The sequence below is a fragment of the Brachycentrus maculatus genome, unplaced genomic scaffold, assembly GCF_059751285.1.
Source record: "Brachycentrus maculatus isolate JH-2025_06_01 unplaced genomic scaffold, ASM5975128v1 h1tg000562l, whole genome shotgun sequence".
In the NCBI taxonomy this organism is placed as follows: domain Eukaryota; kingdom Metazoa; phylum Arthropoda; class Insecta; order Trichoptera; family Brachycentridae; genus Brachycentrus; species Brachycentrus maculatus.
Window position 1 is genome coordinate 165,386 of NW_028281305.1, and position 72,089 is coordinate 237,474.

The 72,089-nt window shown below is 33.9% G+C and overlaps 5 protein-coding genes across 7 annotated transcripts in view; 3 read left to right on the forward strand and 2 right to left on the reverse strand.

Annotated features, from left to right (window-relative positions):
- Vha44 (V-type proton ATPase subunit Vha44) overlaps window positions 1-5,218 on the reverse strand; it is a 43,050-nt gene extending 37,832 nt beyond the window's left edge. For both annotated transcript variants that reach the window (XR_015838790.1, XM_088273227.1), the window contains exons 1-2: window positions 5,102-5,218; window positions 2,685-2,828 (exon numbers count right to left, since the gene is read on the reverse strand). Coding sequence is in view for 1 of the 2 variants with exons in the window: in XM_088273227.1 (XP_088129353.1) it covers window positions 2,685-2,816 (132 nt within the window). In the remaining variant the exon portion in view is untranslated. The remainder of the gene's footprint in view (window positions 1-2,684; window positions 2,829-5,101) is intronic.
- A 1,207-nt stretch (window positions 5,219-6,425) lies between these two features.
- On the forward strand, window positions 6,426-15,773 carry mRpL24 (mitochondrial ribosomal protein L24). The gene is made up of 6 exons (XM_088273232.1): window positions 6,426-6,606; window positions 9,218-9,393; window positions 10,064-10,181; window positions 11,109-11,249; window positions 14,237-14,368; window positions 15,617-15,773. The coding sequence occupies exons 1-6, from the start codon at window positions 6,511-6,513 to the stop codon at window positions 15,713-15,715; spliced, it is 762 nt and encodes a 253-aa protein (XP_088129358.1). The 5' UTR covers window positions 6,426-6,510; the 3' UTR covers window positions 15,716-15,773.
- Window positions 15,774-19,716: 3,943 nt separating this feature from the next.
- LOC148301442 (uncharacterized) lies at window positions 19,717-27,088 on the reverse strand. The gene is made up of 4 exons (XM_088273228.1): window positions 26,966-27,088; window positions 23,566-23,677; window positions 21,808-22,863; window positions 19,717-20,820 (listed from the first exon to the last, which is right to left on the reverse strand). The coding sequence occupies exons 2-4, from the start codon at window positions 23,665-23,667 to the stop codon at window positions 20,704-20,706; spliced, it is 1,275 nt and encodes a 424-aa protein (XP_088129354.1). The 5' UTR covers window positions 23,668-23,677; window positions 26,966-27,088; the 3' UTR covers window positions 19,717-20,703.
- A 5,144-nt stretch (window positions 27,089-32,232) lies between these two features.
- LOC148301443 (endoplasmic reticulum metallopeptidase 1-like) lies at window positions 32,233-56,905 on the forward strand. 2 transcript variants are annotated; one of them, XM_088273229.1, is made up of 19 exons: window positions 32,233-32,440; window positions 33,140-33,360; window positions 33,517-33,696; window positions 35,636-35,792; window positions 36,453-36,580; window positions 36,657-36,785; window positions 37,745-37,865; window positions 38,901-39,055; window positions 39,630-39,777; window positions 40,783-40,947; window positions 43,281-43,373; window positions 44,129-44,352; window positions 46,069-46,249; window positions 48,029-48,210; window positions 49,630-49,785; window positions 52,096-52,292; window positions 54,016-54,137; window positions 54,904-55,076; window positions 55,704-56,905. In XM_088273229.1, the coding sequence occupies exons 2-19, from the start codon at window positions 33,142-33,144 to the stop codon at window positions 55,866-55,868; spliced, it is 2,895 nt and encodes a 964-aa protein (XP_088129355.1). In that variant the 5' UTR covers window positions 32,233-32,440; window positions 33,140-33,141; the 3' UTR covers window positions 55,869-56,905. The 2 variants fall into 2 exon arrangements, with proteins under 2 accessions (XP_088129355.1, XP_088129357.1); XM_088273231.1 differs by lacking the exon at window positions 43,281-43,373 and having other exon boundaries at window positions 55,704-56,017.
- Window positions 56,906-62,055: 5,150 nt separating this feature from the next.
- The window catches only part of LOC148301444 (endoplasmic reticulum metallopeptidase 1-like), a 34,165-nt gene continuing 24,131 nt past the window's right edge, over window positions 62,056-72,089 (forward strand). Inside the window, exons 1-6 of the mRNA XM_088273237.1 lie at window positions 62,056-62,185; window positions 65,347-65,543; window positions 67,131-67,310; window positions 68,263-68,419; window positions 69,736-69,863; window positions 71,560-71,688. Of these exons, the coding sequence (XP_088129363.1) occupies window positions 65,349-65,543; window positions 67,131-67,310; window positions 68,263-68,419; window positions 69,736-69,863; window positions 71,560-71,688 (789 nt within the window). The 5' untranslated portion in view covers window positions 62,056-62,185; window positions 65,347-65,348. The remainder of the gene's footprint in view (window positions 62,186-65,346; window positions 65,544-67,130; window positions 67,311-68,262; window positions 68,420-69,735; window positions 69,864-71,559; window positions 71,689-72,089) is intronic.

Here is a 72,089-nt window from a genome sequence, read left to right on the forward strand (position 1 = left end):
GATGTTTTTCACGATTAGCGCAAAAATATATCGCTTTCTTAAAATTGATACAATTTCTAAACCAAATAATATTTTCGATTGAAATTTTCAAAGAAATCATATATGACATTTGATCATCAAAAAAAATTATAATTGCTTTGATTACATCACAATTTTTAATTAAGTATTCCGTATTTCACAATTTTACAAGCATTGTTAACTCTAAAGAATAGTCTTCCCCTCCGAGGTATCATTCCCTGTACAATGCTAATATATTTTAATAATAAAATACCAAACAGTAAACAAAACAGTGCGAGCGGTATGAAAAATAGTCCAATATGTGAAATGACTCAAACTAAACTGGAGATTGTGATCGCATAAAGACTCTAGATTTCTGGCGACGCCTTTACACGCGGCACACTAGCCAATCCAGACAAATAACTCAAACAAGACATCTCAAATAACGTCAACAGACTATCGCCTAGCACCCGGGTAGCAAATTACCCTTCGAGGCGTTTTATTTCACGCTGATAACAAACCCGTATATTGCCGTTTCCCGCCGAAAACCGACAGTCAATGTGTTAGTAATCACAGCACCCTAAGCAAAATTTAAAATTAAAATAATTTTAAACTAAATATACCTGTTGTTGAGTTACATTATAATTGCACAATGAAGCGGCTAAAATTAATAAATCTTAGTGATAGAAGGATAATTACTGATTTGGTCATGTTATAAATAATAAAAATTTTAACAATTTTTTGGACAGCCCTGATCTCCTAAATGAAATAAAGCTTAGCGTGCGTCCAAGAGGTACTAGGCAAAAATCTGTATTTGCAGTATTTGTATATAATGCAAACTATGCCATGTCTCTCCGATTCCGCATCTTCGCATGTTAGCCAATGCTTTTGAAAGTATAGATTTATTTAATATATTGTTATCCACCTTGAAATCTGTACTTTCTCAGCATTTCTTCTCCATGTTATAATGGATAAATTTAAACATTGTGTTTCACTCTCTGTTGCTGTTCGCTGATAGTATGTGAAGGAGACGTGTATTTACCAGTGCTTACTATTTGTTATTTTATTATTTTTTTATGTTATAAGACTTTTTGTTTCTCTATTAGTGTATTCATTAGTGTATTTTCATATTAGATACTGTATATATGTATTATGTTAAAGGCTTTAGCCGTTCAATAAATAAATAAACACATTAAAACACACACAAATAAAATTAGTTATGTCTCAACAAAGATGTACAAGAATATAAGTGTCTGGAAATTTACAGGGCCTCCAATCTGTCATTAGCTAGTTTCAGTGATCGCTTTGTAACGTCCACCATTCTACTTGTGATTGACATGAAATGACTCAAATTTCATAAGCTGCATTGCACAGACGGCCGGCGGCCTAAGAAGAGCGGTCGTAGGGGGTTATCGTAATGATTACTAATCATGGCGTGTGTTACTGTACCTACAAATATTTTTTATGGATACTTAAATTTTTATGGATAAGTAAATTCACATTTGTGAGACGATCTTAGAAGGAATACGTAGGATTATGGGACCGATTATAGGAGATATTTTTCATATTATTATTTGACATCTCATCAAAGAAAAAGATTTAGCGACGGTCGATTTAGCAAATAAATAAAAAGATAAATACTTAATGGGGTAGGCAGAGAGAATCGAACGCCACACCACTCTGTCTTTGCAAACATTCTTTGCCTCTTCTACATTCATGCATCTCCTCATACATACCCGACGATTATTACGACTCCTGACCCGGCCGCTTTCAAGTATTTGACATACCTGATTGTGCCAAGTTTTCCTCGGTCGTCCTCTGCTTCTTTTTCCAACTACATTCGCTCCATAAATTTGTTTAACCGTTCTTTCTTCACTCATACGCTCCACACGTCCAAACCATCTCAACACACCTTTCTTAATTTTATCGATAATGCTTATCTCAGCCTTACATTCTTTCCTTATTTCATCATTCGAACATCTATCAAACATCGTTTTGCCACACATTCGTCTGAGGGATCGCATTTCGACTGCATTCAGTCTGCTTTCATCCTTCTTTTGCCAACTCCATGCTTCGCAATTATTTACAAAAATACTTCAAATTCATTCTATTTCTGTGAGCCTAAGCGTCTCATTATTACAAATAGGTATCAAATTGTGGTGGAGTGGGTTCGAACTGAGAAACTCTGACTCAAGAGTCAGCGACACTAACCATGGGACCACAACCCGACACATCTTCATTAATTGATTCGGCAGTCACTTTGAGGTATAATCTATCCATTTTTAATTTAAGTTATACTTAGTAAATACCACTATTTAATAAAATTTATTATGACACGTGATTCGATGCATTCCGCATCATTTTCAAACGGTGTTTAAAAACGCATCATTGCATACAGTGTTTGAAAATAATGCGGAATGCATCAAAACACATGTCACAATAGATTTTAAGAAATAGTGGTATTTACTAAGTAATACTTAAATTAAAAACAATGTTTTAGTTTCGTTTTATAAAATGTGCAACAAAGTATTTGCGAAAAACATTCAAGAAATTCTCTGTACGGCCAACCCCATGGTAGGCGACTTCCGGGTAGACCACCAAAGAGATACCCACCCAGATAGCTGGGAATCAACATCGCAGGAGGCTAAATCCCTCTTAAGAAGAAGAAGAAGATTCAAGAAATTCACCTTAAGGTCAGGAATCTGAAATTTGTAGTTGGAAGAGAGGTTGTTCTGTTTGCTGGTCACCGTATTGAGGTTCTCGAAGGTCTGCTGACACGTCTTGTCTCCCGGGGCGCTGATCAGCCAGTATTCCGTCATCTTGGCTTAAGGCTACATCAAAAAAACGAAAAAACAATCAGGTAAATAGGACAAAGATCTCATGTATTGAACACATCTCCTGTGAAGATAAAAATTTTGTAAAAATAATTTCAATAAAAAATAAAGCTCACCATCTCTAGGTTTTATTTTATGACAAAGTTAAATACAAATATCCACAGATGTCATTACTATACAAATTACATCGTACAAACTGACAGATAGACTTTGACGTTCATTAATGTCGATACTCCTTTGAGGAAAATTCGCACCGACGTTCATTTACGTCCATACTCCCAGAAAGGTTAACACGTAAAATAAATACGTTTGTCATTATCTCCAATTGTTTGAAGAGACTTAACCCTTACTGGTCCAATGTCGAATCTCATTCAACATCGATTTTTTGCTCTTAGGTCCCATGTCGGATGTTATTCGACATTTTTTCATCATTAGTATTATCTATTAAATTCCAAGCTTACATTTTTGTCACTCGTATCTATTACAACAGTATGTGGAGCAGAATATATTTTTTCCAATTGGAATGTAACTGTCTACCTAGATTATTTTTTTTGGGGGACCGGAAAGGGTTAAATAATTGAACACAAAGGAACTGATCACAGGGTACTTGCGGAAATTCACCACAGAAGCTCTAAAGCTTAGCAAAAAACAAATAAGGATCCTAACCAGGACCTTGACTGGACACTGCAGACTGAGGAAGCACATGACAAAAATCTCACTTCATGACACCCCAGTATGCAGATTTTGTATGGAGGATGACGAAACGCCAATCCACATCCTTAACAATTGTGATGCACTCGCTCAAAAACGAAGTCACATCCTTGGAGGACCTCTACTGGACTCCGAGAAGGTGAAGCTCCTACCACCAAGACAGGTCGTGAGTTACATGACTCATGTAGGTCTTGGCAGTGAGCTGTAATACAAAGGGCGGTCACAATAGACCTAATATGGTCGCAGTGACATTAGGGATACAAGATCCCTTGACCCCAAAACAAAAAGGGTTAAATAGATATCTGGCCCGACTACATCACTGTACCAGACCCTTTTGACTACCAAAATTCAATATAAAGACTTTTGGTACTCTAGCGAGAAATACCATTTATGTCCCGGAGTACCCACTATTAATTAGACATTTAGCATTAATGTCCTTCGCTCCGACCTTCAATTTCATTATCGGTGTCCTATCAAATGTATTCCACTCCTAAATCCAAAAATCTGGAGTATAGTGCTGATCACTTGGCCTTAAAGAAGAGAGAACCATCCACTGAGAACCATTTGCGTGAGGGGTCAAAGAAGCAAAATAAAACCTGTTCCCTCAAGCGAATAATAAAATATAATTAACAGTGCCTGAAAAGTATGGAGTCCACCTCCGTAGTGTAATGACCAGCATGCTCGGCTACCCTTCTGGAGGTCCCGGGTCCAATTCCCAGGGGGGGTTCAAATAAATATAAGTGATTTTTTCACGCTAATATTAATTCAATATTACTCTGAATTGGTACCTAAAGCGGAGGGCTGATCACCTTCCTTCATGTGTCAACGATTGAGATAACAATGCGTTTATATGATGCAGTGCCCTATGCACCTTTGGGGTGTGGAAAAGGGTTAGAAGAAGAAGAAAAGTTACGCATTTTAAATCATAAAAAATAGTACACTACGAAGCCATTTTTTCGTTTTTCTTGATCCCTTATATCAATTACCATGTCATAGGTAATGACAAAAAAAGGTAAAATCAATGTTTTTTTTTCTGGAAAGCGCACAAAACACATGGACTGGATGCACTTCCAGTTGAATAATGTAAACTAGAGATTTTGTTCAAATTTAATTAAGAAAAATCTCACCATCTATTAATTCTCGTTCTTGAATATTTATTATCTGACGCTGTTTGAACAACGCGTTTACGTATGACGCGTGACGACTGTTAACGTTGCCAAACTCTACAATAAGCTAAATGTTGCGACGGTCAACCCTTAGAAAAAATCGATCAGCAAAACAGAATCGCGCCCGTCAAATATTTATTCAAAGGTATTTACGTCGAAGGTTTCGTGACCGAACCGTATGTATCGATTTGAGCGTACATTCGGTAAGATAAATACACTGTCATGACACTAATTTAAGGCGTGAATTAACGTCATAACATTAATGACACAAGCAACCCCTAAGGTCTACAAAAAAGGGGTATATCGAAATTTGACAGAAATCAATCTAAAAACAAAGCAACAATATGACGAATGAGCAAGCATTGGGGAAAAGCAGTAATAGTTCAAACTTACATTTATATTTGAAATGACCCGAAGAGTAAATCGAATACTCAATAGAAGAGTATTTATGAAAAATCACAAGACAACACGGGATCACTCCCAATCCACCGCCATTAAAATTCACGTGACGCTGTGCTGCGCCCTACCGTCAGATTTTGTCACTATCAGCTGTTTTTATTGTCTATGACAGAAAGGTACATAACGCCGATACGCCGATTTTTGCTGGCACCGTACAAAAAATACATTGCTCAAGAATACTACTGAAACGTGGTACATATATCAATGTTATTTTCCTTTTAATGTACAGTTATTACAACGCTGATGTACCTGATTATGTTTGGTTTGAAACTTTTTAAAAAGTCAACTATTTTTTTTTTACTTTTTAGATGCAGTAAATAAAATATATATAAAATAAATCAAATAAAATATTTCAGTCATGAATACCCAGAGTGATTCGTTTTATCGGAAACAATTATGTGGTTTCTCACATAAGCCTCAGATTTAAAATATTGGTATAGTATTATCCAATTTTTTATGAAATATTTTATAGTTCAATATTTTTAGACAAATAAATTATTGTCATTTTTTTATTTCAAACGCCTAACCTAACCAATAAAAAGTGAAAGGAAAAATAAATGAAACTAGTACTTTAAGCTCATAACTATGTGTGGCCCAAAACTTTTGAAAGACATTTTTGCTGCACCTGCATTAATTACAGAGGCCTTGAATTGTGCGACATTCATTGAATTCTGACCATCAAATGACTGTTTGTTTAATAGCTTACCCTTTGAATATTTCCAAAATTGTCAGCAGTGCATCGTTACAGACAAATTGAATATGCGAAAAGTGTACGCAAAGCTGTTTTCAATTATGATAATGGCACGTCTCTTCGCGTCTATGAGTTCCTAGCGAAGCAAAACATAGTGCCTCTATCACAACCACCCTTCAGTTCTGACCTAGTCTCGGGCCAATTTTTTGCCCCCGAGGTTCAAAACTGCATTCAAAGGAGGCCGTTTTGATAGCATCGACTCTATCCAATTGGTCGTAATGATAACTCTGAAGGATGTTTCCGTCTAAATGCTAAAATTAGTAACAAGAAATATATATTTTTTGGTATAGAACAGTATCGACCAAATATTTACATTAGAGGCAAGAACTCACTATCATCCCTTAGTTTTCTTGACAAAAAACGGTTTAATGATAACAATTACTGTAATGTTACTAAACTCATATTAGGTACAGTTTATTGAGACATCATACTAATTTTACCATAAACAATGAATAAAAAAATATTATTACTGGCAACCATGACAAAATTTTACTACGCTGGCAACATAAAACTGACATTTGTTTTTGACTCTCCGTTGATTTTTTTAGGTTATATGAAGTTCGTCCAATAAATTACACATTATTACATCAAAATGAGGATATTAAATTACCTTAGCCAAAAAGTTGGAGAACTCACTATTAAATATTCAAATTTACCAGAGTCGTATATTAAACGGAGCTATGAGCAGGTATATAGAATTATAGCAACCTAAAAGATTTTTGGTTATGTTAGACGTCTCTTCTTCATTCTTTGAGTAATATATTCGTATAACTCCTGAAAGACTCGTTTGTGATTATGCCATACCTACACATTTTATTCTTTTGGCTTGGAAATTTTAATGTAGTTGTAATGTTTTTGTTCACAAATCTGGATTATCTTCACTAAGGAGTCCATATTCTTCTTCATCTCAACATAGATGAAGAAGAATATGGAAATCTGGGTATTTACAGGGCTTCCGACCTATCATAGGGTGGTTAAGTGATCACTATTATTAAACATTCACCAATTCTACCCATGATTGACAACCACACTACTCAAATTTTTGGAACTCCTAGATACATTAATTAATCTTGTTATACAGTACATATAAGTTGTGTCGGGTTGTGGTCCTTCTCGGTTCGAACCCACTCTACCACAATTTGATACCTATTTCTAATGAGCTTCTTAGGCTCACAGAAATAGTATGAAATTGAAATATTTGTGTAAATAATAAAAACACTTTTTTTTTTTTTTTTAAGTTCACTACAGCCATCTATGTTGGATCGAGGAAAGACTTGTAAATTCCCAGACTTTCATATTGTTCTCATGTTGAGATGTTAAAAATGTAGCAGAATGTAAATTTTCATGTCAATTCTGGTAAACGGGCAAATGAAAAACATTTATTCATAGATATTGTTGACGGGAATAGGGAAGGATGCAAAGAGAACAAAGATTAACTTTTAATTGAGTTTATTTAATAACAATATACGTGTTTTTCTAATCGACCGACCACTGTCGTAGATCCTCTTATTCGCTCTGCGCCGCTCTCTTGCGCACCTCTGCTTGCTTACATCCGACGCCCACAGATGGCGGTATACAATGTTTTCATTGCTTAAATCTAACACCCCCCCTCAATGAAAAATCCATAAAAAAAAAATAATAATAAACACCCGCATACTACATATTACAAATTTTCTTTAGCAAATACTGAGCCCTAACTTTGTTAACAATCTTTGTACAAATATCTGCTATTTGCTCGTTGGTTTTAATATAATTTAATACTATGTAGTATACAAAACTTAAATATATTTAAATGTATTGACGAGTTTTGATATCTGTTGACGCGAATAAGAGGATCTACGACAGTGGTCGGTCGATTAGAAAAACACGTATATTGTTATTAAATAAACTCAATTAAAAGTTAATCTTTGTTCTCTTTGCATCCTTCCCTATTCCCGTCAACAGATATCAAAACTCGTCAATACATTTAAATATATTTAAGTTTTGTACTGACATTTCTTAGTGGAACTGCATTTTATATAATAAAATGATAACTACAGTGGAACCTCTCGTAATGAGCACCGTTGATAACGAGCGACATTTCGCATAACGAATTGCAGAGAAAGAGCAAGTTCCTTTTTCACAACATTCACTTGTGATCCGGGACTTCCGCACCAGTCAAAAGATTTTTTTTTCACTTAACGAGTAAGATTCTGGAACAAAGTATACTCATTATGAGAGCTTCCACTCTATATAGTTTTTGCCACATAAATTTTATTTGACCAGCACCGGGTATCGCCAGTCTGATGATGTCGGTTACGACAAAATCCGGTCACTGGTTAAATAAAATTTTTCATTTTCATTCAAACCCTTATCCACACCCTATGGTGCATAGGGCACTGTATCATATAAACGCAGTGTTATCTTGATCATTAACATATGAAGGAAAGGTGATCAGCCCTCCGCTTCAGTCCAGGGTTATAAAAATTCTTGGAACTTCTATAAATATTAAAGTGAAAAAATCACTAATTTTTATTTGACCCCCCCTGGGAATCGAACCCGGGACCTCCAGAATGGTAGCCGAGCGTGCTGACCATTACACTACGGAGGTGGACAAATAAAATTTATATGGAGAAAACTATTTAGTGGTTATTTTATTCTACGTTTGTATTTGGTCGAAAAAGATTTGTATATTAAATAATTGAAAGCGATCAGGTAAGGAGTCGAAATAATCGGCGGGTATGTATGAGGACATGAATGTGGAAGAGGTGAAGAATGTTTGCAAAGACAGATTGGTGTGGCGTTCTATTCTCTCTCAATACTCCTGCGGGGAAGCAGCGTGATGGTTAGTTAGTTAGTTAGTTTAACAAAAAGATTTGATCAATAATATCTGATCTTAGTAATGTACCTTAACTAACTAAGTAACCATCACGCCGCAGGGGTAGGCAGAGAGAATAGAACGCCATACCACTCTGTCCTTGCAAACATTCTTCGCCTCTTCCACATTCATGCATCTCCTCATACATACCCGCCGATTGTTTCGACTCCTAACCTGACCACTTTCAAGTATTTGGCATACTTGATCGTGCCAAGTTTTTCTCTGTCTTCCTCTGCTCCTTTTTCCAATTACATTCGCCTCATAAATTTGTTTTACCGTTCTTTCCTCACTCACTCGTTCTACATGTCCAAACCATCTCAACACACCTTTCTTAATTTTATGGATAAAGCTTGTCTCAGCTTTGCATTCTTTCCTTATTTCACTATTCGAACATCTATCATACATTGTTTTGTCGCACATTCTTCTGACCTTTTCATCGTAGGTCTACTACAGAACACCTCGAGGCTGCCCAAATTACTTGCCGCGAACTGTGCAAAGGAAGAAATTCCGTTTCACTACCAACCGGCCATGGACGTATGGCTTCCGACAGCAGAACATGCCCAGCAAGTTGAACAAGAAGGTCTTTATAGAGCCAATTGGAGACTGGAGCATATTCAAGTGAGTAATATTTTATACATATTTGTCCGCCTCCGTAGTGTAATGGTCAGCACGCTCGGCTACCATTATGGAGGTTCCGGGTTCGATTCCCAGGGGGGTCAAATAAATATGAGTGATTTTTTCACTCTAATATTTATTCTATATTACCCTGGACTGGTATCTGAAGCGGAGGGCTGATCACCTTTCCTTCATGTGTAAACGATCAAGATAACACTGCGTTTATATGAAGCAATGCCCTATGCATCACTGGGGTGCGGATAAGGGTTTTATTATTGTTATTATTTAATATTTTATACTAGCTGTACCCGGCCACGCGTTGCTGTGGCTTAACTTGGTCAAAAGAAAAAAATATGAATGCACACAATTCAATTTGATTCATTTTACAATGCTTGTGAAGCAATGAAAATAGTAATAAGATAACCTATGAAACAATAATGCATTCCAAAATGCTGAGCGTCAATATCTGTCAAGAAGCACGCTGTCGGTCATGAGTAACATGTAGTATGAGTGTGTGGCTTTGCGATAGCGTATTTGCCAAAACTGAAATTAGTTGCGATGCCATAGAATCGGAGCGGTTGTTTACTTCGTTACTCAACATCTATGATACATCGTTTTGTTGCACATTCTTCTGATAATTCATTCATAATAATGAGTTTGTGAAATATTTCAGAGGTGACCGGGTGGAGGTATTGGTGGGGAAGGATAAGGGTAAACAAGGAATGGTGGTTCAAGTCATTCAGGAGAGAAATTGGGTGGTCGTTGAAGGACTCAACACTCATTTCCGGCGGGTAAAATTAATTTTACTATGTAATAATTGATATATCGTAGTCGTACAGGAGAAAGTGACCAACTGACAAAACGTAAAAAGTTCATGAGGACCATTCAAATCACTTTTGCTTGACAAGAAAATAAATCGTTGGGTAATATATCCAAAATAAAACAAGGTTAGTTGGATTGAATTCTACATTTATTTATGTATGTGTTAATATGCGTTTCGTCTTCTTCGGACATTATCAAACACTGACTAAAAATAAATAAATCGTAAATATTTTTAGTCAGTGCTTGATAATGACCTAAGAAGACAAAATGCGTCACGTATTAACATATACATAAATAAATATAGAATTTAATCCAGCAAACCTTGTTTTATTTTGGATATATTACCCGAAAATTCAATATGGAATTCTACCAACTGTCTACAGTTACAATAAATAAGAAAATAAATAGCAATGCAGTTAGTCATTTTTAACAAGTCAATATATTATACTTCCATGTTTAAAATCCCTTGGGATTTTTTCAGAGCAATATTAACCCTTACTGGTCCAATGTCGAATGAGATTCGACATCTATTTTTTCCTCTTAGGTCCCATGTCGGATGTTATTCGACATTTTTTCATCATTAGTATTATTTATTTAAATTCCAAACTTACATTTTTGTCACTCGTATCTATTACAACAGTAGGTGGAGCCGAGGACAAAAGATTTTTTCCAATTAGAATGTAACTGTCTACCTAGATTTTTTTTTTAATTTTAAGGGACCGAAAAGGGTTAAGCTAGTAAGATATCAAATAGTCAATGATCACGTTTTTGTAAAAAATGCACTTGGTCACTTTCTCCTGTGTGACTACGATATAGACACCATTGAGAAATGAAAGCTAGAGTACTTTGGCCATTTTATGAGGAGCGAAAAATAATCGATTGAAATTTGATTTTAGATGGGCAAAGAAAAGAATTTCCCTGGCGTGTTGGTGGGTAACGAGGCGCCATTGTTGGTCACAACGCAAGTGAAGCTGGTCGACCCAGAGACCATGAAATCTGTCGATGTGGAATGGAGGTTCACAGAAGATGGAGAAAAGGCTAGTACTTAACCTGTTAACCGGGCGGGACGCATAAATACTTCAAACGTAAACAATATCGGCTACAAGTAGGACATATATATATATATATATATATATATATATATATATATATATATATATATATATATATATATATATATATATATATATATATATATATATATATATATATTTATATATATATATTTATATATATGAAACGCATCTTTTTGATACTTACCTATCCTGCCAAAAAAGAGTAAAAAATGATTGAGAATGCTTTTTTTAAAGGAATGACCCGCAAAGTCTCTACATTTATATAGAGGCTTGTCTGCAGATAGGATAGTAAGGATAGGGAAGGCAAATGTGAAAAATACATCACAAACACCCGGATCAATTGAAAATAAATCTTTCTTGATTTTGTCAGACTTACTTTTATAAATTCATTTTACTTGATATATACCACTTTTTCTAAAAAAGCAGTAGTTAATTTAAATTAAAAACTTGACTTTTAGATGGGACTTGTTATTATTATTTACCTCACTTATTATGTACAACGTTTATGGGCTATTAAGTAGATTTTTGTTTATTCTGAACTTAAAATGAATGTATTATTTTGATAAGCGGGAGAAAACCACCTAAAACTCCTCAGGAGAATGCGGACTGTTGACTGTCGTCAGCAGATCTTCCGTTCCAGTAGAAAAGGATTTGACATTTTGTGTCCTAGCTTGGTCTATGGTACCAATATCTTTCGTTTTTTAATGAAAAAAGATGTATATCTGAGCATCTAAGGGCCCACGAACTAGCATTTGGCTGGCTTCGGTCATCAGTTTAGAAGGTATTAAGCCGGGCTGGAGAGTCAATGTAGATGCTGACTAAATAAAGTAATACAATAGCAAGCCAAATAGATAAAACATCCAGACCTGCTTCTTACGAAGTAAATAAAAAAAAATATAACCAAAATATTATAAGAGTGCTAACTGAGCAAGATGCATCTTTACACACTTAGGCTGCGGGTTGTGGTCGTGGAGAGGATCTGGGCTGAGTTCTTGGTTATGTTTTGAGCATTAGATTCAGTATAGGGTTCAATGTGCGAAGCATGTTCGGAACTCGGCTTAGGGATAATTCATGACTAAAACTCTAGGCCTTGCACACTCTTTACTCCAACACAGGATACACTAATACAACACACCACACCACACCACACGCCACATCAGGCAAACACATTTTATTTTGAGCTTAATAGTATTTTCACTCTTTCTTGTTGTTATATATATATATATATATATATATATATATATATATATATATATATATATATATATATATATATATATATATATATATATATATATATATATATATATATATATATATATATATATATATATATATATATATATATATATATATATATATATATATATATATATATATATATATATATATATATATATATATATATATATATATATATATATATATATATATATATATATATATATATATATATATATATATATATATATATATATATATATATATATATATATATATATATATATATATATATATATATATATATATATATATATATATATATATATATATATATATATATATATATATATATATATATATATATATATATATATATATATATATATATATATATATATATATATATATATATATATATATATATATATATATATATATATATATATATATATATATATATATATATATATATATATATATATATATATATATATATATATATATATATATATATATATATATATATATATATATATATATATATATATATATATATATATATATATATATATATATATATATATATATATATATATATATATATATATATATATATATATATATATATATATATATATATATATATATATATATATATATATATATATATATATTTATATATATGAAACGCATCTTTTTGATACTTACCTATCCTACCAAAAAAGAGTAAAAAATGATTGAGAATGCTTTTTTTAAAGGAATGACCCGCAAAGTCTCTACATTTATATAGAGGCTTGTCTGCAGATAGGATAGTAAGGATAGGGAAGGCAAATGTGAAAAATACATCACAAACACCCGGACCAATTGAAAATAAATCTTTCTTGATTTTGTCAGACTTACTCTATAAATTCATGTTACTTGATATATACCACTTTTTCTAAAAATCTAATTGTTACATGTTTTTCGATGCATTCCGCATCATTTTCAAACTCCGTATGTGAAGCTAAATCAAAAGTGTTGAGTTGCGTCCTTGGGACGTTGAAGGATGAAATTGTTTAGGAGCTGCTTCATATTTTTATTTATTTTTTATCAGTGGGAACATGGACAATAGAGGAAGACTTCAGTCATTCTCATATTGTTAATTATAAGTTCTAAAAATTTCTTTATTTCAAAATGTTTTAATTGTTTAAAATGTTTAATTTATAATTTTTAGAATGTGTCACAATAAAATTTATTGCCACAATAAGATTTAAACAAATAGTGGTATTTACCATGTACAATTTTAATTAAAAATGGATAGATATTACCACAAAGTGACTTCAATTAATCAATTAATGACCATTATTGACTTCAATTAATCAATTAATGACCATTATGACTTATATTACACATTGTGAACAATTTATCGAATTGTTGGGTAATATATCCAAAATAAAAAAAGGTTTGTTGGATTGAATTCTACATTTATTTATGTACATATATGCTAATATGTGACGCGTTTCGTCTTCTTAGGAGATTATCAAACACTCCTGAGTGTTTGATAATGTCCAGTAATGTAAGAAGACGAAACGCATCACTTATTAACATGTACATAAATAAATGTAGAATTCAATCCAACAAACCTTGTTTTATTTTGGATATATCACCCAACAATTCAATATGGAATTCTACCAACTGTCTGCAGTTACAATAAATAATTTATTGAATGATATATCTCTCCGCAGGTGAGGGTTTCTAAAGAAACAAGTCGTATCATCCCAATACCAAAGCAGGCTGAAGAAACAAAAGATTACAAGATCAAAGGAACTTATCTAGAGAATGAAAAAAAAGATACTTTGACGAATGCCATTTCTAAGGTATGTTTAAAAAAAGTAAATAATTATACATAGTGGAATTAATTAGCTTATTTTTAACACAGATAATGCTATCAATATGTCATTGTTATCATTTAAGTCAGTCATAAATTTAAAATATCAACGAAAGTTAACACATTATTTGCGGAAAATGCTTAACCCTTTCAGGACACCTGGTTACTGCTGCTAACCACAAATTTAAAATAAATTGTCTTAGTGCCTAAAGGTTTCTAGTTAAAACCCTAGTGCAATATATGTTGCCTATGTAATAGAAATAGTGCTTGTATAGATTTCATGTTGGTATCATTGTCTTAGAGCTTATTTCTGACCATTTATTGTGGCGATGTGCACATGTCGGGATATTTATAGGTTATCTGTATCTTATTTATCAATTTTGTGAGGTTATTGAACGAAATAGTCATAATAATATTAAAAATAAGTAGTGTTATATATTACCTCATATTTTCAAGAATAAATGCTTTTATTTATACTTTATAAAACATGGTCTTTGTTGCTAACCACCAGGCACACAATGTGTATTTTTAATTTTGTTGAGGGATAAATATCGTATCAATCTGTGTGCACAATTTTCAGTAAATTTTCAGTTGCCGTATACACTTATTTGTAAATAATTTCTAGAAATAAAAATGTGTTAAGTAAAAAAATTTTTATTCTGTCCTCAAAGGGTTAAAAGTGTCTTTTATATACTGTTAGTAGAGAGCACGAGATGCTTATGAGCGTTCTATTTGCTCACTTTTGGTAGAGCCTGAGAGACGCTAAAATATGTACATTGCACAGATGGGAATTGGGTGTTGCGGTTACTTGTGATTAGTATACTGAGGGTCGGGCGGCATATTGATTTGATTTATGGCTTATATTAACGCTTTTAATCTCATTTTATTTTTTGATAATTTTTATTGTATTCTTGCGAGTGTCCTTTACTACATATAACCTAAAATATAATTTATACCCACACACAGGTCATGCCTTTGTGGGATCTTTTTTAGTATTTTTATATTATTTTTTTTGTACCTGTATTTATTTTATATTGTGAAATGCAAAATAATTTCAAATAAAGAAGAAAAAAAAAGAAAAAAACCGCCATACAACAATGTGTTAAAATAACGGGAATTTAATAATAATAATAATAAATTTGGATAACTTATATAGCGCCATTTTCGTAAAAAAATACCTCAAGGGCGCTTCACGGTGAATTCTGAATTCGGTGAATTAAACCTGTTTATTTTTCAGATTACCTTCTCACCTCAACTTAAAACATTTGAAATGGATATTATGGACAGCATGGGGATCAAAGAGGATAGAAAGCCGGCCCCCACATGGTGGTGGTAGATGTTACTTTTTAATTCTGTAGTAAAATATTAAAATATAAATATATGTAAATCAAAAATACATGAAATTGTTTTATTACTTTTAACCTGTCCGAGAGTGAGTTTCTATGGACAAAATTGTATCTGTGGAGTAAGTTAAAAAAAAATTACATTCTTATGATTTTTTATCATTGTCAATGCTTTAAGCAAGATATTTTCTTGGAAAACAAAGATATTTACACCAGTAAACATGTTTTATATCAAAATTATCTATCTTTTATTTCATGGGTTTTCTTTGAGAGTGTTATTACAATGATGATGTCACACAAACTTTATTTGAAGTAAAATGTAGTTAAAACAGAAAAATAATCTGTGGTGTAGTTTTAGTGTTCAAATACAAGATTTTGAGTGTGTCCTATTACTTGTTCACAAAATCTGGATTATCTCCAATTACAGGAGTTATTTTATTTGCAAATCATTTGATAGAGTCCAATCACGAATTTAATAAAGAAACAGGGGTAAAAATACTACACACAAATGATAAAGGGTTAAAATTAAATAATATGGAAATGTTTCACATTAGAAAATCCATTAAAAATAACATCCAATTAATAAATAACCAAATAAATTTTCCATACAGCCCTTTATTCGACATAGCACTGAACCGATCAGCTCCTAACTCAACTCCTCCCACTTCCCAGAACCTACCCCCTTCTCTTTGAATCCTAATATAGTTTCCAACCTGCGTATATTTATATTACATTTTTACTTTATTATTTAGTTTCCCAAAAGCATGGTGGGACTAACAACTCGCTCTGCATGTTTTGCATGTGTAGTGATAGTGTATGTGAATAGTACTAAGTGAGTGTAGTGTAGTGTTGTTCGCATGATTGTTAAATTGTAGTGTATGTCCTGACGAAGAGACGGGTACGTCTCGAAACCGGTAGACAGAAGTAGTCGGTGAGTGGTTATTTACTAACATTACTAATATCAATTAATGAGTTATTTTCATATTATTTTTTGACATATCATCAAAGACGAAACAGAATATGGAAGTCTGGGCATTCACGGGGCTGACAACCACTTTTCTTTTCATCTCACCTATAGATGTCTCTAGTGAAGTTCTAACGATTCAAGAACAATGTTTCAATATTGGTTCATATATATATAGAACTTCCAAGAATTTGAGTAGTGTGGTTGTCAATAATGGGTAGAATTGGTGAATGTTACACGTGTGTAAAGAGATTACTTAAACCAGCCTATGACGGTCGTCAGCCTTGTGAATACCCAGATTTCCATATTCGCCTTCATCTTTGATGAGATGTCAAGAAATAATATTCAAATACAACCATAGATGGCAGTAAAGGTGCCATTTTATAAATAATATTCACTGGGCTTTAGCTATAAGCGCTGCCATTCATGTATGCCTATACTCCTTTGAGGAATGTTTTGTTTGGACAATGCAGGACCGCCAATCCGGAGTGATCGCCAACGTTGGGGGGACCCTACAAGGCATATGAAGAAGGTGTTCCTTATTCTCTCCAGTAATCTACCTTGGCGTGGGCTATGCAGTGCCATGTGAGGGAGTCTAGATGGTTCCACTCTCCTCACATGCGCATACCATTGTCTTCTTCGTTGTCTTCCCCACCTAACGACGTCTTGGATCTCGCATATTTTTCTTATCCTGGGGTTCCTGATTCTATCTCGTAGACTCTTGCCAGATATGCTCCTTAGAGTTTTCATCTCTGACAATCTTAGGGCGTTTTTTGCTAGTGCAATGTCCGCTCTGCATTCGATCCCATATCGCTCACTCCTTTCAACAACGTCATAAGTCAAAAATTGACAATTTTCAGTTGTGCATGTTTTCGGAATGCCCAGAAAATGTTGTATATTCCAGCAAAAGCGGCATATTTTTAACTTAATATTTACCAGCTACAGGGCAGAAAGATTTGTTTTTGCATTATGAAGAAAAGGTCTTGTTTAATTATATTTTTTTAAAATACTAAATATTTTTCAAATGGAGAAAAAACCTTCAGGTTTTATCTAAAAAGATCTGTTGCACTGTAAAAACTTCAATAAGTGGCTTGATATTTATTTTGAATACATATTTTTAAACTTTTAAAAACTATCTCCTGAAAAATCAAATTTTTTGATAATTTTTAACGTTGTTGAAAGGAGTGAGCGATATGTCATGATGGGCCGCAAAAAAGTTTTATATATTCTAATTTTGGCTAAAAATTAATTATGTGAAAGCTTAGGGAAAAAAAAATATAACAAGTTTCGTGGAAAAATATAACAATCTTCATTCGATTTGTGATAGCTTTTCAGTAAATAAAACAAAAAATATTTACAATATTTAATTTTTGGACATAAAAAATAATATTTTTACATAATGTATTCATAATACACACGGAGTTATTATGTATTGGGAGAATAATTAGAAAAAAATAATAAATCATCTTCAATTTAAGTGGATTTTTCTAATTCAGTTCAGATTCAGTTTTTTTTTCAGTTGAATGCCAAAAATCGGTATTTTTTACCAGTTTAGTTATCAATACAATAGTTCTGTTTGCAACTGTGAAAAGGTTATATGAAATCATTTAAGTAAAATCAACATTTAAATTATAAGCAAACAAATTAAACACCATCTATCCTAACACTTCTTATAATTCAGTGTTCACTTTTTGTAATACCACTCAAAAATTCTACTTCACAACTACAGGTTTCGGAATAACTATTTCATCATCAGTTTAACTGTAGACTATACAAAACATACTAGGTATCGTAAATACCTGTTCTGAGGTACATAGCATATGCTTATTGCTATAAAATTTAGTCTTAGTAATGTCTCGAGGTGATTTAAATATGGTATCCTTATAAAAAAATAAGTAAATATATAGTATATATGTAGTATGTATTTCTTTAAAACATGAAATTCTCCCAAAAATTTACTCAAAATTAAAACTAAATGAAATTGAAATAAATATAAAAAATAAACCTCCAAAAAGGTATAAACTGATATAATAATAAGGTATAAAATAAGATAAAAATATAAGAAACTGGTGAAAAAATTACAACATACATAAATAAATCTTTGGTACATAAATAAAAAATGGATTTTCATACCACTTGGTGGTAATCAATGGTTTGTACTGCGTGAGGTCCCGGATTTAAAAATACTGATAGTCAAATAATTCTATGTATTGTACAATATGTTACAATCAATTATATATTTTTTTTAAAGACAACTATTTGCATATATTTATAACATTGTGGCGACTCGAAAGTAGGTCCCAAGGAAGTAGACAAGATGGTAGAGATTGGCAACACTGCAAACCGGTGACATGTTTTGCAGAGTTGCCAATCTGTGGCAATCCTATAAAAGTACCTACACACTGGCTATAGTTCCACACCACCTCAATATGAAAGTCAAATAATTCTATACATTGCACAATATATTACAATAAATTATTATTTTATATAAAAAAGACAACTATTTGCGTATATTTTTAACATTGTGGCGACTCGAAAGTAGGTCCTGAGGAAGTAGACGAGATGGTAGAGATTGGCAACACTGCAAACCGGTGACATGTTTTGCAGAGTTGCCAATCTGTGGCAATCCTATAAAAGTACCTACACACTGTCTATAGTTCCACACCACCTTAATATAAAACTTAACCAAAAACCAAAACTAAATTATATACATACTTGTACTTGATTTTTATTTTATTTTGGACATCACGTAATTAATATTGCATTGTAGAAATGGAACGAATGACCTTATATTTTATTATTATTTAATTGATTAACAATTTTAAAACACCTATTAACCCTTACCGGTCCAATGTGGAATCTCATTCGACATGGATTTTTTCCTCGTAGGTCCCACGTTGAATGTCATTCAATATTTTTTTCATCATTAGTATTATTAAGTTAAAATGGAAGCTCACATTTTTTTCACTCGTTAATTCATTTGTCCTCTGCTCCACATACTCAATTACAACAGTATGTGGAGCAGAGGACAAATGAATTTTTGCCCATTGGAATGTGTAACTGTCTACATGTATTTTTATTTTATTTTTTGGGCACCAGAAAGGGTTAAAAGTACTAATTAAAATTAGATAACTAATAACTTTGGTTTAAAAACCTCATAGTGGTCTGCTAGGCCATTTTACATTTGTCAATACTATATAATTTTTGGTATTGCTGTTAAATAAGCGTACCTTGTATGATTAATTATTAATTTAAAACTGGGTTTTTGTCATATCAACACCACCAAATGTATTAAGGTAGTACTCTATGCACTTTGGATAATGGTTAAAGAAATGGATGCTGCGTTATTATTATCATACTTTTTGCTGACGTTTCAGCCACCATTACAAGGCCATCCTCAGGAATAACCCAAAAAAAGGCATAGGATATTTTTTATGGGGAAAATTTTGGTCATCGATATTTTATCATTGAACCATGTAATATACCATAAGGTGTTTAACGCTTCCTTATTCATTAACCGTTCATTTTGTGTAATACCACTTAAAAACATTAATCTTATTTTTAAGGAATAACCCACGAAGCCTTTTTTAGAGGCTTGTCTGCAGGTAGGATAGGTTAATGTGAAAAATACATCACAAACATCCAGACTAATTGAAAATAAATCTTGATTGAATTTATTTTGCATTTGGCGAGAATCAAACCCGCGATGCCACTTTTGCAGTCGAGCGTCTACCCAACTACGCCACGGTACTACTTCATGACTACCGGTTTCAGAATAATCAATACATCATCAGGTCAAATGTAGCAAATGTGCTGACCTTATGATGGAATGATTCTTCTGAAACCGCTTGTCATGAAGTAGTGGTATTTCACAAAGTGAACGATGAATGATAAGGAGAGTGTTATATTACCATACCACAAAGTTAACAATGCTTTATATGTATATACAAAAAATACAAAGGTGTTTTTTCTAACAAGTGTTTAGTAGTAGTTCAATCCGTTTGTGTTAAAATTTACCTAAAGATAACCACTGTCCACAGCATGTTTCACAATACCGGCCATTCTAAGACGTCCAGCTTTCGTTTTGATTGGTTTTACATCCCAAACCTCTTCCACCCGAACTGCTTCTGTGCCCTGTTAAATAAAACATATCATTGATAATTTATTATTAATATTTATTATTAATATATTATTAATATAATGATTAAAACCAATATTTTTAGCTTTTCCACTTTTTTATTTGACCAGCGACCGGGTTTCGTCGTTACCGACATCATCAGACTGGTGGTGTCGGTAACGACGAAACCCGGTCGCTGGTCAAATAAAAAAGTGGAAAAGCTAAAAATATTGGTTTTAATCTAATAATAAATTAAAAATGCAATTCCATCACGAAGTGTCAGTGGATAATATAAATCTATTAAAAAACATATCATTGATGTTATTTTTTTTAAAAACAATTTAAGAAAGTGATAAAGAAAAATCACTGCGATATTATGAATTATCGTTTTATAGGAAAAATAACTGTTTTACACCAGGATAAATAAGTTTCTTGAAGGAATTAAAATACACATTGGTAAATTTACTACTCTTAACACATTGTTTGTGGGAAATACTTAAAAGCGTCTTTTAAATATGCTTATAAGCGTTCTATTCGCATACTTTTGGTAGAGCGCGAGAGACGCCAAAAAATATTGTACAGATGGGAATTAGGTTTGAGGTTACTTGTGATTAGTATACTGAGGGTCGGGGTTGATGAAAAAACCGCCCGCAAACAATGTGGAAATTATTTTCATAAAATTATTTTGTTTGTTCTTTTACACTTTTTCCTTCATATTTTCTTCTGTTCATTATCATTATTTCTACCTATTTTGCCAATTTAAAATAATTACAATAAGCTTCATACCATAATGTTTCATAATAATAAAAATAATTTGGATAATTTATATAACACCATTTTCATAAAATACCACCCCAAGGGTGATATTGTATGTTATATTATCCCCATGTTTAAATTATAATAAACGGGACATGTATAAATTTTTAAGGTTTTTTTGCATTTCCCATGAAATGATAAGAAGTGAAATTTTAATATTAAAAAAAATTGGTTTAAAAAGCACTTACTTTTATAGAATCCATTTCAAATGCATCTTCAGGGTCTAAAATTATAAACGGCGTAGACTCCATGCTGAACGCCACTCCAAAATATGAATATTTCTTCACCTCGTCCATGAACTCATTCCAGGAATAAAGTTTATCCGGATCACTGCCCATAACCCTGATTTGTTTGGCCAACACGTCGTAGTAGTACTTCAGCATGTCATGATAATGCTTTTCCCTCAATTCTTCCGACGAACAAGCGTAAATGAAAAAGGCAATATCGCAAATCGGCGTGGCGCACCGCGCTAACTGGAAGTCAATCATTATCGTATCCAAAGGTAAAATTGTCCCCGCTTTGTATTTGAACAAGAAATTGGGAGTCCAAGAATCCCCATGTCCAAAGACAGCGGATTTAGAGTTACCGTCCACCGCTGCTACCATCTTTGCAAACGTTTTATCCGTAGCAAAATCCTTAATCTTTTCTACATAAATACTCCCGGGATACTCTCGTTCAACCGCGTCTATAGTACAAGCGCATAACAGCTTCCACAATCCTTTATACCAGTCCCAATGTTTGGGGTTGTAATAATTCTCTTCTAGTACCGCGGCCGCTTTCGCAAACTCCTCAGGATCTTGGTCCTTAAACGCGAACGAAAGCCCGTGGAATTTAGCAAAAGTCTCCAAGATTTTTTGGCAATGCGGATAGTCGATTCCCTCCTGCCTCACAGCGCTTCCGAACCCGTGAAAGCTCAAATCTTCCAAAGCCAAGATGTCATCTACTCCGTTGGTCACCGAAGCGAAGACCTTAGGAAAACTGGTGAAAGGATCGGGTATATCTTTCTGCGATTGGAATTTCAACATGGCCGGGAGGACCTTGTCGTAAAATAGTATTTCGTTTCTGAAGAAGGTGTGGGATCTGAACGTTTTCCTTATCGCAATGTTTTGAGGGAAACATTTGAGGATAACATTCACGGAAACTTCTTGAACGTTTTCTGCCTCAGGGGAGACTAGTTTACCAAAAAATTTAATTCGATACAGGTCACTTAAATATGAATCACCTCTACCGGTGCCCCCGTTGTACTAAAATAAAAATAAAAAGCAATTTAGAATATGATTATCATCACATTTTTTCAATTAACAAATAAATTAATACCCAATTAAGTCGAAAGCTTTAGCTAAATCTACAAACATTTCTTATTTTTTTTATTATTTCTTATCTTAATTTGTAACTATGAAGAATGAAGAATATTAAAGTACTACTCAGTTTTATATCATGAAAATATGCATCACTTTTCAGTACATAACAGATCACTTGTTAATTATATTTAAAAGTAATATTTCAATGTCATAAGTGAAGTATCATTGACTACAAAACACTTGAATCAAGACATTGAAGGTGCATACGATTAGATTAACTTCGTATGTACTTATTGAACGTTTAAAAACATAATTGATACATTGAGACATACTTTTATCATCCCTTTTTCAAATACAAGTTCCAAAAGGAGAAATGCGATATTGATGTTCAATAATGGGCAGAAAGGTGAACATTACATAAGTGTACATTTTAAATATTAAAATCAAATACTGATTTTTAGGGTCAACTAAGTTTTATATTTTATTTATGAAATCATAAAATAAAAAATTTAAATTTGTCGTTACAATTTTTTCGCCTCATTACGGTATTATCAAACTATTGTCACACAAGTGTATATGTAATGTGATTACTTAAGCCAGCCAATTTTATATTTAAATCGACAAAAAATTATCAATAGTATTTACCTCGTGTTTAGTATACACCACATCTTTTTTAAACCATTTGCTCAACTGCTTGCTTAGGTAATCATCTGTCAAAGCTGCTGACAATTTCTTCAAATCGGTCATTTTCAGGGCACTAGAACATAAATTGCAAATAGATATTTTTAGACACTTGGAATTTGGAAAATATTGAATGATAGTACGGCAGTCCAAACTTAAGGTCCAGTAAGGGACTTTTTTTTTAATCTACTTAGTCCAAAAATGCAAAAACACGTTTCTCAAAAAAATATCCCTTACTGTGTTTTGAGTTTGGACAGCCGAGTACATATCGTGGGTATACTGGCAAAAAACGTTAACTCTAAAATCCCTGTTACATATTTAAAGCTCTTAGTCTAAATAAAATACCTGCTTTTCATGAATTGATTCGGCAGTCACTTTGTGGAAAAATCTATCCATTTTTAATTAATGTTCTACTTAGTAAATACCACTATTTCTTTAAATCTACTGTGACACGTGTTTTGATGCATTCCGCATCATTTTCAAACATAAGTCAAAATTTAATATTTTCGAGTTAACGTTTTTTGCCAGTACACCCTCCATATTATATTATTTAGTACATTGGGGGGCAACATGGCTTAAAACCAAGAAGCGATATCTTCCCAACAACCAAAAATAGGCAGGTAAGAATGTATGCAAGAATTGATGCAAAAAAAATTAGTAGTGTGGTTGTCAACAGTGGGTAGAATGGTGAATTTTACATGTGTATAAAAGTTATCACCTAACCAGCCTATAACAGGTCGTAAGCCCTGTAAATACCTAGACTTCCATATTTTTTTCATCTATGTTGAGATGTCAAAAAGTAAGAATGCTCAAAGAACACATTTTTTCACCGTGTGGACATCAGATAAATGGCTATATTTATGCTAATATATACAGTGAAACCTCTATCCATCGTTCCTCGAATAATCGATTTCCCGCCCGTGTCATTTATTTCTTCTATCCCGACTTAATTTCATACTAAATTAAACCCCATCGATCGTTTCTCTATCACCATTTACCGCATTTATCGTTCGAATTAAGCTGCATATTTGATACATTTTGTCTGTTTTTTTTACATTATTTCCAATTTTCTTACATTCAACGGCAATGTATGGGATAGAAACTATCGAAAGCTTGTGTAACCCATAGCAGGAGAGGTCGATATTGATGAAAAGGAGCCGCTGCCTGTACCTGCATTTCCAGAAGTGTGCACACTCTTTGAAAGAAAACTTTCTGCAACGCACATTCAATAACTGATGCTGAAAAAAATACTATTTGCAAAGCCGAAAATATACTATTGACTTACGAAAATAAAACAGTTAAAAAACAAAAGTATTTTTTAATATTCTATTCAGGTTTGGATTTTTTTTAAATAAATACATTTGCATCTGAAACATGTATTCTTCTTAGAATTTCAGCCTACGAATGGTTATGCAGATTGGGAGGACGGTATCTTTACTCGGTTGTATCTATTTGCGTATTGACCTCTTAATCCCGCATTCATTGTTTTCCCGCATTCATAGTTTATTTTAATAGGTCCCTTTAAAAACGATAGATAGAGGTTTCACTGTAGTTATAAAACAATAAAAATACAGCAAAAACATTACCGTCTGTATATTTTCTGACACTATAAGAAAAAAGATGAAAATAAAATATTAAAATAACATAGGTTTCATTTACGTTACTCTAGTATATCACTAATTTAGATAACATGATTTGAAGGCATGGCCTAAGATCAACAAAGACAATAAGTTAGGATGGAGCCAGAAAGGAGTGTAGTAGCAATTTTCTATACATTAAACTTTTTACCGTGGTTTACTCACTTCATAATAAGTTAGACACTATTTCCTGAGTTACATCACTAATTCAAAATTAATTAAATTAATATTAATAAAACCCTTATCCGCACCCCAATGGTGCATAGGGTACTGCATCATATAAACGCAGTGTTATCTTGATCGTTTTACACACGAAGGAAAGGTGATCAGCCCTCCGCTTCAGGTACCAGTCCAGGGTAATATTGAATAAATATTTTAGTGAAAAAAATCACTTATATTTATTTAACCCCCCTAGGGAATCGAACCCGGGACCTCCAGAATGGTAGCCGAGCGTGCTGACCATTACACTACGGAGGCGGCAAAATAATTCATAATTCAATTAAAGCAAATTAAAATTCTTAACTAAGAAATTAATACTGTTATTACTGCGAAAATAGCATTCAATTATTTAAAAAATGCTTTCCAAACATTTTCCACTTGCAGCACTTTTTTCCATGCAAAAATTTCTTACATTAAAAACTCTCAAGAAATGTCAAAAAAAAAAAATAAAAATAAAAATAATATGAAAATAACTCCTGTAATTGGAGATAATCCAGATTTTGTGAACAAGTATTTGGACACACTCAAAATGTTGTAAATAAATTATCTGGTCAAATTATAAGCTTAATAATAAAAATGAAAATGGTATTTTCTGGCGTTTCTCATGTGTGTGATTATAATCCGGGATTCGGATCTCACATACTAATATAAGAGTTTCTGCTTAATAAAAAGCTTCTTTACATCTCACCAATAGATGTCTCTAGTGAAGTTTTAGTGATTCATGAACAAGGTTTCCAAATTGGTTCATATATATAGAACTTCCAAGAATTTGAGTAGTGTGGTTGTCAATAATGGGTAGAATTGGTGAATGTTACACGTGTGTAAAGTGATCACTTAAACCAGCCTATGACGGTCGTAAGCCCCGTAAATGCCCAGACTTCCATATTCTTCTTCATCTTTGATGAGATGTCAAAAAAAATAAAATAATAATAATAATATTTAAAAACTCTTTCACAACTTTATGAACATACTTTAATTTGATTTTAGAATATCAGTTTTAAAAATATGTTTTGAAAGTAGAATCATATTCATTTCAAAAACCTAAGGTCAACCAGAAGGCTTATCTTTAAATACGAAGGAATGATTTTGATAAATACAACTTTTGATTTCAAAATTACAGTGATTTTGCTTCAAAATAGCAATTTATTTCAAATTCCATTTAGCCATATAAAAGGTTTTATAGTAGCATACGTATTTTATTATATATTCGTATTATTTAGTAAACTTTTAATATAAAAACAATGTTTTTATTACGACTGGCCCATACAGGCGAACCGCTGTAATTTTAGGGTTAAAAAGGGGAAAACAGTGAGATATGAACAAAAACATTAATGCGAATAATCTTGAAAATATATTAGTCAAAAAGATAATGTAATCGTCTTGAACTTTTATTGATATTAAAATAAATTTTCAAAATGCACATAACGGATAATTATTTACCACATTTGTTTACTGAAAGCAAAATATTATTTGTACAAATTTATAAGTTTTATGACTTAACAACTTACGTGTTTTAAATAAATTGCTGTATTATACAAAAATGTAATATAATGGACACTGATTTTGATGATAACTCAATGCAATAACACCGCCTTCGAAACGTCAACTTAATTTATATCACAAGCGATCGCAAGCTTAGAATATACAAAACGTTGACAGAACTCGACATTCAAAACTTTATCATTTACAATTTCAAGCGAAGATAAAGATGGTGCACTACAAATTATATTCCATCGCTTTTTTACACAGTCCACACAGGTGATATTTTGTCTTCTTGTAATTTCGCAAGTTGACATTAGAGGAACAAAGACAAATATATTTTACCGTAATCATAGAAGCTCTTTTACTAAGCTTGGAGTCTTTAAAAATGAATGAATGACAGGAGGGCCATAGATTTTTTAGATAAAGAACTTAAGGACAATCTCCACTACTCAATAATAAGTTCTTATTATTTTTTTTTTAAGAAAATAAAAAATATGAAAAACTTTTATTTTAAAGGCTTTTTTGCTAGTAAAATAATACAGATAGGAATAATTTTTTTAAATGTGACCAAACGCGCTGATCAGAAAAACAAAAAAGTTTAATAGATATTCTTGTTTAATTTTCTTTCATATTTTTATCTACTTTCTCTTTTCAAAAAACCTTTATTTTATTGCGTGTGATAAAATTATTTTTAAAAGGAACTGTCAAGAGAAAGAAAGAAAGATTTTTTTTATATTTTTTTATAAACACTGCCATAAACTATCAACAAAAAAGTGATATCAACCCTATTAAAAAAAAAAACTATGTATATGAACCTTCACATAAGTGCGACTGTTTATATTATGCAAGAATAGTATAGGTCCATCGGCTTTCATATAATATTTTTAATCCAAATAAGAAATTAGTTAAGTTTAGTTGTTATATTTTATTTTATATCCAAAAAGTAATATACGGAAGCACTTACTTCTTTAATAAACTTTGTATTATGGTGGCAGTGGAACTGTAATGACACAGAGTCCTGAAGAAGGCCCTTTTAACTCCTAAAGCCCGATGACCTCAAACAAAACGAGCCCAGCAGTGGTGGGTCTGATCTGACCCAGTACATAAATCGCCTTTTAGGCGTTTTTCGTCGGGTTTTTATATTTTATACATTAATCAAAATAAGCTACATAGCAATAGGATAATGTGCCGTAAGTTCTGTATGAGAATTTTCAAGTTTTTCATTTAAATTATCCAAGCGCATCATTTTTCATCCAAACGCGACCGCGCGCAGCTACCAACTACTACCACGGAGCATGTCGCATTCGTGTGAAGCATGGTCGGCGTGTGTGCGCATGAAGCAGTGATTGTAAACATTTTAATTTTTATTGAATTCAAATAATTTCTGTATTTATTTTTTTAACAATATTTTAAGTCATATCATAATATATATAATTTTATAGACATCAACAAATAGAGCCGCCAAAAAATTAGCAATGTTACCAATATTAAAATAACTCCATCGTTTCTGTGACGTCATTCATTGACAACTTACGAAAATAACGTTTTTTCGAAGGTGAATTTTCCCAAAAGAAAATGATTAATGAAAATATTTATTATATCGTCTATTATAAACACGAAACGAGTGTAATACAATCCTTTATAGGTTGAGTATGTTAAATTAGATATTCCTCCCGTCTGACAAAAACCCATTTTCCATGTTTTAAGTGTTTCAGAATTAGGTACCACTTCCTCTTAAGATTTTATTTCATTTTACCTGACGAGTTTTATGTAGTATTTTAAGTAATTTGTAATTGAATAAAGCAGGAATATTGTACAATCAGACAATAAAATTGAATATGACTTAAATTTATTAAAAAAAAAAAAATGCTTTATAAATAAACCCTCAACATAGTAACACCGTTATTCAATGTGTATTTTTTTATTACATGTATATTTTATTTTTTATTTGTTTATTATTTTAATTTCATTTTATAAAAAAAAATGTTGTAAAACATATATGGCTGACTAAGTATTGCACCCACCACATAGATTTATTATTATTTTTATATTCAACCTTTAGTTTGATTCTAAATACTTACTGGCTATAAAAACAACGACCTTTGTTTTTTCGCAGTTCATGAAAGAAACATTGTTATTATTTAAGATTAAAATGTTTTTTTTTTTAATAAAAATATTTATTTGGTGCAGTACACATCACAATAGTATGAAAACATCAAAGGATGATGTGGAATTCGCTACTCAAATTTCTCCACATCACAATATGACGTCATATGTAATTAACCTTAGAACTTAAGATAACATAACAGGAAGGTATTAATTAAGCTTAAAAATATATGTAAAAAATATAAGAAACCTTATGTGGTAGGTACCACACCATTCTTGGGTAATTCTTATGCTGTCGAAGCGGCCAGACTTTGGTAAAATTACCGAACCATTTGAAAAAATGCACCTTCTCTTTACAGCTTCAAAAAACCTCTGAAATATTGTTGAATTTCCTAATTCCTTGAAACCTTAAGTATAATATCATCACTTCCTCGGGTCCCCCCCCTTCCATAACTCCTTACCTGATCTGTCTTCCTTGTTTTCATCAATTTACAATTGATTATTTAGTAAAAAATAATCGGTGAATGTTACAAAGTGTATATATTGATCACTTAAACCAACCAACGACAAGTCGTAAGCTCTGTAAATTCCACCCCAGACTTCAATATTCTTCTTCTAATGTGTTGAGATATCAATAAAAAAAATGACGTAAATAACTCCTAAGTGGAGCAAATACAGAATTTGTGAAGAAATATTTGCAGACACTCAAAATATCGTGAACACAATATTATAATTATGATTTTACATTTCAACGTAGATGAAGAAGAATATGAAAGTCTGGAGATTTAAGGGCTAATGGCCTGTCATAGGCTGGTTAAGTGATTATTAACTTTATTCACCATTCTACCCACGATTGACAACCACATTACTAAAGTTTTTGAAACTCATACATATATACAAGAGTTTGGACACACCAAAAACGTTCTGACAATTTTATAACTCTTTATAATTCATATTTTTCCCTCTCACTTATATGTACATAAATTGAGTAGTCCACTTGCAAACGTAATGTTAAACAAACAAAAATTTTAGTCAATGGCGCCAATCGGAAGAACATTAAAAATATTATGGTCCGTATTTAACGTAATGTGACAAACTCGTTTAGTTAGGAATGAAATGGAATAGAAAAATCTAACTAACTAACCATCACGCCGCTTCTCCGCAGGGGTAGGCAGAGAGAATCGAATGCCACACCACTCTGTCTTTGCAAACATTCTTTGCCTCTTCTACATTCATGCATCTCCTCATACATACCCGAAAAATCTATACTCTTGCAAAATTCGGTATGCCGATCGACAGATCACTTATATATAATCTAAAATCTCTCAAAAAAGCTCAAACCGCTGGAAAATGTAATCTTCCACTGATTGCCCAATTGGCTAAAAGACTTAATTTTTTAACATAACGTAGTTTGCAAGTGGACTACTCAATTAAAAGACATTGCTTCATAGCAATGAGCTCACCAACTTACATGTATTACGTGTAAAAAGTTTAATAAACGAACTTAAAAAATATGTTTTTTTTTTGACATTCCTTGATGAAATACAATTTTAACGATATTAAAAATAACTACAGGCATGAGTGACAGCTGTCAAGTTATATTTTTATTAAAATGATGCTTATTTTAGATTATTAATCAATATTATTATGTAAACACTACTTTCAACGTCAAATCGATGGCTTTAAAAATTCACTTAAATGGTGTTAATATATCCAATGGGTAAGTCCAGAATTTTGTGTGTAGAGAATACATTACACTCCATGCATAAGTTACAGGGTTAGATTCTCATCTTATTACCATATTTTATGGACCTGCACCAGGAATTTTACCATCCGGCAGTCCGGTTTTGAAAAATGAAAGCGACCACGACAGTTTAGGATGATCAAATTTACGCGCAATGTGTTCACGCACCGATCAAGAGCTCCGATCCGAAGAAAGATGGATAAAAGCACAAGCCAATCCAAGCCAATCATCATTTTAAAACGCTAACTGACGTGCCGGATGGTAAAATTCCGTGTAGTGGACAAACGCCCTATGAGAAGGAAATAGAGGAGGAATGCTAGGGAGAAGAAAATACCATGGGAGAAGAAAAGGAGAATTGCAGCAATGGCTAAAGCACTCAGGCGCTGTGTCATAGTGGGTAGATGCAGGACTGCAAAACTGGCGTAGCGGGTTCAATTCCTGTCAATGCAAAATAAATTATTGAAATATTTATTTTCAATTGGTCTGGGTGTTTGTGATGTATTATTCACATCTACTTTCCCTATCCTTATTATCCTACCTGCAGACAAGCCTCTAAAATAGAGGTTTTTAGGGTTATTCCTTTTTTAAAAAAACTTGGGGTTGCTTTGTAGCATAATCGGATGTTGAATTCTGAATCACCTTATATCTAAAAATCATAATTTTGATAAATGAATGGCCTGGAAATTTTACATGTAAATAAAAGTGGTCTTTGTTTACAAAATCCTGAAAACTTTGAAATAAGTAAACAATTAATAAAGTTCTTCTTTTCCGTATTACTCCTCATAACTGAGGGTTGTGATCTCTGTCAAAGCAATGATTCTTCTCCAGTTATCCCTTGACTGCGCTGCACGTAGCGCTCCAACCACCGAGGTGCCTGCTGCTGTCTTAACTTGATTCTGTAGGAGATCTTCCTCACTCTCCCCTCACCTACAGGCTACCAATCACAACCAGTTGTTCCAGGTTATCTTCATTGGCAGGTGCAATGTGTCTGAAGACAAAGAGTTTCTTAAGTAGTATAACACAAAGCAAATGATGGATGATATGGATAGTGTTATTTTAAATGATGGAGCTCACGATGAAGGAAATGACTGCTTTATGGGAAAGAAAATTGAGAAGTAGTAGTAAGTTCTATCGGATAATAAAGGCCAATAATAACGATGACTAGGGACCTTGGGGTTGATTAAAATCACTGTCAAAATAGCTTGTAATTCTGTTAGTTGTTTTACCCTATGATGTATTTTTATAACTGGCTTTTATCATTTTAGTCAGAAAGATATCAAACAATACAAAATACATGGCTTGGTATGTCATAATTCACTGCAATAAAAGATGTACTTTTTAATATACGTAGAACACACCTATCTTTATTTGTGCTCCTAATCTTGCATGATTTATATTGTAAACTCCCTCGGGTTAAAAAGGCCAAAAGATGATAAAACATTTACATTATTACTTGTTTTTATTCAAGAAACAGTGTGTAGAGTTGTGGGTGTGATCAACTGTTTTCTTTTTCATAAATTTAAACTAGTCAGTGTGAATTTTATATGTGATACTATTTGACTGTTGATTTTTGCTTTGAATAAATAAGACTTGTCAAGATAAATGAACCATTTTGAAATGTGTTTCACTAGACACAGTTAGGAAATTAAAAGTAGGTATCTAAGTTCGTTGATGTGTATGTATTATACTTCCTCTTCCGACTCTTAACCATACCCAATGATGTGTAGAGCGCTGCACCGAAAGGAAACAGCTTGATCGTTAATTGTATGAAAGTGAAATGATTAATTCTGCGCTCCTGGTAGTCCAGGGTGATATCAAATAAATATAATTGAAAATCTTTTTATTTATTTTAACAGGGGCTGGGAATCGAATCCAGTCCCATGTATCCATACCATCTCAATTGCCTTTTCTCTACCTTACTATTGATGTGAGTTACACCCAGCTTTTACGAATGTATGAACTCTTTATTTTGTCTCAAAGGCACACTCCAGCTGACCACCTAAGCATTCGGATTTTCTACACAGTTTCTAGTTGTCTAGAGAAAGTGTTATTCATCGTCCAGCATTCAGAGCTATAGAGGAGTGCAGGTGTAACAATCGTTTGTTAGATTTAACCCTAAGACCAGTGTTTCTCAGCCTTCTTTATGCCATGCCCCACCGTACTCTTTTCAAAAGTCAGATGTTGGCATCTTTTTTAATTAAAGAGAAGGTAAATTTTCAAATCATATTGTAATATGTTTGTAAACATATGAGCCCCTAATGAAATTAAATAAAAACTATTATAAAACCAAACATACAGATTGTAGATAATATTGAGGTTATAGTCAATAAGAACTTGTTGTTTTTTCTAGACATGTCGCGTCGCGGTTCGACTGAAGACCAGCTAGGTCTGGAACCTATTCCTTTTAGTGACCAGTCCAAGAGAGAGAAGACCGACACAGAAGTCCGGAACAGTGTGCAGTCCATCTCTTGGAGATGGCCTCTGCTGTTTCTCATGATTGGCTGCCTGACCTACTACATCGTTCATCTTATAGATCATACCCTCCCAAGGCCCATCTCAGTTTATGAAGCAGTAAGTAAATACTAAGTACAGTACCTTTCAACCTATATAAACCCCACGTATTTTGACTAACATCCATATTTAAGTGTATCCAAATCATTGTTCACAAATCTGGGTTTGTATACTCAAGAGTTTTTTAAATTGAATACTTTTTTGCTTAATTTACAGGAAAATAATACAAAACTCTTCAGTGCAGAGAGATCGGCACAGTCTCTCACAAAATTAGCAAGCATCGGACCTAGACTTGCAGGCACAGTTCAGAATGAAGTACTAGCTGTGGCTGTCATTACTGCTGAACTCAAGGATGCACAACTCAAAGCACACAGCTCACAATCCTTACTTTACGAGGTAACAATGATGAACCTTTTGCCCGATTTGGCCTTGCCACATTCGGGAAAAAAACTTCATTTAAACTTATCAGTCGAAGGGTTAAAACACAATTTTTTTTTTGCTTCTTACATGATAAAAATAGTGAAGGACATTAGTACCATAAACCAAGCTAGGACACAAAATGGCGAATCCTCTTCTAGTGGAACGAAAGGTCCTTTGACGACAGTCAGCAGTCCGGCTTCTCCTGAGGAGTTTTATGTGGTTTTCTAACAGCAATGCCCAAATGCTGACAAGTTCCTGATTGGTCCACAGTAGAGTATCCCTCTGGTCCCCAACACAACAGATTAATATATATATATATATATTTTTTTAAAGTAAAAAGTAACCAAAATCTATTTCATGGTCTATAAACCTTGTATATAATAAGCAAGGTAAATAATAAACGCAACTCTTATCTAAAAAAACATTTTTTTACCAAGCCTACCTTTAGAATATTTTTGGCCACGATTGAAATTGGTTATGGCGGACAGCGTACTTCTTGACATATGCTTTCATTTAGCATTTTTTATGTTTTCGATTTCAATCTTCTTTCATAGATTTTAAATATGTATATTTATGGCTTCACAAGTCTTTAGATTCAGCCAATAATTATTCATATTACAAATGTATACTTTCTAATTTCATTCTTTTCCATGAAACCAGACTGAGCTACAGCAACCCGTAGCTGAGTGCAGCTAGTTACAAATATTTTTATCTGAATTATGACAAAAGTGTTATTTATATTATTTATAAACACATGTTTATTATTACTAGTAATGGATTGAATTAATCTTTACAACCAGGATCATTGATGTCTTCTTGTAATCATTTATTGCCAAGAATTTTAATGGTGTATTTATTATTTTTCGCACAATACAAAGGCTTTATCTTTGGATTAAAGAGGGTTATTAGATATTATTGTATTGTAAAAAAAACGCCCACAAATGTGTTGAAAAATTTCCAGAATTATAACAAAGAAACAACCAAATCATTTTTAACATAATTTGCAAAAAATAGTCATCAAATTTTGAATGGTGAAGGCACATAATTTCTCACCAATAATTTTCTTGTAAAATGATACCACGTAAATCTTGACCCTTTTTCTGCCAAAATTGGATATATCGGCTTTTGGTATTCTAGCGAGAAATACCCGTAATGATTTATAAAAGTATCAGATAGATTTTGACAGCATTTCATCTTCTTCTTCTTCTTTTTGATGAAGGCCTTGTGGACTGTTTTTAAGAGGGATTAGCCTCCTGCGATGTCGATTCCCAGCTATCGATCCATCTCTTTGTTGGTCTGCCTGGGAGTCGTCTACCATGGAGTTGGCCATACAGTGCTATGTGGGGAAGTCTGGATGGTTCCATTCTCCTAACATTCGCATACCATTGTCTCACCTAACAACATCTTCGATCTCTCATATTTCCCTTATCCCGGTGTTCCTTATTCTGTCTCGTAGCCTTGATATGTAAATCAATGACTCTTGCCAGATTTGTTATCAATCTCGTATATTTCCCTGATCCTGGCGTTTCTTATTCTATCTCGAAGACTCTTGCCTGATATGCTTCTTAGAGTCTTCATTTCTGACACTCTAAGCGCGTTTTTTGTGCCAACGGTGTCTGCTCTACGTTCGATCCAATACGTCATGATGGGTCAGCATTTATAATGTAATATATCATGTGTAATGTAAACTCTATACAAATCCTTTTCCTCCATATCGTATCGAAAGGATAGCGATGGCAGTTACTAGAATCATGTTTTAGTTTATCCTTAAATGGAAAACATCAATCTTCCTAATAAAACCTAATTTTTTTTAAAATTGTCTATTAAAAAAGTTTTTTCAATGGCCAATTCAAATTTTAAATGGCCTATTTTTGAATGGAGTTTATTTTATACAATTATTTAATATAATTTGTAGGTTCAAAAAGGAAGTGGAGCCTATACACTGGAATATAAGCCGCGGTTCACAAATATTTATGAAAATATTCAAAACGTTATAGCCATGATTGAAGGAACTCACAAGGAGCATAGCATTCTTGTGAATTGTCACTTTGATACTATGCCAGGATGCGCAGGTATATATATACTAAAAACTCATTGATTTAAATTACTTTAATTTAAATACAGTCATGTTCAGTAAAGTTTGCTGACTCAAGAGCCCGCGACACTAACCACGGGTCCACAACCCGACACATATCGCTCACTCCTTTCAACAAAGTCATATATTAAAAATGGACAATTTTCAGTTGTGCATGTTTTCGGAATGCCCAGGAAATGTACTATATCTCAGCAAAGGAGGCATATTTTTAACTTTATATTTACCCGCTACAGGGCAGAAAGTGCTATTTTTGCTTTTTGAAGAAAATGTATTGTTTATTAATTTTTTTAAATATACTAAATATTTTTCAAATGAAGAAAAAACCTTCAGGTTTTACCTTAAAAGATCTGTTGCACAGTAAAAATTTCAATAAGTGGCTTGATATTTATTTTTATTACATTTCATTATATTTTTAAACATTAAAATATTTAAATCTCCCGAAAAATCAAGTTTTTTGATATATGATGTTGTTGAAAGGAGTGAGCGATATATATATATATATATATATATATATATATATATATATATATATATATATATATATATATATATATATATATAATATATATTAGATGTTTTTATTATGATATAAAATGCGGTTCAAAGAAGAAACCACATTAGATTTTGTGAATTTTAGGGGCTTCTGATGATGGAATATCTTGTGCTGTAATGCTAGAACTAATCAGGATACTTTCTCAGTCTGAGGTGCGTCTCAAGCACAATATTATATTTCTGTTCAATGGAGCGGAGGAAACATCACTGCAGGTATTAACATTAACTTCATTAATCTTTAAACACAAGTTTTTTGATGACCTGTATTAAATATAATATATTCTTCTAGGCTTCTCATATGTTTTTGAAACACAGATGGGCTTCAACAGCTAGAATTTTCTTAAACTTTGAAGCTGCCGGAATGGGAGGGAGGGCCATTCTTTTCCAGTCTGGACCACATCACCCATGGCTACTAAATGTAATTATTTTAATACTTAAACCATTTAAAACCATTTTGATTAAAATAAAAATATATAATGAGCTTCTATTTTCCAAGATCGTGGTAAAATACAACAAGGTTAATGTTTACTTATTTAAAAACACCCTGGACTGGTAATTGAAGCACAAAACTGATCACTTTGCCTTCATCTAATTAACACATTGTTAATTATTGAAAGCGGGAGACGCTTATAAGCGTTCTATTTGCTTACTCTTGGTAGAGCGCTAGATGCGACAAAACATTGTCTTCTTCTTCTTCTTTTTGTAGATCCTAGGGATCTGTTTGTGCCTCCGCATGTCGCTTTTGGGATGTTGACTCCCAGCTATCTTTCCACCTTTTCGGAGGTCTGCCTGGGGGTCTGCGTCCTTCAGGGTTTCCTTGAAGGGTGATTTGTGGACATCTATCTTCTGACATTCTGTTTATATGTTCATTCCAGTATCGCATTTGTTGTCGTCCCCACCTCACGATATCCTTCGTTTATATATCAAACCAAGCTTCCTCACATTTCAAAACATTATACAGATCGGAAATGGGTTTGCGATTACTTATGATTAGAATACAACCCTAATTATTTTACTTATTAGGTTCGGGTTGATGAAAAAACTGCCCGATTACAATCATGATAATACCGTTTTAATATGATGCAGTGCTTTGCTATTTACATATATTTATAACCTTTATCTGCACCCAGGGGCGTGCATTCCATATAGAGAGAAAAGCAGTGCATATCCTAACTTACTCACATGACATATAAAAATGCAACCAGTACCTACACTTACTAAGTAGCACCTATCTTACCTTACTACCTGCCTCTACTACCGAACCTAATTAATTCTCTGTGCACGCCACTGTCTGCACCATTGGATGCAGATAAGGATTATAAATACAGTATATTTATGTAAATTGTAAATGAATTTTATAGATTGATTTGTTTCTAGTATTATGCAAAACATGCTCCACATCCTCACGGTATTATCATTGGCGAAGAAATGTTTCAAAGCGGAGTCATTCCTTCCGATACAGATTTTAGAATATTCCGTGACTTTGGAAAGATGCCGGGTAAGTCAATCGTATATCACTCACTCCTTTCAAGAACGTCATAAATACAAAAACTTGATTTTTCAGGAGAACGTTTTTTAAGTTTAAAAATATAATACAATGTAATAAAGATAAATTACTAGCCACTCATTGAACATTTTACTGTGCAACAGACCTTTTTAGATAAAACCTGAAGGTTTTTTCTCCATTTGAAAAATATTAGGGATACCTATTTAAAAAAATAATTAAACAATACCATTTCTTCAAAATGCAAAAACAAAACTTTCTGCCCTGTTCCGGGTAAATATTAAGTTAAAAATATACCTCTTTTGCTGAGATATAGTACATTTTCTGGGCATTTCGAAAACATGCACAACTGAAAATTGACGATTTTTGATTTATGATGTTCTTGAAAGGAGTGAGCGACATCTTCTTCCTGGCTCCATCGCAACGTATTGTCTTTGTAGACTGTTAGGATCAGCTGTCCTCATCCTCAGATTGTGGTCCTTCTATCATATACGTCACAAGGCCATGCCTTCATATCATGTTATCCTTCTGTTGCATCTATGAATTTGTTTTGTATGACAATTTATTTTATTTTCAGACCCACCAAGGCACCTTATGTGTCTTGTCGGTGGAGTTCATTTTACATACTTTTTTTATTATTTGTATTAATTTCAATATAATATACATAACACAAAACAGAATTCAAAAGATTACATGAAAACTAATATAGTTTTCATTAAGATTAAGCATTAATATAATGCTTAATCATTTATCCATTCCTTTATTTGGCCTTTGGTCTATATTTTTGTTAGCCCTCTCACCTCTGCCGGCAACAAATTGAAAATGCTTGTAACTATGTATTCAAGTGTTTTATTTCCATATTAATGACTATTGTATTTTCAATTTCAGTTTTACTTAGTAAATACTTAAAGTTGTATAGATTTTACCAAAATGTAACCAATTAATTAATAAAACTCTATTGTACATACTCATACTTGTTTGTAAAAGCCATTTCAGCTTTATATATATGAAAATCGGTTTATTTTTTAGGTATGGATTTTGCATTCTCTCGCAATGCCTATGTATACCACACCAGGTATGACAGTCAAGAGTATGTGCCTCTAGGAAGTCACCAGCACTTGGGAGACAATGGTCTAGCCTTGCTCAGAGCTCTCGGGAACGCTCCAGAAGTAGAAAATGTCAAGGTTTTTTCACTTTACTTATTTGAACCACAATTAGGCGAATACTGGGTATAAAGTGGTATGACTTTGTCAGAAATAACAATGTGAGGAGAATAACTCAACAGCCCCTCATACTGGAAGTCCTAAAGTGGAGAAGGTGGACATGGTTGGGATATGTCCTTAGAATGCCACCTGAGTGCATCAACCCCTCATGTCTCTTCTTCCAACCCCGAGGATTCCGGCGCCCCGGAAGGCCGCTGACAACCATTCGCCGGCTATACTCAGCGGAACTTCGAGACGCCGGACAGACCTGGGAGGAAGCCATGGCACGTGACAGAGTGACGTGGAGACTTCTCGTGTTGGCCATATGCTCCACCTAGGGAGCGAACAGAAGAAGAAGAAGCACCTGAAAAAACTTATTGTTAAAATTGCTTTAAAAAAAACTAAACTTTTTCATCCATCCAATTATTTCAGGAAGCTGAACTTTTATGAGAAATCTATTACCAACAGTATGGTAGCCAAGCGTGCTGACCATTACACTAAATAAAAAATAATTTTAGAAGTCGTGAATTCCTCATTTTTCGTTTTATTTTCACAGGAGCATTACAACGGTCAAGTCGTTTACTTTGACTACCTGGGATGGATTATGGTCATCTGTACCCATGAAGCGGGAATCGCATTAAACATCTTTTTCTTCTTGGCATTTGTCGCCAGTGTTGTGATTTACACTGGTCACTTGTCGCAATGTAAGAATTACCCCTAACACATACATATTTATCCATTTACAACATAACCAGTTCTGACAATTAATACTTGCGAGTTGTGCCTTAACACATTTCGGACAGGTGTTTTTTAAGCCTGCGGACCGCTGGCGACGGGATTTGATAATTATGTTCATATAGTGAAGACCTTAACAAAGAGATTGGTACATGATATTCATATAAAAACATTTAATATGTAATTTCTGATTTTAAAATGAGGCCGGCAAGAAGGTACAAATACCCTTCCCGTCCTTAAGCATCAATCGACCGAACGGGTAGAAATGCCTTTCCCATTCATTTTATTAAATGATTCGACTGTCATTTCGTGATAATATCTATTCATATTTAATTTTAATTTTACTTAGTAAATACCACTTTTTCTTAAAATCAATTGACATGTGTTTCAATGCATTTTCTATCGAACTTGCCTTCTGACCCGTATCGGCTAATCAGAGAGCGGGGATAGGTCAAAAATTAAGATGACGTTATTATCAGTCCGCCTCCGTAGTGTAATGGTCAGCACGCTCGGCTACCGTTCTGGAGGTCCCGGGTTCGATTCCCAAGGGGAGTAAAAATAAATATAAGTGATTTTTTCACTGTAATATTTATTCAATATTACCATGGACTGGTACCTGAAGCGGAGGGCTGATCACCTTTCCTTCATAAGTAAAAAAATGATCATGATAACACTGCGTTTATAAGACACAGTGTTCTATGCACCATTGGGGTGCGGATAAGGGTTTTATTATTATTATTATTATTATTATCGGTTTGTGTCTCGTGTTTTTTTTCAAATGCTGAAATAATTCAGAAAAATAGGAAAATTCTCTATTTCATAATTTTTTTTTCTAAAGATAGACAAATCTTTGAAACATAAATGTAACCCGGAGAATTTTGAATTTTTTAGTGAAATCGACTTACATGGATGTGGCGGATTTCGACAGTAGGCGACATATGTATTTTTCAATTCTTATTTTCCTATTTTTTTAGGGAAATGGCTTCCAAAAGATTGGGGTCTGTTGGGAAAGAAATTACAACCAATTGATGATGCCTGGGGGAAGAAATTTAATTTCTTAATTAAGAAAAGAAAATCTCTTGATGGTCAAGCGGAATTTATAAAAAATACAAATTTAAACCACACAGATAAAAATGAAGGTAAGTTGAGATTTTTATTGATATCTCGAAGCAGGTATAAATATTTTGCGGAACATTATATTTATCTTTGTCCGCCTCCGTAGTGTAATGGTCAGCACGCTCGGCTACCGTTCTGGAGGTCCCGGGTTCGATTCCCAAGGGGGGTAAAATAAATATAAGTGAATTTTACACTGTCATATTTATTCAATATTACCCTGGACTGGTACCTGAAGCGGAGGGCTGATCACCTTTCCTTCATGTGTAAACGATCAAGATAACACTGCGTTTATATGACGCAGTGCCCTATGCACCATTGGGGTGCGGATAAGGGTTGTATTATTATTATTATATGTATCTTAACTTGAAATGAAATATCCATGGTTCTTATATTAGAAATTCATAATTCAAAGGGATTTTTCTCACTTGGTTTATTAGCTAATAAATTAACGTGAAAAATCACAAGACTATCGGTAACATTCTTATTGAAATCTGTAGAGAAATAAGGGAGATATAATATGAAGGTTTAAATTTATTTTAATAAAATGGAAAACGGACACCGCTATACGTCATCAGGTGTGTTATAGGTGTATCCCTTTATGTATCTGCTTTAGAGAGCTGTAAGAGTAGTAGTGTGGATGCGTTTCTGTGACGTCATTCGTTGCCAACTTACGAAAACAACGTATTTACGAAGGCGAATTTTGCAAAAGAAAATGATGAATGAAAATATTGATAATATTGGCTGTTAAAAACACAAAACGAGTCTTACACAATTCATTATAGGTTGAGTATGTTAAATTAGATATTCCTTCCGTCTGAAAATGATCCATTCTATAATACCACTAATCGGGGTTTTATTTCATAACACACAACTAGTTTTGAAAACTACATTTGTTTTCATCGACTGGTGATTACAAAAATAACAAGCCAAAAAATTATTCAATATATATACAGAGGTGGGTGGGGAAAGGGTGGAGACTGACCGGAGCATTTCGTCGTAACGTAACGCCGTAACATCGCTTGCTGCGAGCATCCAAACTATAGAAGGAGCGCTCGGCTCGCTGTACTGACTATACAAATGCTCGCATCGTAACGTGTTATATTACGATGAAATAAATAAATAAATAATTAATGTATTATGATTTTTTTTGTGATTCTAAATTTTCTAAATTATTTCATTACTTGACCTTTGCTATGACTGAGTGTAACAATTTAAGTGTATGTGAGTCAAATGAGTGGTTAGTTTTGTTATTTTTTATATAAAAGAAGATGGAGTGTCAAGAGTGAGCATCCCAGGGCTTATGACCTAGCAATGGCTGGCTTATGCGATCACTTTAAATACTTGTGTAACATTCACCATTCTGCCCACTATTGAACATCCATATTGCATTAATTTTTTTAATCTGTACACGTATATGCAATGGTCTCAGAGTCTTCCGCATATGGGTAGACTTTTCAAAATATCTGTAAAGGTTTTGATAGGTTGTAAGCTAGCCTTGGGATGCTTAGACTTTCATATAAAAAATAATAATAGATGTATCATATCAAGTTGTAAAGTATTGACATCTCATCCGTAGGGTGAACAATCCAGTGTCTGATATAATAAATAATATTAATATTATAAATACGGTCTAGTTGCTTACAAAAACTCAAACAGATGCTACAAAACAAAGAGATTCTATATTATTTTGAGAAATAAAACACTTTATTTTTGATCCACTCACATTTTTATTAACCAACTAGTTTTGGCAACAACCTGTTGTCCTCTTCAGGGTTTAATTTATGCTTTCAATATTCAAAACAAAGAGATTCTGACCTGTTTAAAAAAAAGTTTATGAATCCTGCATACTGCTAGTGAATACATATGCACTAGAGACTATGGCTCTCACAAAGAGAAATGCAGAGAAGCTCAAGTGCACACAGCGATCCATGGAAAGATCCATGCTTAGTTTTAGCCTGAGGAAAAAAACCAAAGTAGAGGACATCATGGATCGCGTTGCAAAACTCAAATGGCAGTGGGCAGGACATATAGCGAGACAGGACCCTATAAGATGGACCCCAAGAATTCTACAATGGAGACCTAGGGAGAGCAAAAAAGGTTTCAGAAGACCCCAAACGAGATGGTCTGACGATATTGTCGCTGTGGGGGATAAAAACTGTCTGCAAGCAGCAACCAACCGGAGGAAATGGAAAGAAGGGGAAGAGGCCTATATCCAGAAGTGGAGGTCAAAGGGCTCATAAATAATAAGAAGAATAATGTGTTTACAAAGCTTCCCACCTGTCATTAGCTAGTTTAAGTGATTACTGTATACACTATAACTATTTTAACTGTTTTTCACTAACAAATTTACTAACAGATGGCGCTCAACAAAATGGAGACCAGAATGTAATCGAAAATGGAACTGAAGGAGTTAAAGATGACGTGCCCTCCAAATATGTTCAAAATTACAGTAACACATTTGACTAATTACTTTGCAAATTGCTTCAATAATATATTACTTTCTTTGTGCAATTCATTATACATATATTCATTTCTTATCTGTGTTCATCAAACTTAATGCTTTTACTCTTTAATAGCACATATACACTTACAAATATGAAAGACAGGCCATCTTGTTAATCTATGATATCTAGCGATGACAAGGTTTAATTTTGCAAACTGTTTCAATAATATGTTACTTTATTTCTTTGCTCATTCGATCCAAATGGCCAAAGCATCTCAACATACCTTTGTTAATTTTATTGATAATACTTATCTTAGCCTTGCATTCTTTCCATATATACTATTCAAACATCATACATCGTTTTGCGGCACATTCATCTAACAGATCGCGTTTCGGCTGTACTCAGACTTCTTTCACCCAATTCTTTTGCCAGTTCCATGCTTCTTTTATTATACATTAGAGTTGGTTCCAGGACGTTGTGTACTGCCAGCTAAGCTTTCGCTTATTGGTTTTTATTTGCTATAACTAATTTCGGTGCACCATTTATTATGTTCCCAGCATTCACTATCCTTTATATATCTCTCCACCCTTAGAAAACATACTTCTTCGTAGTATGTGAGGTCCGAATCCTGGATTATAAGCACACACATGAGAAGCGCCAAAAAATAACATTTTCATTTTATAATTTATTTTCTTCTTCATCTTTGATGAGATGTCAAAAAATAATATGAGTTTGATTATATTATAAAATATATTTTTAGTGACAGCTTGGATGGAGTTGGGATGGTCAGTGATGGCTCATCTGGGAGGAATTATATGCGGTGTAGTAGTAAACTTGGCGATGGGGGCCTTTATAGACGGAGTGGCTACTCTTGCAATGCCCTGGTTCTCCAACATCTGGCTCATCTTCCCTCTCTTCTGGTGTCCTTGCCTCTCCGGCTATGGGCTGGTCATACTCCTCGTTGACAAGTGGAGAAGGCCAAAGGTATTTCGATACATATATATTTCATAGATTTGAAAGTTGAAGACATTAATAGGAAGGTGAAGGAAAGACCTCCTCCATAGTGTAATTGTCCGCCTCCATAGTGTAATGGTCAGCACGCTCGGCTACCATTCTGGAGGTCCCGAGTTCGATTTCTTGGAGGGGTCAAATAAATATACGTGATTTTTTCACTCTAATATTTATTCAATATCACCCTGGGCTGGTACCTGAAGCGGAGGGCTGATCACCTTTCCTTCATGTGTTAACGATCGAGATAACACTGTGTTTATATGATGCAGTGCCCTATGCACCACTGGGGTGCGGATAAGGATTTGAAGAAGAAAGAAGAAAATAAAGACAATTGAGATGTTGTGGGCATATAGGACGCATAGAACCCGAACATGCCGTAAACCAGGCGATAGAAATGGATCTTCCTCGAAAGTTATATAGAGGGAGACCAAAAAATTCATGGGTGCTGCAGAAAGGTAACATGATTCGAAGGTATGGCCAAGGTGACGTTGTCCAGGACAGAAGGACCTACAACCTGAGGACGAGAGCTGACCCCAGTAGTCTCAAAGTAGTAGTCACAAAGATGATAAGTTGGGATGTAACCAGGAAGAAGAAGAAGGTTTGAATGTTGGAGCTAAAATGATCAATTTGTCTGTCTGTTGCCTTTTGTATGCTGACAATGCTTTGTTTCTTGCTGATAGTAGAGAAGACCTGCAGGCTCTGATGTCAAAAGTGTATAATGTGTGCAAAAAGGTGATTCTTTGATGAATGTTGACAAACCCAAAGTCATGGTTTTTGAAGGAGATGAATCTGTAGATCTGGGTGTAAAACAGTAGTAAATGGGGAAATTTTGAAACAGATTTTGTACATTTTGGAAGTATGTTTTCTAGAGATGGGAAGGTTGATAAAGATATAAAAAGGAGAGTGAATACTGGAAACAGAGTGAATGGTTATCTGAAATCAGTTAAAGCAAACAAATATCTATCATGCAAAACTTAACTGGCAGTACACAATAGAGTCCAGGAACCAACTCTGTAATGTTTGGTAGTGAAGCATGGAGTAGGCTAAAGGCTGAAAGTAGACTGAATGCAGTCGAAACGTGATTCCTCGGACAATTGTGTCACAAAACGTTGTTTGAATGATGAAATAATGAAAGAATGCAAGGCTGAGTAAAGCATTATTGATGAAATTAAGAAAGTTGTGTTGAGATGGTTTGGTCATGTGGAATGAATGAGTGAAGAAAGATTAGTAAAACAAATTAATGAGGCGAATATAGTTTGAAATAGAAGTGGAGGAAGATTGAAGAAAACTTGGCATGAATAAGTATGCGAAATACGCATTTGTTTTTATACGTCTGCAATAGATATTTTTTACCTGTGGCACATTAAAAAAAAAACATGTTGAAAAAGGGCTTATTTGTCCTCAGTGACAGCGCATCTGTTGAACGTTACAGCAACACACTCAATACTAAACACGGCAGACAGCGTGCTTCTTGATAACTGCTGTCATTATGTATTTTTAATCTTTTCGATTGCATTCTTGTTTTATAAATTCTTAATAGTTTTATTGCTTCACAAGTATTGTGAAATTATACAGATTTGGAATGCGCGCTGTATTTTTTTCGTCTAGAGCCAGAGCTATGCGTGCCCGGGTGCTACTAATTAAAAATATAAATAAATTATAATATAAATTGATTATTTATATTTTCAGCGCAACCTCTCCTTATCCATGACAACCCAAATGAACCTTGTGGCAGGCCAAATAATCTGGGCCATATTGCTGTTTATAACCACCTGCATGGGGATAAGATCTGCAGTGGCTATCACTATCCCCATTGTCTTCTCCACACTGGCGAACCTCTTGATCTTCCTCTCGCCTGTTTATCTCTCTGGTTCGCCAATTTTTATTATTATTTATTTTAAAAAGAAATGAGAAATATTTGTGTTTCAATTATTGACAAAAATACTTAAATTTCAAAAGAATATGGAGGTCTGGGCATTTACGGGGCTGACGACTGTCATAGGCTGGTTTAAGTGATCACTTTACACACGTATAAATTCACCAATTCTACCCATTATTGACAACCACACTACTCAAATTCTTGGAAGTTCTATATATATGAACCAATTTTGAAACATTATTCTTGAATCACTAGAACTTCACTATATTGGTGAGATGAAAAGAAGCTTTTTATTGAGCAGAAACTCTTTTTTTGTATTTTTGTGTTTAACAAGTATTTGGACACACTCAGAATGTTGTAAAAAAATTGGACACTAAAATACTTTAATTTCATTAATTGATTCGGCAGTCACTTTGTGGTAAAATCTATCCATTTTTAATTAATGTTTTACTTAGTAAATACCACTATTTCTTAAAATCTACTGTGACACGTGTTTCGATACAAATGATGCGGAATGCATCGAAACACGTGTCACAGTAGATTTTAAGAAATAGTGGTATTTACTAAGTAAAACATTAATTAAAAATAAAATACTTTACCCTGTCCGGGAGTATGGACGTAAATGAACGTCAGTGCGAATTTTCTTTAAAGGAGAATCGCGTTAATGAACATCGAAGTCTGTCTGTCAGTTAGTATGATGTAACTTGTATAGCAATGACATTTCGCTCACTCCTTTCAAGAACGTCATAAATCAAAAATCGTCAATTTTCAGTTGTGCATGTTTTCGGAATGCCCAGAAAATGTACTATATCCCAGCAAAAGAGGCATATTTTAAACTTAATATTTACCCGCTACATGGCAGAAAGTGTTGTTTTTGCATTTTAAAGAAAAGGTATTGTTTAATTATTTTTTGAAATACACTAAATATTTTTCAAATGGAGAAAAAACCTTCAGGTTTTACCTTAAATGATCTGTTGCACAGTAAAAAGTTCAATAAGTGGCTTCATATTTATTTTTAATCCATCGTATTATATTTTTAAACTTTAAAAGCGTTCTCCTGAAAAATCAAGTTTTTTGATTTATGACGTTCTTGAAAGGAGTGAGCTATTTGTGGATATTTGTGTGTAATTTTGTTATAGTTGAAAAACACTTCAAATAGGTGTTTTTTTAAAAAATTATTTTAACATAATTTCATAATACATCGATGTAATTTTTTTTTTTTTTTAGAAGGGAATTGCATTTATTATTATATACTTATTCTGTACAAGGTTTATAGATCATTTTGTAGATTTTTGTTTCTTCTAGCTAATTAAATATGTTTTTATTTGAATCTGTGTTGGGAACAGGAGGGATAATCTAGTGTGGGTCAAATAGGAACTTCTCAGCATTTGCTCATTGCTGGGAGGAAACCACGTAATACTCCTCAGGAGAAGGCGGACTGTTGACTGTCATCAGGAGACCTTCCGTTCCACTAGAAGAGGGTTAGGCATTTTGTGTCCTACTTTGGTTTATGTTACCAATGTCCTTCACTATTTTTATCATGTATGATACTACCTCTCGTGACAGTTCCTTATGAACTATTAGGATTCGATGTGGGATAGGTCCTCACCCAGGCTCCTGCAACGCGCCTCCAGCTGTTGTCGATGTAATGAAAAACAGTTTTTTTTATCATGTAAAAAGAACCCACTCCCCGGAGAAAGTCGGACATCAATTTTTGTACTCCTGGAAAGGTTCAATATAAAATTTAATATATTATAACATTTTTTACAGTTAAAAAGTGGGTGTGGATATACTTGATATACCACATACCTTCCATCATATTTCAGATGTACAATATCCTGCTAATGTACACAGTGTTCCTGCCCATCATGGGTCGCTCTGGAACAGTAAATGCTGATTTATATATCGCCCTGGTGTCAGCTGTGCTGGCAATCTATTTCCTCAGCTTCTTTGTGAGTACTTTTACATTCATAATTCGTTTTATTTTATTTGTTTGGGAATCATACATCTTGTACATAAAAAATATAAAAAAATACTTAGATGGTCAATGATAAAAGCCAATGAAATAATTCCACATATCGGTAAAATAATGGCAAAGGGGTATATCAGTCAAATTTTTCATTTTCTAAGTTTGTTCCACAAAATGTCTAAAATAGTGTATTTCATAATCTAGCAAAAGGATATAGCTGTAGTTGCAACACTTATTTAGTTTTATTAAGATTTGAACATATCGCTCACTCCTTTAGAACGAACGTTCCAAAGTTCCAAGAACGTCATAAATCAAAAAACTTGATTTTTCAGGAGAACGTTTTTAAAGTTTAAAAATATAATAAAATGTATTAAAAATAAATATCAATCCACTTATTGAACTTTTTACTGTGCAACAGATCTTTTTAGGTTGAACCTGAAGGTTTTTTCTCCATTTGAAAAATAACTAGTATATTTGAAAAAATAATTAAACAATACCTTTAATAAACAACACTTTCTGCCCTGTAGCGGGTAAATATTAAGTTTAAAACATGCCTCTTTTGCTGGGATATAGTACATTTTCTGGGCATTCCGAAAACATCCACAACTGAAAATTGTCAATTTTTGATTTATGACGTTCTTGAAAGGAGTGAGTGATATGCCATCCGAAAAAAATATTTCATTTCGCAAGTTTGTTTTTGCTCTCCTGTAAAATTTGGTCTGAGACAGATATACTCCTTTGCCTTTACACTACCGATATATGTTATAAATATGTACTGTTGTATATTAAAAGAAAGGGTGGGTGTGTGTGAGTATATGAGTGGATGTGTGTGAAAGGATGGGAGTAATCTGTTCGTAACCTGTTGATAAAAACAACTGTAGTTTTTGAAACTAGTCTTGTGTAATGAAATTTAAATTTTAAATTTTACTTAAATTATTTATTAATAAAAACAGATCTAAGAGTACCCTCTTTTTTTAAATGTGTAACTCATATAGTACGTATTTTCTAACTTTTTTTGTTTTCATCTTTTTTATTGTTTTGTTTTCTGTTAAAATATAATATTTGTAGCTTATATTAGTACTTTTAATCTAATTTTCATTGTGATATCTATTGTATTCTTGCCAGTGCCCTTTTATTATAACTTAAAATATAATGTTTACCCACACACAAGCCATTTTTTTGTGGGATCTTTTTTTGTATTAATATTATATATTTGCATGTACTTGTAATTATAATATATTGTGAAATGCAAAAGAATTTAAAATAAAGAAAAAACTAAGTAAGTTGTATTGTACAAGTGTTTAATTTTTAAAATAGTCAACATGCCATTCCACAAAGTTTATGCTGAATCAACAAGTAATTTAATTTTACTTATTTATTGGATGTTATTTCTGGTCTTCAGATATCATTCATAAGTTTGGTGAGACGTCCATGGATGGTGTTGGGACTGTTGACAGCCTTTGCCCTCATAATGCTGCCCGTGTCCCTCACTACCTCTGTAGGACAACCCTATAGAGCTGGACCTTCTAATCCTGTTCCACAAAGATACTGGATTTTGGTATGGTATCTTTATATCAAATAAGTTTTTTCATTTATTAATTTAAGCTTCATGTACAGAAAAGTGACACCTTCAGATACCTTGGAACATTCATGGTGGAGGAAGGTAGTGTCCAGAAGGAACTGAATGTACGGCTTGGAATGGCAGGAGCCATATTCAATAAAATGCGCAATGTCTGGGACTCACTACTCTACTCGACAAAAACCAAGTGTCGTCTTAACGCCTGCATCCTAACAGTATTTCTGTACGGATGTGAGTCGTGGCACCTCACCAAAGCTCAAAATAAGAAACTAGCAAGTTTTTAAAATAGGTGCCTGAGGTGAATACTGGGTATAAAGTGGTATGACTTCGTCAGGAATGACGATGTGAGGAGAAAAACTCAACAGCCCCTCATACTGGAAGTCCTAAAGAGGAAAAGGTGGACATAGTTGGGACATGTCCTTAGAATGCCACCTGAGAGCATCAACCCCTCGTGTCTTTTCTTCCAACCCCGACCATTCACCGACTATACTCACCGGAACTTCGAGACGCCGGACTGACCTGGGAGGAAGCCAAGGAGATGGCGCGTGACAGAGTGACTTGGAAACGTCTCGTGTTGGCTATATGCTCCACCTAGAGAGCGAACATGGAAAGAAAAAGAAGAAGAAGACAGAAAATAAATATATACATTGGCAGGCTTATTGCTAAGAAGCAATATCTTCCTCTCTTTTTCTTCTTTGTGTACCTTGTTAGGTCCCCCCAACGTTGGCGATCACTTTGGCAAAGGTTTTGCATTCCTGCACCCTCCGGAACAACCCCTTCACTCCTCTCATTCCGGTTGCAAAGCCACGATGTTTGCTTTCTGCCAGGTCCTTGGAGTCCTTCTATTTTTCCCATCATTACAATTTGCAGAATGTAATATTTTTCTGCACGAAATAGGAAATCCAGATAGGAAATCTTCTGAACCTTGATATTGGACTAGAGTTCTCTGTGTGATCCAGTTCTTCTGAGTACTTCTTCATTAGTGACCCTATCCACCCAGGAAATATGAAACATTCTGCGATGAAGCCACATTTCAAACTCTTCAATCCGATTCATGGTATTTACCTTTAGGGTCCAGGTCTCAGAGCCGTATAACGGACCACACATAGCATTTCATGAGTCTCTGTCAAAGTTTAGGGTTAAGATTTATCGATTGTTGCGCGGTATGATCGATAATCCTGAAATTATCTGGAACATTGATCTGTATGTTCCCAATAGTTACCTAAGACAGTGTCGGCATAGATTGTTTCACATTCCTATACACAGGACCAACCTGCCGATGGTTATGCCTGTAGGAAGAGCTATCGCTATGTTTGACAATATCTCATTGGATATTAATTTGTTCCAAGTGTCTGAAGGAGTTTTCCGAAGCGGGATTCTTCTACAACTTTAGCAGTAGTTCTTGCATATATTTTATTTTAATATATACGATTTAAATTTTTTATAGTTTGTGATGTACATATTAATTGAAATAAATAAATTGAATTCAATTCAATTGAAAAAGATTGTCATTGCAGAAGAGCACTCTCGTTTTATTGAATGCAACTTGACCCGCTTCAATATCTTCCAACCAACCAAAAACAGACTAGTGATATTGATCAAAACGTTTGATACCTTATATAGCTGTTTGCAATCAGAGAGTAGATATTGCTTGAACATAAAGTACAAATGAGAAAGAAAAAAATCACGAAATACAATTTAATGCTTTATTAATTAGGCAACTACTTTATATTATATCATATTTTTATAAAAATTACAAATTGATTTTAATGAGGCAAAGGAAAAAGCGAGTTAAGGGAAGGAGGTAGAGGGAAAAACTAAGAGGTTTGATGGACAGTTAGGATTCTAATGATACATAGTAATGCCTCAGATGTTATTAAACGTTATCAAATAAAGTATACTTTGTACAAGGAGAGGTAATTCATTCTATAGCAGAGAAGAAATTACTGTATACCGTATAACGGGGCTACTTGAACATTGATGTGTTACTTGAACCCAGTACAAAAAATTTATTTAGATCTGTATTTGGTCTACAATAATGAATGTACCGACATGATTCATTGTTTCCCTGACAGGTGACACTTATTGTCACGATACATTCATTACTGTAGACCAAATACAGATTTAAATCTCTTTTTTGTACTGGGTTCAAGTAACACATCAAAGTTCAAGTAGCCCCGTTCTACGGTAATGATATGTTTTGGCAAGGGATGTAAAGTGTTCTTTCTTGGAAAGAACGAAGTGAATATCCATATTTTCCAGTTGTATGATAAGTAATTTTTGTTGCAGCATTCTGAACGTAAGATGTATAATGACAGTAATCTTCTGAGAAGGCACGAGTCGGGATATTTTGTACTGAATCTGGACAGGAATAGCCCCCGCACTATTCCGCTGAGGGGACGCTCCTTATATTCTATGGAGAAGGACTGTGAAGGAGAGATGTATTGTGGATTACCTCTCTATGTGGGAAGAATGGTTCCCTTAAGGTATGTTAACACACTTCAGACGGGAAAGGTATTTCTACCCGTTCAGCCAATTGATACTTAAGGACGGGAAGGGTATTTTTACCTTCTGGGCCCACCTCAATTAAAAGGTAGAAAAGAAGGAATTATCCAATGGTTTTATATGAATATTACTTAATAATCTTTTGGTTAAGGTCTTAACTATATAAACAAATTTATCAAATCCCGTCGCCAGTGGTCCGCAGGGGTAAAAAATACCCATATGAAATGCATTAAGAGTAAGAAGATAAGATTTTTTTATTTATTATTTTTAAGTTAGCTTATATTACATAATATAAACTATTTAACACACTTAATTTACTACATCTACATACTTATATATATATTTACATTTCCTTACAGTAGGTACACAAAACATTTATTCTTAAATTCGTTCAGACTCTTTTCATTCTCCATACATTCAGGCATCTCATCATACATTTTCAAACCCTTATACATTAAATAATTTTGCGACTCTATTTTTTCCATAAATGGCAGTCTTATTTTATAATTTTTTCTAGTTTAATGTTCATGACAAATTTTGTTTAAAACTGTTTTATCATTTTAAAAATTATGTATAAATATCAGCATATTAAATTTAAATCTTTTTTTATAGACAACCAGTTTAGTTCTACATTATTATATTTATTAAAATATATGGTTTATTATAAATGTTGATTGAATAAAAGAATAATGGTTGAGCTTAATATTTTGGTCGTTTAATGAAAACAAAAGGTTCTTATTTTAACAGTTTCCAGTCATTACCACCAAGGAAACAAAAAGAAATTTCTCCTTTATATATTTTTTAAAAAATGTTGGTGATAATAGTATATAACCACTCACTGAGATTTTTGTCTACCGGTATCAAGACGTACACGTCTCTTTGTCAGGACAATCACTACAACAGCATTCAAACAATACTACATGTCACTATCATTGCACCATTCACATAGTTAAAATTACATGATCAGATGATCACATGTGATTTTGGTAGACCCCAGGACCAACATGCACTAGGGATTGCAGAATAAACATGCACTTAGGGCCGAGGTCTGTCATGCACAAATTTGCATGCAGAAATTTTTCTCTTTATTTTAAGATATTGTTTTAGAATCATCAAGGCATTGAGGACATATATATTACTATGGGTTTTTCTTCATGAGTTACAATCTGTATGTGCGCAGGTTCTTTCATGGTCAGTCTCCACTTAACTCTTTGATCCGCTCGTCTCTTCAATTCGGCATATATCAACTACAATGTATGTCGGAGATAATTTGGTCCATGTAGGTGAAGCGGAGTCGTCCCCTGTAGTCCCCTACCTTACACAATCATAAAAATCAGGCCTGGGTGTCTTATATTATTGCCTATCTATTTGGCTGGCTGTTGTGTTACTTTATTTAAAAAGCATCTAGACTCCACAGCCCGGCTTAAAACCTTTTTATTCCCTACATGTTCCTACCAATGAATCTCTAACATGCTCCTGTAGCACTTCATCTCACTCTGGGTAAGAATGTTAAATAAGGAATTTTTGACTTAGTTATTATCAACTATTCTGTTTTAAATGAAATAAATAAGAAAATAAAAAACTAGTTATTATGTTAAACTCATAATAAAAGTTGAATTTAAGTGGATTTCTTCATAATGATGTAAGTAGGTCTCATTGTATTAATATTTTCAATAGAAACCTTTGTATGTTTGTTTTATTCAGTAAAAAAAGCAGCTGGATACCAGCTGAAGCTCCAAGCTTCCCTTATCCGACAGAACTCACTCTGCAAGAGCGTACTTGCACATCCAGTCCGAGACAGTGTACTCTCAAGTTACTCCTAAAAGGTATTATTGTAAAGTTAACAGTAAATAATAGCGGGATCCCTGCTATAGCACCACTCTTTCCTTATCCAGTAGAATTCACTCTGCAACAGCGCACTTGTACATTCAGTTCTAGACAGCGTACTTTCAAGTTTCTTCTGAAAGGTGATGTACTGAATGTGTGGTTTACAGCATACAATAGCTGAATTCTTGCTGAAACTCTACATTTTCAACTAGTCCTTATCCCACTAGTCGACTGCGGTGTCCAGTAGAAATGACCCACAGTTATAGACTGTGGACTTTCAAGTTTCTCCTGAAAGGTGATGTACTGAATGTGTGGTTTATAACTGAATTCTTGCTGAAACTCTATACTTCTCTTATCCAACTAGTCGACTGCGGTGTACAGTAGAGACGATCCATGTAAAATTTCTGTAACTCATCACAGTGGTGTCTGTTATGGAAAAGTACAGTTACTCCTCTGCGACCATATCAGCTGTCATCATGATTAGAGAGGGGTTATATGCACAGTTTTCTATCAACCTTCCGGTAGTAATACAGTATATATTGACTAGTACTACCTAAGATTTACTAATTGTATATCCATGAAGTCATTTCTTGTGAAATAATATCAATCTTTTAAGACTGTGCGTAAAACGAAGCAATTTTAGTTGTCAGTATTAAATTTAAATATAAGCATCTTTTTTAATATTAAATTTATAGTAGGCAGTGCCTTTATGCATATATTAAAAGCACGCTACAGTAGTATAGTATCATGCTTGTGTGGTTGCAGGTCCCAACAGACTAACGGTGACATTCTCTCCTCGATTGGGGGTCTCTGTAGCTGACTGGAGTCTGCCCACAGAGCCTCTGCCAGCGGCAGAGTGGAGGGGGCGTCCTACTTACTTCCTGCACATTGTGAGGGGAGAGATCACGACAGGCTTCTCTCTGTCCATCACCTTCAACGTAAGTTCAAACACTCTGTATATCGCATTAAGAAAAATCTGAAATATTAAATAATTGAAAAAATGGTTTTTAATTTAAATTTTACTTGTATTTACCCAATAAAACATAAATTAATAATGGAAAGATATTACCACAAAGTGACTAAAATTTACCCAGGTATATATTTGTATATATATAATCAAAGGGATAATACAAAATTGGAATATAACCAGGGTTTTTTTTTAAACAAAAAAGGTCCCAGAACTTATTTCATGCCAAGTTTTTAGTGAAAAAAGTGATGTTCTAGTGATTCAAGAACAAGGTTTCTAAATTGGTTCATATATATAGAACTTCCAAGAATTTGAGTAGTGTGGTTGTCAATAATGGGTAGAATTGGTGAATGTTACACGTGTGTAAAGTGATCACTTAAACCAGCCTACGACAGTCGTCAGCCCCGTAAATGCCCAGACTTCCATATTCTTCTTCATCTTTGATGAGATGTCAAAAAATAATTATGTATATGTATTTATTAATAAATGGACGTTTATATATTTGTTTATGTATGTTCATATTTCTAACAAATAAATAAAATTAATGAAAAAGCTGCAAGGGTCTTGTTTATTATTTCTTAATTTTTTTATGTTTTAGATTACTGGGAATCCTTCAAGTCCTATAGTGGACCTTGGCTTTGCAGGAAACTACATAGATGAAGAACTTTCTAGAACTCAAGAGTTTAAAAATTTCCTCAGTGGCTTCCCTGATTGGACTTTCATTATAGGATGGATTAGTTCTTTTACTAGCTATGTATTTTAGAACTGCATTAATTGAGTTTATGTATATAATAATAATAAAACAACTAAGATATTTAATAACTAAGATATTTACTGACCTGGGAGGAAGCCAAGGAGATGGCGCGTGACAGAGTGACTTGGAGACGACTCGTGTTGGCCATATGCTCCACCTAGGGAGCGAACATGGATAGAAGAAGAAGAAGAAGAAGATATTAATAGTATTTTCCACTTTTATGTTATTTGACCAGTGACCGGGTTTCTTCGTTACTAATATCATCAAACTGGTGGGAGACTAGGCAAATTTTATGTTATAAACATAACAAGGCAGGGATTGAAAACTACGATTTTAAATACGATTTTTCTGACTAAATGAACTTAAATGGCATGAATGAAACAATGTTTGCTATATTGATGCAAATGTTGATCTTATAAATCATCTTGATTGTCTAAAAATCATAGCAAACGTTTCATTATCAATTAAAAAAAATATGACCGTGTTCCACCTTCTCGCATGGAACTAAAATGGCTTCACTTCAACCAGCCCATAAATCCTCAATCTCTCACGTTACTTTATAATATTCTTCACAACCCTAATGCATCTTTTCAGATGGTCTATCACTTCGTTCTTCCCAAGAACACTTTCCGTTCCTCGCTATAACACGCCATTCTTCAGTAATTCCTTCTCAGTCCAAGCGGCCAGATATGGAATAAATCATTTCTTGTAAAAAATGCACCTTCTCTAATAACTTTTAAGAAACGTCTGGGACATTACTATATATCATTAGAATCCTAACTGTCCATCAAACCTCCTCATTTAGTTTTTCTAAAAAAAGATCTTTAAAGGATTTGTGTGAAATGTATTTGTATTTTTTATTTTTTAAATTTTATTCTTTAAAATTTGAATCTTAACCATTACTGAAAGTATTCTCAATGCAATCTAGCTAAGTATCTACTCCGAATTTGTTTATAATATGCAATATTATTATTTTTAAGGTAATGAAATGTATCGTATTTATGTAAAATTTATGTTTAAAGGAATACATTTTTTGAAGAAATAATTATTAAAAGTTTTTTTGTATATGAATGTGAATGTACATATAATTGCAGCCAGTGCTTTCCAAAGTGGGAAAAATCACTCTCAGGCCCAATTCAAATGGAAGCTTCCAAATGTTCTATTTATTTAACCCTAGATTAACCTCCTCCGTAGTGTAATGGTCAGCACGCTAGGCTACCGTACTGGAGGTCCCGGGTTTGATTCCCAGGAGGGCGGTCAAATAAATAAAAGTGATTTTTTCACTCTAATATTTATTCAATATTACCCTGGACCTACCTGAAGCGGAGGGCTGTTCACCTTTCCTTCATGTGTTGACGATCTGATGCAGTACCCTACGAACACTGCGTTATATGATGCAGTGCCCTATGCATCATTGGGGTGCGGATAAGGGTTTGAAGTAGAAGATTAAATAATAGAGAAATAAAAATAAAGCACTCAGCACGAGAAAACCTAATGAGGACACATTAGTGTTAACCCTTTGCACTCGAATGGCGACAATACTGGAGTGTGGTTCCTCGAGCGCCCGACGCGGCTGCTGAGAGAACCACGCTCCATCATTTATTTAATTTTCTCCGGACATTTACATCTCAAGTCTACAATTTTTTGCTCATCTATAAATATTGTGATTGGTGTTAACTTGAAATGGTTAAAAGTTATAATTTTATAAAGGTTAGCTGTTAACTGATGAAAGTGCATCAATAATATCATTGCGTCGTTCAATATAGCAATGCTGGTCTAAACGGTGTAGTGTATTTCTAAGAATCTGTGCCAAATGAACACATGTGGCAAGTTGGCGTTAAAAAGTGCTTTGTGTTCGTCCCTTAAGGGTACTTTACGACCATAGTGTATTCATCCGAAACCCCTAACTTCTCGGGGATAAATGACTGCAATAAAAATGTGCAAAGACAATACCAATCTGAGAACATGTGCTTAAACGGTTAAATTTTATGAAATCGAACTACAAACTTAAATACCTCAATTGCGCCAGCTCCCATTAGTATGAAAGCGAAAGCGGAAAACCTCAAAGACAAAACCATCATGTCGGATCACGGAAGGGCGGCAAAAGAGGATAAATCGCTCACTCCTTTCAAGAACGTCATAAATCAAAATACTTGATTTTTCAGGAGAACGTTTTTAAGGTTTAAAAATATAATACAATATATTAAAAATAAATATCAAGCCACTTACTGAACTTTTAACAGTGCAACAGATCTTTTTAGGTAAAATCAGAAGGTTTTTTCTCCATTTGAAAAATATTTAGTTTATTTAAAAAAAATAATTAAACAATACCTTTTCTTCAAAATGCAAAAACAACACTTTTTACCCTGTAGCGGGTAAATATTAACTTAAAAATATGCCTCTTTTGCTGGGATATAGTATATTTTCTGGGTGTTCCGAAAATATGCACAACTGAAAATTGACGATTTTTGATTTATGACGTTCTTGAAAGGAGTGAGCGAAATGTGAAGTCCCGTTTGAACTGCTAGTTTGGAAGTTGGAAGTTGGCCATCCACAATGACGAGGAGATCAACAAGCTGCCCTCCAGCGCGACGACCATCGTTCGGGAAGTCGTCCTGCTCAACACCTTGGTCATTCTCCAGCCCATGGGATCAAGAGGAAGGCGTTTTAATTTGTCGGCTCATCTTTTCCCCGCTCCAGACTCGACAGCCCGAGATCGATTGACGACGTTTTAATCCATTTTTTTAATATCATTATCATCATCATCTTATTATTATTATTATTATCCATGTCTTTATAAGCGCCCTTGAGGTAGTATTTTACAAAAATGGCGCTATACAAATTATGCAAATTATTATTATTATTATTATAATATGTCGACATGGTAAATTTCCCAGTAAATCGGTTGGCGACTATATGTCGCCACTATGTACCGTTATGTTGTTAAAATAATAAAAGCCTGGGATACAATTCTATCCCGCCAGTTGTTCAAGGTCCTCGCTAGCATTGAGTCGCTTAAAGTTTATAAAAACTTAAGTAGATCAGTTGGTAGGGGACTTTCGGCAGATTCCAAGTAAGTCGTCTACTTCTTAAACTTAGGTCCGCCTGGATGGCAAACTACATGTTTTGCGTATTGGATCAAAAGGAGACTGTGTGGTTTTTTCACGAAGGGACAAAAATTGGCAACGGCATGAGACTTATGAGCTTTGTGACACTTGTCCTGGGCAACCTAGGATGTATTTTGGCAATTGTTTTGTTAGATACCGTACATTGAAAAACTATAAATTTTTCAAATAGTAACCAATTGTCATTATTTTTCTTAAATGAATCGTTTTAAACACTTATCAATTGGTTTTATTGTTAATTTGTATTCCTAGGATTCTATTGTCAATTTGTATTCCTAGGATTCCTAATTCCCAGGATTTTATTTTTTTTTAATCTCTATTTTTGCGCAAATTTGCAAAAAAGTACACTTGAGTTACTGGTATGTCCTACGAAAAAAGTCACAAGTGCAAAGGGTTAAATTTGAATTAATTAAACTTCAATAAAATGTGTTATCTCTATAATATAAAAACTGAATGCCTATGTTCACTCAATAATCAAATAATTTTGAAGTAAATGGGTATCTAATCAGATCTTAGAGTAATGTAATTTTGTTCATCAACATGTATTTTTAATATAAAAGAAGTTTTCGTAGAAACATTTATATGTTTTTAAGTTTTGTTAAAAATCCAACACTTATTTCTGTCCCGCTAACGCGAACCATAGTTGAAGTACCGTTAGTACAGTTAAGTACAGCTAAGATAAGGAGATAGTTACTATGATAAATCACAAATACATATGTTAATGCAATATTCATGTTTGTACTCTGATATGCCTGAATTACAAAAAAAAACCTGTCAAAATTTGACATTGTTATCTCAAGTCCATATTTAAAAATAAATACTTTTTTTTCAATACCTGATTGATGTAAGATGACCAAATATCATTTTTCTACACGAAAAATAGAGAAAATTAACTGAAAACACTTTATATATTAAATGTTAAATCAAACATTGATTTTAGAGTCTACTAAATTGTATTTTATTGTTGAAAACAAATAAAAATAAAATTTGTAACAAATGTTAAAATGCCGTAACAAGGCAAAAACATTGTCACCAATTAAATTTTTATATGTTTTCAACAATAAAATACAATTTAGTAGACTCTAAAAATCAATATTTGATTTTAACATTTGATATATAAATTAAAATGAAGTTCTACAAATTAAATGCCAAATCTATAAATAAAGAAAAACTAGATAGATCAAATAGTCCGAATGCTCTTCAAAAAGTGGGTTAGATAATATAAATCTGATACTAATTGATATTTATCTATTGATGTAATTTTAATAAAAAGTACTAATCTTATCACATCAACTGTATGAAAACGATAAAAAATACATATTACTCAATTTGCATTTATTGTCAGTTGTGTTGCGTATCTTTTAGGTATATAGGTAAACATAATTTTATATATTTTAAAAATAATATAAAGTACTATAATAATTTTACTCATTATTTAAAAACATCATTTGGTATACAGATGATGAATTGGATAGCTGAAGCACTTTTTTAAAAATTCTTACATGGGTAACTCTAATGTATGGAAGTGAAAAGATGGATGAAAGTAGACTAAATGCAGCCGAAATGCGATCTCTCAGGACAACGTGCAATAAAACGATGTATGACAGATGTTCGAATAGTGAAATAAGGAAGGAATGCAAAGCTGAGACAAGCATTATCGGTAAAATTAAGAAAGGTGTGTTGAGATGGTTTGGACATGTAGAACGAATGAGTGAGGAAAGAACGGTAAAACAAATTTATGAGGCGAATGTAATTGGAAAAAGGAGCAGAGAAAAACATGACACGATCAGGTATGCCAAATACTTGAAAGTGCTCAGGTTAGGAGTCGTAATAATCGGCGGGTATGTATGAGGAGATGCATGAACGTGGAAGAGGCGAAGAATGTTTACAAAGACAGAGTGGTGTGTTCTATTCTCTCTGCCTATCCCTGCGGGGAAGCTGATGATGATGGTTGGTTAGTTAGTAAGTTCTTAGATTTTTTAAGTTTTACACATTTATAATGAACTAACATAAAAGATATATAATTTCGACAAAGCTGTCTCACAATAAATTTTACACCGAGAATTATGTGGGTGTCTCGGATGATGTCACTTTAAAATTTCTTATCTAACTTACTCACCAACCTGCACGGTAGGCAAAGAGGATAGATCGCCAAACTACGTTGTAGACATGCTTCACCTTATCCTCATCCATATGTCAATTGTAAACGCCAGCAAAAATACTGAATGTTTAACCTTTTATAATTTTATTAAATATAATTTTACTAATAATAATTCATTATACCTAGATAAAAGTATTATTTAGGTATGTTAAAGTAGTTCAGTTGCGTGCTGATCATACGCTAGTGACATCTGCTGACATGGTGATTCCCTATTGTTATCTTATGACGTCATGCGCAGAAAAGTAAGAGTTTTTGATTTATTATTGAGAGACCAAGATTTACATAAAAGACTAACCGGTGATTGAAATAATCGAGATAATGAATCGATTATATAACAAAACACCTTCCACCGAGAAATACTTGCGAGTGTTTTTGCCTAGAATTTTCACTCATGAATTACATGAAATTATAGTGACTTTAAACATAAAGAGTAAATCCACTCACAAGTAGGCATAGGCTATGAAACTTATAAAGTTGAAGCCTGAGTAGGGACATGATAAACGGTGTTGCATAAGCCGTAGCTAGATTTCAGAGTCACTTGGACGTTAGGTAATTAAAAAAAAAAAACGAGAAATGCAATCGCTAGATCAATATTGTTGGCCAAAAAATTGCTTACGGTGACCTTAACATTTCGCTCTAAAATTTCTACTGTCAAAGGAAGGAAAATTTTTGCTGAAAATTGTATCGATGAAAGAAACCACAAATTTCTAGTATTAATGTTCACCATTTTGCCATCATGAAACCTTAATTTTTTCCTCCATAACCGGTTTTTCTATTACGCGTTGACGAAGTCATCTTGCTTATCTCGAATTAATTTCCATGTCAAGTACGAGAGAATTGAATGAATTTCTCGAGCGTTCTGAAACCAACGAAATATTTCGATTATTTTCATTCAGTTCTTATCATTCGGCGGTTATGTGTTTAGTTTATTAGCGTCAGTGACAGTTTTGTGCACACACCGCTAATTTTGACTTGTGACAGCTGACAAGGCGGCAACCGGGAGTATTATAAATTGTGATAATAGAGAATTTAAATATCACGTAAGTATGTAAATTATAAATCAATTTACTACAGCCAATATTGTTATATTATATTTTAATTCGTTCTGTATTGTAATATCGCATTTCTTTATGTTAAATGCGCTTGATACTGTGTATAATTGACTCGTAACCTCAAAAATATGGTTTATGTTTTATTTTGATACTCGGAAATATCAAAATAAACCAAGATTTTAGATAAGAATGTCCCATTAATCCAGTGCAGACAGATCCAAGATAACCTCATTCATTTCTAAAATAAATCTCTGTATGTGCGACGTTATTCTATTTTTTATATCGTCGAACGATTGAGTACAAATCTATCATTTCGTTTTTCTTCAGTAAAATTATTAAAATTTCTATTTAAACACCAATTTGTATTTTTCATGTAAGTATCAACTTTTTATTATTATTTGGAAGCTAAACTGGCAGTACACAATGGAGTTCTGGTTCCAACCCTTATGTATGGAAGCGAAGCATGGAGTTGGCAAAAGAAGGATGAAAGCAGACTGAATGCAGTCGAAATGCGATCGCTCAGACGAATGTGTGGCAAAACGATGTTTGATAGATGTTCGAATGATGAAATAAGGAAAGAATGTAAGGCTGAGATAAGCATTATCGATAAAATTAAGAAAGGTGTGTTGAGATGGTTTGGACATGTGGAGCGTACGAGTGAAGAAAGAACGGTTAAACAAATTTATGAGGCGAATGTAGTTGGAAAAAGAAGCAGAGGACGACCGAGGAAAACTTGGCACAATCAGGTATGTCAAATACTTGAAAGCGGCCGGGTCAGGAGTCGTAATAATCGTCGGGTATGTATGAGGAGATGCATGAATGTAGAAGAGGCAAAGAATGTTTGCAAAGACCGAGTGGTTTGGCGTTCGATTCTCTCTGCCTACCCCTGCGGGGAAGCGGCGTAATGGTAAGTTAGTTAGTTAATAAATAAATAATTCGCTAGTGGTTGGTGCGTTAGGCTGCCGTGCCAACCATCACAGGTTTGATTTCCGGAGTCAAAATAAATGTATATTTTTTACTCGACATTAATGTACGTTATAACTATTTTTTCATTCATTAAAAAAAAACTGTTTCCGCACCCAATGGTGCATAGGGCACTGCATCATTTAAACGCAGTGTTATCTTGATCGTTAACACATTGAAGGAAAGGTGATCAGCCCTCCGCCTCAAGTACCAGTCCAGGGTAATATTGAATAAATATTAGAGTGAAAAAATCACTTATATTTATTTGACCCCCCCCCCCCCCGGGAATGGAACTCGGGACCTCCAGAACGGTAGCCGAGCGTGCTGACCATTACACTACGGAGGCGGACAAATTCGGCGGCTTTTCATTCATACTGCGACTAATTGTCATTTATATATATATATACATTTTTTTTTCATTCATACAGTAAAAATTCTGACTAATTGGGGAGGGGGGTGTCCGTTAAATAAAATAGGTTGAAAATGAATCCAAAATTGTAAACCAATAGTAGAACACTGTACTTACTTGTATAAGATGTAAATAAGCTATACAAAAAAACACACAATATCAAAATTTCAATGTGTCCAATTGTTCATACTTGTTCATAAAATCTGGATTTTACAAACTAATATAAGAGTTTCTGCTTAATAAAAAGCTTCTTTACATCTCACCAATAGATCAGCTGTCCAAACTCAAAACACAGTAAGGCACATTTTTTTTGTAGAACGTTTTCTTTGCATTTTTGGACTAAGTAGATTCTACTTAGTCCAAAAATGCAAAAAAACGTTCTGCAAAAAAATGTCCCTTACTGTGGTTTAAGTTTGGACAGCCGAGATGTCTCTAGTGAAGTTCTAGTGATTCAAGAACAAAGTTTCAAAATTGGTTCATATATATAGAACTTCCAAGAATTTGAGTAGTGTGGTTGTCAATAATGGGTAGAATTGGTGAATGTTACACGTGTGTAAAGTGGTCACTTAAATCATATGACGGTCGTCAGCCCTGTAAATGCCTAGACTTCCATATTCTTCTTCATCTTTGATGAGATGCCAAAAAATAATAATCAAAATTCCATTTATTGACTTCGGACACTCGTCGTGAAGTGATGTCGCTGTTTGGTATCAAATTAAGCATGTATAATATTAACAGCACATTTAAAAATGTTTGGCCGGATTTTTGTCTGTTAATTAATTTTTTTAAATACAGGTCAGTATATCGTGGTTTTGCTGTACTCTAACTTTGACCATCACTAGTCTATTTGTGGTTGGTTGGAAGATATTGCTTTTTAGCAATGAGTCCACCAGTGCACATATCGTTTGTTAAATGCCAAAGGGCCACAGTGCAAAAAAAATTGAACTCTTTATTCTAAAAATGGTATCTAAATCGTCAACATTTTCATATTCGAACAAGACACTAGCGTTAAAAATGGACATATCTAATGTAATTTCTAAATCCTTGTGGCCCTTTGGCATTTAACCAGCGATATATTCTGTAATAAATAATTCAAAATTTTTTGGAACTACTAGATATATGATCAATCTCATGACAGTACATTTTGAAAATGTTTTAATTTTATAAAATAAAACAACTTTGTTTTAACCACTTTTTATTGGTACACTTTATCCAACCGGTTTCGACAAGAACCTTGTCATCATCAGGGTTTATGTACTAAATTCTAAAACATTGAAATACTCATAGTTAATTACCCTTCCCTTACCAAAAACTTCCACGCACTCCGTACACCATACGAAAATATGATTTAAAAGAACCCCTAAATGTTGTTTTTATTGTGCGTTGCGTAGCAACTGTCGTCAAGAAAAGGCGATTCAGTTGGCTTGGTCAAGTACTCCGCATGCCTTCTAAGAGCCGCCATCAAGCTTGCCTCTTTTACAAGGCATCAGGTTCGCACCGCCCAGGACGACCACTGCTGACAATTCGTCGGCAGTTCTCGTCAGAACTTCGGGACGCGGATATGACTTCGGGAGGATGCAAGGGAGCTGGCAGCCGACAGAAAAGCCTGGAGACAGTTTGTGGACTCCACCTAGGGAGTGGATATGGTTTAATATAATATTGCGTAGCGAATACTTGAACTCTGAGTGACATCTTGTGATCTACAAATGGAATCGCCCAAAAACAATTAATTTAATTTTTCATCATTCATTTCATGTTTATTTTTTCCGTTTTTCAGCGATGTCTCAACGCAGGCATCCATTAGATATTTCTTACTCTGAGCAGGATGATAGATCTGGGACCAAAGTCCGCTACAGCATTCACTCCATATCTACCAAATGGCCTTTTATTGTGATTATCTGGGGTGTGATAACACTATACATTATTCATATCATCGATTACAATCTTCCCGTTGCAGTTACGGAGGTTCAAGCGGTAAAAATATATCTGATTATTCACTTTTTATTTTTACATTTATCTCACTTAAATAACTCTTTTATGAGATCAAAGTTTAATAGTAAATTGAATAATTTTACTAATTTATATGCTAATTTATATGTGTCCGCCTCCGTAGTGTAATGGTCAGCACGCTCGGCTACCGTTCTGGAGGTCCCGGGTTCGATTCCCAAGGGGGGTAAAATAAATATTAGTGATTTTTTCACTGTAATATTTATTCAAAAATTACCATGGACTGGTACCTGAAGCGGAGGGCTGATCACCTTTCCTTCATGTATAAACGATCAAGATAACACTGCGTTTATATGACACAGTGCCCTATGCATCATTTGGGTGCGGATAAGGGTTTTATATTTATATAATTTATATGCTACTTATGAATGATACTGTACTTCTATATAGAATTTGAAGTGTAGTACAGTGCCAGTTGTTAATCCGAAATGCGCTATAATTCTAACGATATGCGGCTCCGCCTTTTGCCCCTTATGTATTTGTATTTTTGTACCTTTTGTATTGATGCGGAATGCATTAAAACACGTGTCACAATAGATTTTAGGACATAGTGGTATTTACCAAGTAAACCTTATGTCTCTTCTTCCAATCCCGAGGATTCCGGCGCCCCGGAAGGCCGCTGAGACTATACTCAGTGGAACTTCAGGATGCCGGACTGACCTGAGAGGAAGCCAAGGAGATGGCACATGACACAATGACTTGAAGACGTTTCGTGTTGGCCATATGCTTCACTTAGGGAGCGAACATGGAAAATGAAGAAAACTTAAATTGAAAATTTATATTTTGAATATTGAAAGCATTAACTTTGTGGATCATATTGATATATTATTTCGAGAAATATAAATACTTTGTGTTCTGATCCACTCACATTTTTATTAACCAACTAGTTTCGGCAACAACCTGTTGCCCTCTTCAGAGTTACATTTATTACCCTGTATTAGTAATAAATTTATTAGTAATAAATGTAACTCTGAAGAGGGCAACAGGTTGTTGCCGAAACTAGTTGGTTAATAAAAATGTGAGTGGATCAGAACACAAAGTATTTTTATTTCTCGAAATAATATGAAAATTTATAGATTAAGACCTCAAAGTGACTGCCGAATCAATAAAAAAATATGTACCCACACACACAGGCCATGCCTGTGTGGGTATACATCATTTTTTGTTTTAATATTATATATTTTTTTGTTATTTAAATGGTCAGCACGCTCGGCTACCGTACTGGAGGTCCCGGGTCCGATTCCCAGGGGGGGTCAAATAAATATAAGTGATTTTTTCACTCTTCTACATATTTATTCAATATTACCTTGGACTGGTACCGGAAGCGGAGGGCTGATCACCTTTCCTTCATGCGTTAACGAGCAAGATAACACTGCGTTTATATGATGCAGTGCCCTATGCACCATTGGGGTGCGGATAAGGGTTTGAATGAATGATATATTTTTTGTACTTGTAATTATGCATAATATTGCATATTGTGAAATACAAAAGCATTTAAAATAAAGAAAAAAATAAAAATGAAAGTTGATGAAATTATTTTATGTTCTTTTACAGCTGAACAACACGAGATTATTTAGCGGGGAAAGATCTAGGAACTCCCTTCAGAGGCTGACCAGCTTAGGGCCGAGGGTTGTAGGGACGCGGGAGAATAAAGTTTTAGCCCCGGCTGTTATTACTGAGGAACTACGACTTGCGTATAAAAATGCTCATAGGACTCAATCTCTTTTATTTGAGGTAACTTCACTAATCCTAATGTTTGGAAGCGAAGCATGGAGTTGGCAAAAGAAAGATAAAAATAGATAGAATGCAGTCGAAATGTGTTCACAACATTTTGAGTGTTATTTTTTGACATCTCATCAAAGATGAAGAAGAATATGGAAGTCTGGGCATTTACGGGGCTGACGACCGTCATCGGCTGGTTTAAGTAAATGCCCAGACTTCCATATTCTTCTTCATCTTTGATGAGATTTCAAAAAATAATATGAAAATAACTCCTGTAATTGGAGATAATCCAGATTTTGTGAACAAGTATTTGGACACACTCAAAATGTTGTACATTTTGAGTGTGTCAAAAAATAATATGAAAATAACTTCTGTAATTGGAGATAATCCAGATTTGTGAACAAGTATTTGGATACACTCAAAATGTTGTACATATTATGCTCGTAGCATTCATTCATGAAAGTGAAATATTTGGACACACTGAAAATGTTATAAATAAATTATCTGGTCAAATTATAAGGTAAAATAATAAAAATGAAAATGATATTTTCTGGCGTTTCTCATGTACCTATGTGATTATAATCCAGGATTCGGACCTCACATACTAATATAAGAGTTTCTGCTTAGCAAAAAGCTTCTTTACATCTCACCAATAGATGTCTCTAGTGAAGTTCTAGTGATTCAAGAACAAGGTTTCTAAATTGGTTCATATATATAGAACTTCCAAGAACTTGAGTAGTGTGGTTGTTAATAATGGGTAGAATTTGTGAATGTTACACGTGTGTAAAAACGTGTGTAAACTGAAGCACAAATGTAACTTCCGAAATTTGTTTAGTGTGGTTGTCAATCATAGGAAAAATTGTGAATGTTACATGTTTTTAAAGTGATCACTTAAACCAACCCATAAAGTTCTTCTTCATCGATGTATAGATGTCAAAAATTTCTTATTTTTTGTTTATTTTAGACTCAAAAAGGCAGCGGAGCGTACACCTTGATGTTTCAGCCGCCATTCACGAATGTTTACGACAATATCCAGAATGTTGTGGCGATGGTGGAAGGATCGAATAAAGAGCATAGTATCTTGCTGAACTGTCATTACGACACAGTCCCTACGAGTGATGGTATGTTTTAACCTTCAATTGCTAGCTACATCAATCATGGTCACCCATTTCCACAGATAATGGGAAATCTGGTAGACTAGTCCGGTAGTGAGTTTCTGCGGACAAAACTGTATCTGGGAAATGAGTTTTTATAAATATAATGTTTGCGAGAAACGCTTAAAAGCGTCCTTTACAAACTGTTGGTAGAAAGCGGGAGATTGGTTTATTTTTGGTAGAGCGCGAGAGATGCCAAAAAACATTGTATACATCGAAATTGGTTTTGTGGTTATTTGTGATTAGTATACTGAGGGTCGGGCAGCAGACTGTCTGAGTGTTATAAGGTTTGGGTTGATGAACAAAACGCCCAATAACAATGTGTAAAGCTCTTTTTTGTTTTTTTATTAAGTATTTAAGGAACTTCTCAGCATTTGCTCATTGCTGGAAGGATACCACATAAAACTCTTCAGAAGAGGTTGTTGAGTGTCGTCAACAGGCCTTCTGTTCCACTAGAAGAGGTTTCGGCACTTTGTGTCCTAGCTTGGTTTATAGTACCAATGTCCTTTACTATTTTTATCATAAATCATACCACTTCTTGTGAGAGTTTCTTATGAACTATCACGGATCCGATGTTGGATAGGTCCTCACCCAGGCTCCTGCAACGCGCCTCCAGCTCTTACCCATACTGTTTACTGTCAATCTGTCTTACTCATACTCAATACTGTTTACGTTTGACATATCGCTCACTCCTTTCAACAACGTCATAAATCAAAAATCATCAATTTTCAGTTGTACATGTTTTTGGAGTGCCCAGAAAATGTACTATATCCCAGTAAAAGAGGCATATTTTTAACTTAATATTTACCCGCTACTGGGCAGAAAGTGTTGTTTTTGCATTTTGAAGAAAAGGTATTGTTTAATTATTTTTTTGAATATTCTAAATATTTTTCAAATGGAGAAAAAACCTTCAGGTTTTAATCTAAAAAGATCTGTTGCACAGTAAAAAGTTCAATAAGTGGCTTGATATTAAATTTTTAATACATTGTATTATATTTTTAATCTTTGAAAACGTTCTCCTGAAAAATCTAGTTGTTTGTTTTATGATGTTCTTGAAAAGAGTGAGCGATATATAAATAAATTATTTTTAACAGTCAGTTTCAAAAGTCATACTGTTTTAACAGGTTAAAATCAACCCCTTTTTCAGGGGTTTAAATGGGGTCCAGTCCCAATTGGTTTGGATAATTAGAATTGTACTGTAGATTCGTAATGACTTTTAAGTGTGTACATCGAATTTGAGTGTAGAGTACTTTATTTTGAAGCCGCCCCAATTTTAAATTTAGGGGCCAATGATGATGGTCTAACATGCGCTGTGATGTTGGAATTAATAAGAGTCCTCACAAAATCTGATGTCCGCCTCAGGCACAACATTATCTTCCTGTTCAATGGCGCTGAGGAGACTGTTCTTCATGTAAGTGCTTTTATAAATCATTCCATTTCGACATTCCGTTGTCTTTTAAATTTTCTAAAGCTGCGTTTACATAAAAAAAATCATTTTATTTTTTGATATCTCATCAAAGATGAAGAAGAATATGGAAGTCTGGGCATTTACGGGGCTCACGACCGTCATAGGCTGGTTTAAGTGATCACTTTACACACGTGTAACATTCACCAATTCTACCCATTATTGACAACCACACTACTCAAATTCTTGGAAGTTCTATATATATGAACCAATTTAGAAACCTTGTTCATGAATCACTAGAACTTCACTAGAGACATCTATTGGTGAGATGAAAAGAAGCTTTTTTATTGAGCAGAAACTCTTTTTTTAGTATGTGAGGTACGAATCCTGGATTACAATCACACACATGATTCAATGCCTAGACTTCCATATTCTTCTTCATCTTTGATGAGATGTCAAAAAATTATATGAAAATAACTCCTGTAATTGGAGATAGTCCAGATTTTGTGAACAAGTATTTGGACACACTCAAAATGTTGCTTTATAACTAACTTTTTGGTCTTATTTTTATTTATTTATTTACTATTTTATTTTATATAGCATTCGCAGCCCGTATCGAAACAGTAATTTTCATTATTTATTCATTTATTTTAAAATCATTTAAGCTATTTAAACTAGTCTAAATTTTTGTGAGGTGATCATTCAATCAAAATCCTAAGAATCGTTTAACCAAATTCGAAAACTTCAGTGGGGTGCATCTGATTGCAGTTCTCGGGACCTTAATAAAGTAGCCACCTTTTTACAAATAATGAAAAATTTGAGTAAAATATCTTTGATACCTGTTGTAGCAAAAGGTATCATTATTTTTCTAAAGAAATAACCCGAAAAGTCTCTACTTTTAGACCCCTGTCTGCAGGTAGGATAGTAAGGATAGGGAAGGTAAATGTGAAAAATACATAACAAGTATACAGTCAATTGAAAAAAAATCTTTCTTCAATTTATTTTGTAATGGTAGGTGTCACACCCGCAAAGATAGTTTTGGAGTCAAGCGTCTACCCAACTATTGTCCATATATTCTTGGAGCAAAGGTTTCTGATTAAATGATGACTGTTTTGATTAAATGATGCTATAGCAGATTGCTATTTTTGAGTTTTGGCGACATGTTGCCGTGTTTCGTGATCACGCTAGGGAGTCACGTTTTTAATATAATGAGGAAATGCCAGAATGAAATTTAAAGAATATTTTACTCACAGTTAGTCCTTTTATTTATATAAGTCCGATTACACTGTAATCAGATAATTACAAGATATTCAATACTCTATATATAAATTAAAGAAGCAAAATGAAAGTCGCAATAAAAACGTCCGATGATTTCAACGCACTAGGTGGCTCTCAACGCGTTTGAGCTCGGCCCGTTCCAGCGTTGGTTTCGCTCGGCAATCTCCGTTCTCATTCGTCGCTACGCGTCCTGTCAGCGCTGCCAACTCGACGGTTACATCGTTACACGAGTTACATCGCCTACAGTGCTTTCATTTTATAGCTGATATAGCAAATATAGCTGTTTCTTTTTAAGACGCGTTTCGTGGCTAAATTGTAATACTTATTTCCATCATCTTTATGAGTAAAAACGAGAAGCGTAAAGTTGTGGCTTTTGGTTCTAACAACATATCTGTATTATTAATAACTCTTCATAATTTTTTAGGGTTCACACCTGTTCTTGAATCACAAATGGGCTTCCACAGCTAGAGTTGTCATCAATTTGGACGCCGGAGGAGTGGGAGGAAGGCCGGTCCTTTTCCAGTCGGGTCCTAAGAATGCTTGGCTGGTCAAAGTAAGTGTACGGGCAATTCGGTCAAACCGAAGAACTAATAATAGAAATATTTGCTAGATAGCCCATTCATTCCATTCAGTCCATTCGCCAGGAACTACGCTTGGATGGCTTGACTCTGGCCAATATCTGTACCCGACGGATTCTCTAGTTCTTTGGACACGTTGCGCGTGGCAACGAGGATAGCCTGGAACGACTAGTTGTGATCGGTAGCCTGGAGGGAAAGAGAGGGAGAGGAAGATCCCCACACGATGGACCGATCAAATTAAGGCAGCAGCAGGCACCTCAGTGGTTGGAGCGCTACGTGCAGCGCAGTCAAGGGATAACTGGAGAAGAGTCATTGCTTCTGCAAGGGTCACAACCCTCAGCAATGAGGAATAAGACGGAGAAGAAGAATTCGCTAG

Excerpts from the sequence above, each read along its gene's own strand:
- LOC148301443 (XM_088273229.1), top strand. The coding sequence starts at position 33,142 with ATGTCGCGTCGCGGTTCGACTGAAGACCAGCTAGGTCTGGAACCTATT. Across the intron at positions 36,786-37,744 it reads ATCACCCATGGCTACTAAAT|TATTATGCAAAACATGCTCC; the intron begins GTAATTATTTTA and ends ATTTGTTTCTAG. Across the intron at positions 52,293-54,015 it reads GGAAGAATGGTTCCCTTAAG|TAAAAAAAGCAGCTGGATAC; the intron begins GTATGTTAACAC and ends TGTTTTATTCAG.
- LOC148301442 (XM_088273228.1), bottom strand. The coding sequence starts at position 23,667 with ATGACCGATTTGAAGAAATTGTCAGCAGCTTTGACAGATGATTACCTA. Across the intron at positions 22,864-23,565 it reads TGGTGTATACTAAACACGAG|TACAACGGGGGCACCGGTAG; the intron begins GTAAATACTATT and ends TTTTTATTTTAG. Across the intron at positions 20,821-21,807 it reads TTGAAATGGATTCTATAAAA|GGCACAGAAGCAGTTCGGGT; the intron begins GTAAGTGCTTTT and ends TTTATTTAACAG.
- mRpL24 (XM_088273232.1), top strand. The coding sequence starts at position 6,511 with ATGAGGATATTAAATTACCTTAGCCAAAAAGTTGGAGAACTCACTATT. Across the intron at positions 6,607-9,217 it reads TTAAACGGAGCTATGAGCAG|GTCTACTACAGAACACCTCG; the intron begins GTATATAGAATT and ends TTTTCATCGTAG. Across the intron at positions 10,182-11,108 it reads TCAACACTCATTTCCGGCGG|ATGGGCAAAGAAAAGAATTT; the intron begins GTAAAATTAATT and ends ATTTGATTTTAG.